Genomic DNA, 72,089 nt, shown 5'->3' with positions numbered 1-72,089 from the left:
TGTGCATTTGGTGAGCCTGTCTGTCGGAATCGGGCTCGACAGCCGCTCCACCGCCGCCTTCAATGGCACTTCCACCATACGGGCTACATCTTCAAAGTTAAAGGAGGGGAAATGTTTCGGAGGTGAGTAGGAGTCGATTGGGACCCTTCCCAGCGTCTGAGAGTGACTGAACGGCGAGATTTCGTCGGGAAATCGAAGGAGAGGGTGCTGTCAAAGGAGACAGTCCTGATTCACGCCAATCGAAGATCGTTCCGCGTGCCTGGAGACTGGCGGAGGGACCAGCGCCTCAAGGAGGGTCGACCGCCACCCTTACTCTAATCGGCGATGGTCAGAAATGCAGTGCACGGGGGAGGGGGGGGTGTCACGCTGGCCTCCAAGAAGAGAACAAGAAGAGAAAAAAAAAAGAAACGGTTCATTTTCTGGGCTATTCCGGTTCGACTCGAACCGGTTTGGCTCAATTCAATGATTCTAGGCTCAATTTGCTCGGTTTTTGGGTTTTTGCCTGGTTTTCGAAAATTTCAAGCGGGTTTACAGAAATTGCTTTCCAAGCCAGTCCATTAAGTAGTACCAATCCAGGTAAGCAAGCAAATTAAAAGTGTGATAAGCTTTGGCTAAGGGAATTGAAAGTATCTAGGTAGCATCGGTATCTTAAAGGAAATGAGCCATTTTTATGGGGCACGAACGGTCTAAGAAGAAGTTACTGACGATCGATGTATCGAATGCCCTGTTGAAAGCGCTTGTGCCAGAAAAGGTTTCAGTATCAGTAGGACTTGAAGTGGTAGTCAACTTTTATGTGCTTAGAGTGGGCATGGAACACAGGATTGGCCACCAAGTGTGTAGCGCTAGCAGCCTATTCACTCAGCTAGGGAATAAGACTAACCTAATTTCCCTATTCACTGAACCTAGCAAAGAGAACTGGGCTAACGTCTTCAATAGCAGTTGATTCAAGGGAAGTTCTTTTTAGAGCATCTAGAGCCTATTCTGTCTTGCTACTCGACTCGAAAGTCGAGTGGAGCAGGTTTGGTTTGACCAAGTCTTTCTCGCAGTCTGTCGGTGGGATCATCTGTTGACTTATCGACTAGAAAGCCTTTGCTCTGCACCTCCTTGGACAAGCACGAGGCATAGTCAAGTAGAACTGGGTTGCGCTGCTTGATGCTTCGATTGAAAACAAATTATTGGGGCCTACTCCTTACTTCTAGGGACATTGATCTGCAGCTCGAGTACGGCATGGAACAAATAGGGTGGGTAGGCCCAACCACCACACTACACGTATAGACGCGAACCCCCCTCGTTACCGTACGTGCGACTCTCACCACATACGGCTCGCACAAAGACTCCTAAATCCATCTCGAGCCTTCCTAAAAAGGGAGTCTCTGATTGAAAGAGTATGTTTTTCCTAAAACTGAAGCCGATTCGATTATGTGAGGTCGGAGAGCCTTGCAATTGTAGTCAAGCTTCTTCTATCACTGTAGTTTACTGCTCCTCAGTGCTATAGAAAGAAGGGGTCAGGTAGCCAGACTTCAAAAGGGGGAAGAGAGAAGGAAGACCGAAGAACAGACATTTCCCATTCCCCGAAGTAGCCTCAGATGTCACCCAAAGCCAAGTCGGCCATAGTGATTAGGGAGTCCTATGTGGAAGGGCTCTTACTCAATGGATCAAAGGTATGCTGGGGATAACAGGCTGATGGCTCCTAAGCGCCGGTCTCTGCTACCAGGACAGAGTCATCCGCTTGTCCCTTCGCACGTGAATATTGATATCCCAGCATCAGAGCTCTGATTTCTTTTGACCTTGGGCCCTCACTTCTTACTAGCTGCTCTTCCTTTACCCTCGATTTGATGCCCTTTCTACGAGTAGAGTCGATTCAGATTATGGTGCAACACCTGAAAGAAGAGGCCCTCGCTTCATGATTTCGAAGACTGGTGGGGCGAATACGGAGTAGAAGGGTGTGATTCCGAAGCATAGCTGATAGGCGGGCTAGCTCCTGATGAGCACCCAACTGCACTTATCAAGGCTACCCCTATGGAAAACTGGACTACTGTTCAAGGTCTGATTGCTGACCTTAGGGCAGGCCTTCGTTTGCTTCGCTTTCTAAGAAGCTACTTTAGCAACAACGGCTTAAGGATTAAGGCTGCACCGTCCACTACTTTTTCAAGACTATCCAAGGCTTTCCATTCTGCAAAGTGTATAGAGCTTGCTTTTCTTCAAAGATGAGCAAGCTTTGGAAGCCTGTTTAACCCTACAGATCCTAAAGCTTAAAAAATAGGTGTGGTAAATCCACAGTTACAGACCAACACATGTGAGAGCCGAAAGCTCAATGAGACCGAGAGGCGTGGTCCAAGAGAAGGAGATGAAAGCAAGAGTGCACTACTTGAGAACGTGGAGGCGGGTCACGATTCGTGGTCAAGACGCCAAGCTGGAGACAAGGTATACCGGTTTCTCCTACAACAAGGCAAGTTACTATCCTCTTCCTCCCCGAACGAGACCACCCCGACCTTTTGCCTAAATTTTTGTTTTCTTTTTTGGGGTAGACTGCAAGATAAGTCTCTTTGGCTTTTCCATAGCTATTAGCAGAACCTTCTTCATACGGCGAGAGTCATTGGTTCAAATCCAATAGTAGGTAAAACCGACCGAAACCCCTGCTTTTGCCAGCATGACAGCAAGCAAGCACGGACTGGCAGCAAGGCTCGGCAGTTCCTACTGAAGCTCTTTCCACTGCTGCTGGGACTCACTCACTCACCTACTCCTTCTAATAGTTTCTTTTATCTACGGAATTCAAAAGGCGGCATCGACCCGCTTTGCGATACGAACAGACACGAAGAAAGAACGCAGGCAGAAGAAACATCCCAACTAGTTTCAATCAAAGCAACGAATGAAACAACATTCAATCACAGGTCTCTTTTTCACTGCGTACAAATAGACAGACCAGGCTCATCCTTTTATGTTGAGGTCAGTGCAAGTCTGTCTATGATTAAGAGTCTAGGTGGTGTTGAAGCTGGCTCATTCATGCGACAATACCTATACGGTAAAAAAAGAGCTTATTCAAATGTTTAACGGACTGGCAGGAGTCAAGACCAGGCTCCCTAATGGAATGTTTAACCAATCCATTCCGGATTGACCGAATTGGTACGGAAGTTGTAACATGGGAAAACCACGGAAAACACAACTTATTTGAATAACCCGGTGACCTACCAATTGTAGAAGTAGGATCTTTGGCAAGCAGGCATGCCTCAAAGGTAAGCTCTATCTCAATGGATGAGAGCAGAGTAAGTCCAGTTAGCCTAGTTCTCTTTGCCTGAGCTGCTAGGAAACTTGCATTAACTCGCATCATCCTACTTCTCTTCTAGCTAAGAGGCTGTTGGGTAGACTCTCTTCTTCCCTAGGTAGTGCCCCTGGGAAGACCTGTTCTTCGTTAGTGGCACCACAGAGTGGCCTAAGTCATCACTATCATCACCACTCTGACCATTTGTTTGGGAAGTGACACCACCTTCGAGCCTGAGCTCTGCTCGAGTGGCAGCTATTACTGGTGGCGAAACTGTGTCTAAGGTTACGCCTGGGCCCTCCCTACTTTTAAGGGTGACATATAGAAGAATGCCAAGGGAATGAATAGATAGAGATATATCTCGCGGTCAACCATTGAGTAAGTCAGCCGTGAAAAAGGCTAATAGAAGAGTAATGACTCGAGCCACACTCTCACCTCCTAGAAAGACTCCCACATGAAGGTCCAACCAATGAATGTTCTTCTTTCTTCCATAGGGGAATCGATGAGAGATGGATGCGAGGAGCCTACGAAAAGTCCTTACGAGGAGCCACAACCTACTACCAGTACTAAGAGTAAGAAAGGAAAGAAACATAAGAAGAAGGCAAATGACAGACGCAAATAAGAGACAGAGATGCGTTACACGAAACAGTTGGGCATGGACTTCCTCTCTTTCATTCAGTAGAACCAAAAGTGATTTAAGTGAAACAGAATGCAGGAAAAGGGGCAGACAGGGAAAAGAGTGCGAGATTAGGTACTTTAGCTCTCTTCGATTGTTCTTGCATTTCCTTTCATCAGTCAATTCCCAGATACAGATATAGGATTTGATTTAATTCTCAGGCCCGCTACAAAGAAAAGAAAAGTCTTATGTGAGTGATACCAATCGGACACACTTGGAAAAAAGGAATCATCAGTTAATAATACAATACTGCTCCTCTCAGTTCAGTAAAGAGAGTTGTAGGTTCGTAGAAAAGGAAAAGAGCCTAGGTGGACCATTGTTCCTGGTTGGACTTGCACTATTAGTATCTCCTTGTTCGTGCTCCCCTACTAGGGAACACACTAGACCCAATGCCCCCAAGCGAAAGCGCTGTGCTGCATGGAAGCCGTCATTACTCCGGGAAACAAGAGGAAAGGAAAGGGGGACATTGAATATCTTCGCAAATACCTTTATGAGCAGCTGTCACGCTCATAGCAATGATTGAATGTGGTAGATGATAGGGCAGTAGCACCGAGATCTCATAGGTAAGATATATGAGTTTAGAAAAATAGTTAAAAACATATGAGAAGGTATTTATCAATGCTTATGCGAATAAGAGTTTAGAAAGGATTGAAGACATCGATAAAAAATCAATAAGGAAAAACCATCGATAAAGGACTACAATGTACTTTGTATCATCTAAGGCAGTAAAGCAAGCTTATTTACGGGCGATATGCTTCTCCCTCTTTTCCAAAGTAAGTCTTCATGTAACAGATTGATTTTCTTTTAGTGTAGGTAATAGCGATTTACCGGTCTGTGAATAGTACCATTGGTCCGGGACTTTATATTATTTTAGTCCGGAAAAATTACTATGCATATTTAATATTTTATTTACTATTTTTGGAGCATGTTTGCATGATTTAGGTGGGTAGAAAATATTTAATTAATATTATTGGAGAGTTGATGTATTAAATGCATAATATTTCTAGTTTGGTATATTAAGAAATAAATGAGGAATTATTTTAGTGGAGTTAATTTAATTAATTGGTGGAGTTAAATAAGAAGTAGAAGAGAATTATTTGAGGAATATTTAGAGCCATTAAATGAGATTACTTAGGACTTGATCTTAGCCACACATTTGGCATGAATTTTGGACATTTGGCATGAATTTTGGAAGTCAAATTTGACTTTGGCACCTTAAAGTAACACCACAACACTTATTTCTTTCTTCTCTTCTCCTTCTCCACGCCATCTCCATCTTCTTCCTCTTTCTTTCATTTCTTCATTTTTCTTACCTCCAAATTTACCACCAAACTACCTAATTAAACCATAGAATAGGACTTAATTTTTAAGAATTAAGTAGTAGAAGTTGAGATTGGTGATTAAAAGTAAAGAGAAGTGAAGTTACCATTGAAGCAAGTAAGTTGTGGTTTTTGAGTTTTGTGAATTGTTAAGTAGAATTTATGGTTTAGACATGTTATTGATGCATTAAATCATGCTCCAACTATTTCTTTTGTCAAGTTTTGCTTTTAATGTTGATTTCTCATACTTTGAAGAGGTTGGAGAACCATCCTCAAAGGGTAAAGAGAAAGCCAAGGAGTAAGGCTTTCCAATCTTATTCAAGCTTGTTAATAAGGTTAGTGCAATAATACTTTCACTTGTTTAAGTTGTTTTTACATGGTTAGGGTTTTGAATATATTTTGGGAACTTTGTATGTTTTGGTTAAATTGCTGAATTTTAATGTGAGATATGTTCTGCCGTGGGATTGGAACTCATTTTTGACCCCTTTATACTTCCCATTTGTTTCTGACTTCTTCATGAAAGTTGTAGCTCTATTTCTCAGCTTTCCAAAACATATCTTATGTCTAATTCCAATACTTGTAGCTCAACTTATGATTGAAATACCAAAACTGGTTCTGTTATGGTGTCTTACCTGTATATCCGAAATGATTGTCCATTTTGACCACTCAAATGGCAAAATAACGTCTTATGTTCTGCATAAAAGTTGTATCTTTACTTCTTATCTTTCCAAATCACCCTCTTGTTTCCAAATTGGAGATACATAGCTCAACTTATGGCTGAAACACCCAAACTGACTCTGTTGTGTCGGGCCACATGCATTACTAAATTGAGTGCCCATTTTGACCACTATAATGACAAGATTAGGTTCTGAGTTCTTCATAAAAGTTGTTTCCCTGTGTCTTGAGACTTCTCTCATTCTGGATTGGTTTCATTTGAGTGTTTGGTGAAGTAGGAATTCAAGAAACATTGGACTTGGTTCTGCTGAATCAGGTCTGATCTATTGGTCTGTGTTCCTAGCTTTTGTTTGCTATTTTACCATTTTATCTGGGCTGTGGTCCCTTCTGAACATTTGTAGAATTTTGTCTTATCTTTCTAATGAATCTAATTTCATTCATTTTGGAGACCCATAACTCAAATTATGTGTTAAAAACCCAGCAGAGGTCAAGTTTATGAAAATGCTGAAAGTTCTTGATTTATGTACTTTATACTATATTAAGTATATATATATCTATAGTGTTTTGAGTAAAAATTTTGAACTGATGAGTACTAAGAAATGAAGAGGTTTTGATTAAGAATTATTTCTTTTGTGGAAGAATGATTTTGATTTGGGCTCGACTATGCATGATTGAAACGTGGTATGATGAGATTGATTTTGTTATTGTGAAGCTATGATCATATGCTAGGGTTATCAGCCCTTATAAATAGGCGGACGCGCTTATTTGTGTGATGGGGGTGGTGCTTTCATAGGCCACGGTGGTACTTTCACAGGCCACGAATATGTGATGGGGGTGGCGCTAACATAGGCCACGATCAAATCTGCTTATATTCATTCTGCATGAGTACGAGCCTTAACGAAAAATGAAATTTTATTGTTGCTATAAAAGAATGAAGACATATTTGTATTTATACTCTTCGCATTGCTTTCAAAGTATTTCTATTCTTGTTAATTTAATTGTTGGTTATTTAGCACCACTGAGTCTTCCACTCAGCGCGTTGATTTTATCACACGTAGGTTAGGAGCGGAGGGTGTTCTTCAAGACCAGAGGAGTAGCATCAGAGTAGAGATCACATTTTGGGTAGGAGATTTTGTAAATGGTGATTTTTGGCATGTATATAAATATTGTATTGTGGAGGTTGTATATAATAAGTTTATAATGTATTAAGAGTTATGATTATTTAAGGAAATAACATCTTATTATATTTTTGGTGTATGATGATTATATATTCCTTGAAAAGAATGTGTTTAGATTATGATGCGTATGTTGATGGATATTTAGAAGTGCTTGTGGTATGTTGTGTTGAATTGAAGTTTTGGGGGTTTGGAGAAAATTGGAAGTGTTTATCTTTTCTTTGTGTGGCAAGTTAATTTTTAGGGGAAACTCTTGCGAAATTTTCGTAGGAATTTCCTTAAAAATTATTTTGGAAAAAAAAAATAAATAAAAGAAAATGTGAATTACTTGCCTCCTTATGAAAATTTAACCACTTCTAATTTGTGATCTAGCTTTAATAAGTGACATAAGACGGTGCTCCGGCACCGATTGTGGCATCCACCATCTGGTTCTCCGGGATTGGTCGGTGGGTGTTACACTTCTGTTTTCGCCGAAATCCCAAAAACCCCGGAAGGATTCCGAAAAACATCTTTTTATTATTCATTTATTATTGTTTTGGAAAAAGGTGATAAAAAATCTTTTTGGATCGTGGTGCCGATAAATCGGTCTTATAAAATATTTGAGTCGCCACCCATTATTTCGGCAATGGGGCCGTTTCCAATTTTATTTTCTAAAAGTGACTTCATTTAACCCAATTTTATTCAAGCCGAATTATTTAAGAAAAACTGGTCAGGCGAACCAATGAGGTTCTAGGTAAGGGAATTGGGTACGTCGGCCCATTGGAAGCCGACGCCTGGAAAATCGGCCTCTTTTAACCTACAATTTCTAATTGATTTTATTTTAGAAAAGCCAATTTATTTAATTAAACCCCAACCCGATTAAATCGAACCGAGTTCCTATGTGGAAAATTAATTAATCGTCCCAATCAAATCTAATTATCACATAGCAATTATTCAAATTAAAGCAATTAAATCAAAGAGATCAAATCAAATAAATAAAAAGACCCGCTCTTGCCTTATGGTTCAACGCGGGCAACAAACCGAACCGAAAATATTAAATCAAATAAATAAATGACCCGCTCTTGCCTTATGGTTCAAGGCGGGCAACAAACCGAACCTAAAATACATTCTACCCGATTTAAATCCAACCCATAAACCCAAAATCATGCATATTTATTATTTAACACTAGAAATGCAAATTGTTAATAAACATGCAAATTAATCTTAAATATAAATAAATCAACAAACTTAATTTTATTTTTCATTTAAACATAAATTGCAAAATTCATATAAATAAACACATAAAATTACATTTTAGTGTTCTAAGTTTATTTAAACTGTGATCTGTTCATAATTGGGCATTTTCAAATTTATTGAAGAAATTAGATTTTACTTTCGTATAAAATTTATTATTATTTTTTTTTATTTTTCTGGAAAAATCGATGAACAGTCGCGTGACGCAACTGTTCTTGGATGAACAGTCGTGTGACACGACTGTTCTTCATGAGCCATGAATAGTGAACAGTGAATAGTGCACAGTCGCGTGACGCAACTGCACAGTCGCGTGACGCAACTGTTCTCGGATGAACAGTTGCGTGACACAACTGTTCTTCCAGGAACAGTTGCGTGATGCACTGTCCTAGCCCAGAATTCATTTTTAAATCTTTTATTTACATTATTTCTTACTTAAATACGATTTAAAGACATATAAAATGGCCAAATATGAACAGAACATAATTTAAAGAAACTTAGATTACTAAAACCACAAAAATATATAAAAAAAATACAAAGAATGTTAAGGAAATTACCTAATCCTCAGATTGATGCTTGCAAATGGATCAAATCTCTTAACAAATGATAGTTAAGATTTCCAGAAGCCTTTTTTTTTCAAGGATTTAATTGTGGTTTCTTTATAGTGTGTTTTTTAGGGTTTCAAAATCGTGTTTTTCCTCTTTTTTTTGTTTTGTTCTGTGTTTTTTTTTTGTTCTCTTTTTCTGTTCTCTCTCAAAATTGTGAGAAAGAGATGTATTTATATGGTAGGTCAGGACACAGCTGCGTCACGCAGCTCATTTTCACAGTCGCGTGACGCGACTGGCAGTGGGGTGACGCGACTGGCAGTGGGGTGACGCGACTGATAGTGGGGTGACACGACTGGCAGTGGGGTGACACGACTGACGCGACTGGCAGTGGGGTGACGCGACTGGCAGTGGGGTGACACGACTGGCAGTTGGGTGACACGACTAACAGTTGGGTGACACGACTAGCAGTGGGGTGACACGACTGACAGTTGGGTGACACGACTGGCAGTGGGGTGACACGACTGACAGTTGGGTGACACGACTGACAGTTGGGTGACACGACTGACCCAACCAGAAACTTAAAATTGGTTTGATTTATCCTTGGATTAAAAGACTTCTAGATGGCATTACCCATTCATTTTGTATCCTCGTATCATCATTGGATCAGGCGGGGCATAAAAAACACGCGTCAATAGTTTGCCCCCCCCCACTTTATCATTAATTGTATAAACGATTAATGTTAAAGTGGTCCATTGACGCGCCTTCAATCTGGTAATCATCCTCGAAGCTCGGTTTGGTCGGTTCGAAAGATGTTGGATTGATTTGATCATCTGGCCACCTATTCAGCTCAGTTTGATCGGCTTTCATCGGCTCCAGTCGGATCTGTGAATAACTCCAAAGCTCGGTTTGATTGGCTTTGAAAACACCTCCGAGGCTCAGTTTGATCGGCCTGAAGGATTTGAATGCCATGGCCAACTTCGCAATACACCATCATTGACCGGGAAGAGAACCCAAACAGCTTCGTAATACACCATCACTGTTCGGTCACTGAAATTGTCCTGATCAGCTTCGCAATACACCATCACTAATCAGGATTTGAGTCAACTTCGAAATACACCATCATTGACTCGATTAAGGATTCCAAAGCTCAGTTTGATCGGCTTTGTTGTCCACCTCCTCAGCTCAGTTTGATCGGCTTTAGAGGATTTGAATAGAGATTGTCTTGATCAGCTTCGCAACACACCATCACTAATCAAGAAAAGGTCCAAGCAGCTTCGCAATACACCATCATGGCTTGGTGGGATTTGAGATTGTCCTGATCAGCTTCGCAATACATCATCACTAATCAGGAAAAGGATTGACTCGATCAGTTTCGCAATACATCATCACTAATCGAGAAAAGAACCCAAACAGCTTCGTAATACACCATCATTGCTTGGTGGGATTTGAGATTGTCCTGATCAGCTTCGCAATACATCATCACTAATCAGGAAAGGGATTGACTCGATCAGCTTCGCAATACACCATCACTAATCGAGAAAAGAACCCAAACAGCTTCGCAATACATCATCACTGCTTGGTGGGATTTGAGATTGTCCTGATCAGCTTCGCAATACATCATCACTGCTTGGTGGGGCCTAACGGCTTCAAAAAAAACCATCACCGGTTGACCTAAAAAATTGTTCAACAGAAAAAGAGCAATATCTGTGTACAAACAGACCTTGCCTTTTTGTTAGAACAATGTTGGGACATCATATGCCCCCATGCATTAATTATAAATTTCAAAAGTTTGCATCAGGGCAAAAGATTATACTTTTGCCCCCAGTCTGGAATTCCGACTTAGGACCAAAAGTATCATCTTCTTAGGCAGACCTTCAATGTTTATTGCCAAAATTTGGTTTGAAAGAATTTTAAGCCTGAATTTTCAAGTATACCCTTCCTGATGCAGTGTTTGAGAGAAAACTTACCTGAGGGTGATTTGGGCAATTTGATGCTACTCCCCCCTGTGCAGTGAGTAGACAAAATCGCTGAAGTGTACGAACTGCATATCGACGTCAAATTGCTTGAACGGGTCACTATGGGCTTTAAACGGACCATTGGGCCTTGTGGACTTAACGAGTGTGATGGGCCCTTCCTTTGGGCTTGAGGGTTGTTGATGGGCCCCTCCTTCTTTTGGACTTAGAGAGGTGGGCTTGGGCCCAGCGCTTACTTATAAGTAAGTTTCTTCTAACCATTTCATTTAGCAATTGCACCAAATGTTCTTTTCTGTGCTTGTAGGTGCCTGCTCAGAGGTATCAGGAGGTGTGCCAGCGGTTCGGCTTCACCCGGTCTTACATCGCTCGACTCTACGCTGACCGCGACGAGAGGGTATGTATCTCATATGCGTTACTTTCTTCTTCTTTTGTCTGCATACCCTTCTTACATATTTCTGCTCTTACAGGATTTGGAGATTGGGAAGTTGCGGAGGCACCAGTCTCGCCAATCCAGCGCCGTTACCCGATTCCAGCTGGAGGTGGATCGACTTCGGACAAGGTTAAAGGTGGAGGGGATTCCGCTAGACTTCTCCGGAGAGGATGATGATGGTTCCTCATCCGATGACGCACCGCCATCTCCACCCCCTCAGGCAGCTGCTGGTCCAAGCCGGAGGCGTCGCTAGCCAGACTCCTTTTTTTTGACCATTTTTGAAACATTTTTGTAGTTTGTAGGATTATATGTACAGTTTTATTAATTTTATGACATTATTTTACATTTTTACAGTATATTTGCTTTTATTACAGTATCGTTTATATGTGTATGTCTTACAACTTGTGAGATTTTATTCCTGCAAAAACAAAATATAAACACAAAAACATAAAATAGCAGGGTCCCACTTATTCACAAGAGTGGTCCACCTTGTTAGTGATCAATGACCCAATTTATTGTAAATGAATAAATGGAATGAAATGAAATAAAAGAGTAAATGAGGAACTTGAAGTGAAGCACGACAAAAATCAATTAGAAACCGAAGTGGATCGTAGTACTTACCTGACAGGGCGGTCCACTCGGTAAATGCGGTTGTAATGGCTCAACCATCCTTATTGTACAAACCGTCCTTCTTATTGTTCAATGCGGGTTTAAGTGCTCACCAACCCAAGCAGTCCATACATGAATACCTTTCCAACTACCCTTGACAGCGGACATCAAGTCGAATAATGACAATGCTTCGCTCATTGGTCCCTTTACCCTTCTATAAATGAAGGCTTCCTTTTACGGCCTCTTCACACCCAGCATTCAAAACAAATCCATTCCTTAGATAATCCTTTTCCATGGCTTTCAGGAACCAAGTTTCATCCTTCGTCCAATCCATCCCTGACGACTTATGGCAGATTCCCCCTATGGACCAACTCGCCTGGTTGAAATATTTCAAAGACCTAAAACCCAACCCTGGCTTCTTGTCTTGGCTCGTTACGCACTTCAATCCTAACACCATGGTTTTCCTGTTTGAAGACGCTGAAATAACTCCGACCTATGAGGAAATGTGCGCCGTGATGGACCATCATCTTGCACAAAATGAAACTCCGGCCCTGCCCCCAGGACCCAGATATGATCTAGCCGAAATTGCGGCCCTGTGCCCGGTTTACCTTCCTGACGGCATAAACACGGATCAAGGTCTTCCTTTAGAGCCTTTTCTGAGTAAGGTTCTGGCCATGGATCTAGATCCCTCTTGGATTCAAGCTTGTTGCTTCTTGCTGTTAAATGTGTATGCCATGAAGAACCGTCAACCCGGAGTTGGAGACTTCCGTCTTCTAACAGTTGTCCTTGACATGCAACTGTATCATCGTACCGTCTTCATGATGATCATGGGAGAAATGATGTGCTGGGTCAGGGATATTGCCCTTCACATCACCAACTTCAATGTTCATCATCGTGGTTGTCCAATGTTTCTGCAAGCCTGGGCTCTAGACAAGTTAAGCCTACTTCTTCCGGTCCCAGCTCGTTTAATTCCAACCTACGGTCCTGCCAACTTTCGGTCTCGGACTCGAGGACATTTCGACTTTGGGGATAACCCGACAATTCGGTGGACTTGTCCTTGGTGGAGGATCAGGCTGGTCACTATTGGAAGCATGAATCTCAATTATGTGCTATACGCTAGTCTAGACTGTTCCATGGCCTACTTTCCCGACAGGATCAGCCGTTAATATGGAACAATTCAGCGTGTTCCCAGGAACCATAACTTTGAGAGCGGTCTCATTACATTGCATCTGCTGATCAATTTGGCTAACCGTTGGTGAAGCCGAAACACCAGGTACTTAGGTGAAGGAGTGATGCAGGACACTGTGACACCCGAGTATGTGAACTGGTTTTTTACCCCATGATGATGTTAAGTTCTGCAAGGATCGGTGTCTGATGGTAGCCCTTACTGAAATAAATGTTATTATTACTTTCTCTGTCTTCTTTTGAGCTCAAGCTTTGAACTCCTATTTAATGTATCTGCGTTCTTTGAATCAATGAATTTGCTGATTCTGCCTTTATTAATTCCTGTACACATGGATAACACCAGACAACAAAACTTTTCTTTCGAAATTATTTGTCGTGTTAGTTATTCGGGCCTCCTGCCCTTGGGTTAATAAAGAAATGCTCATAAAAATGAATTATTTGATATAAATACAGAAGCTTACGCTTGGGGAGAACAAGAATGGTATGACTATTTATTACCTGCACAGATCAAACAAAAACAACATATGCAACTTCTTTATGTATGCATGAACCTACATGAGTACTAAGGTTTTATCCATGGTTTTATTGATCTTTCCAAGGAAATCGCCGAGAAAATGGCACTTGACCTTCTGATCGCTGTCTAAGAGAATCCAATACCCGGGCAGGACCAACAGCTAAACATTTCAAAGCAAATGAGCAAATGCTGACCACATAGGCAGAGAGGAATGTCTTGTAATCGACGATCATGCCCCAGAAACAAAAGGGAAGAAGAATTTGAGAATCAAGCTCTTTATTGCTCTTACTTCTTTCAACATTATACAGAAGTGAAGAGAAATTATTTCAATACAATGGTTATTCATTCTAACTACTCATTCGCCTATTCTCCTTCTAGTCAAGTCGATGGCATTGAGCAACTAATTGCAAGCATGTCACAAATGCATGGCATAGATTTCACATTTAAACTAAGCACCATGCGTTAATCTCAAAACTCTTTATTTTTATTATTATCATTTTTTTTATTATTTTTATTATGCTCTAACTTTTGCCTAGGCCACCCTTTCGGGTTTTCAACCTAGCGAGCTCATTTCTCGCCTAAGCCGCCCTTTCGGGTTTTCAACTTAGCCCTCTTTTTTTTTTTTTTTAATCGAAATCATCATTTCAGACATTGAATCTCTTCATTTGATCCTGACTGACAATCCGATTGACAGGCTTCCCTTCCAAAGTGACCAATTCAGCGGCACCCTTATCCGACAGCTTCTAGATTTTGGATGGTCCATGCCAATTGGGTCTGAATTTCCCTCTAGGGTGACTCTGGGATTCGTGGTCTAACAGTATGATCAGCACTGAATCTCCACTTTTCAAAGTCCTTGGATGTACCCGCTTACTGTAGAAACAAGCAATCATTCTCTTTTTTTTTTCATTTTTCATTCATTTCATTACTATTATTATTATTTTTTTTTTTTGATAACATGCCATTCCTACAGCGCTGTTACTCAGGACATCCATATGTGGAAGAAGGAAGTCATCTTTGGGCGAGGCTGTAGTCGACACAGGTTGTTAGTCTCCCCCTTTCTTGAGCATAGGGACTATGTTCGCCGACCACTCAGGGTAATGCATTACCTTCCCAAAAACTTGCATCTAGCTCTTTCTGAACCACAGCCTTCATCTTGTTTTGCCACTTCTAGTTTGACCCGTCTCCTTTTCCGCTTTACTGGCTTGATATTTGAATCGGTAGGGATGACATGTTCTGTAATCGGCTTATTGATCCCCCGGTATATCAGCATACTGTAGACGTTCTTGGAAATCATTTTTGATCTCAAGCTTAAAGTCTGATCCGATTTCGATTATTTTTTTGAGATTTTGGACGGTGCTTAGGTTAAATGCAAAATGATACAATGCATTTATGCCAAATATGCGTGTGGTATAATCAATGCCATGAACATAACAATCAGGAGAAGTAAGAAAACAAGTAATCAAAATTCATTCCCATTGATTGAAATAGTAAATGAAGTTCATTCAAATTGTTCTTAAAGCAATATTCAGAAAACAAACAGAAAGATTAAAGAGCTTGTTCAATTCGCCCATCAGCTAACTTTAACGGTTTCCGGGCGCCGGCTCATTATGCTCAGGAGGCTTGGTGATCTTCCCGCTATCTATCAAATCTTGGATATCATGTCGAAGCTTGAGACAATTATCAGTAGAATGACCTTTACACTGATGATATTCACAATCTTGATCAGCGAACCTACCCTGAATAGGCTTAAATGGATTAATTGGCAACTTTGACAATACGCCATTCTCAATGCAGGATCTCATGACTGCGCTTAAAGGCATGCCCAAATCAGTGAATTCCCTTTTCTTTTTCTCCTTAACAGCTCTAACTATATTGCTACTCCCTAATTGGTTTGTAGCTGCATGACCAACATTTTTGTTATGATTATTGCTGGAAGACCGGTAGTTACCAAACCCTTGGCTCTTCTTTTTCTTTTTATTGTACAGTTCTTCAAAATTCAATTCAGCCCTCCGTATCCCTAGATCCAGGCCGTCATATCTTTTCCTATAGTTCTTGTATGATGTCTGAGGAAATCCTCGTAACACATCCTCTTCGCCGTATTGGTTCATCTGAGCAACACGGATGGACTCCGACAAATGGGACCTCGGGTCATCATTCTCCGCGAACAGGGTATGCTTTGAAGAAGTAGAATTTGTGGGCTTCAAGACATACTCTGTCACATGAAAATTGATGACTTGATCTTTTTCTTTCGAAACAGATATCCTCTCCACCTTGTCCTTTAGTTCTGCTATTTGCTTAATCAGCTCATTCTCAGTCAGACTAGCATTATCAGCTAATGCTTGACTACCCAAGGTGTGTTCTGGAGCCTCTCTTCCCTCCACTATAGGCTGATTACTTGAAGTAGGCGGCACTTGGTTCTGGGCTCTATCTTGAGCAAGAGCAGCAGCTATTATTTCAGAAATGGTCCTTATCTGGGCTGGAGAGAAACCCGTCTCATTCACAGTGTTATCAGCCATTCCAACCAAATATGAATCAGAAATTGAATCCAAAGAACTTGAATGAATCACAGGACTAAACGGAGCAGGCTCGGGGATTGGCATACTCTGACCAAACGTTGACCAGGGCGCCGGTGCCAAGCTCTCGAGGTGATTTCCCGGGAAGGATCAATTATGACTGATAGATATAAACACCTGAGTTAAAGTAGGTCCTGCATGTATGCATGAGAAATAGCAGCACATAGAATGAGAAATGCAGTTCTAATGTGCTAATGACCGGTATGGAAATAAGATCTCGATTTCAACGACTGGACCCAAAATTTGGTGTGAATAACATGGCAATGACTTATTTTGTATTCAAACATTTTCAGCATTATCTGTCGTCGACCGTCCCTTTTTGGAATTTACAGTCGACTATTTTCTCTCAAGTCCCTAACTTTTGCCTTGGAATGAAAGAATTTCCGAGCGGGATTTTATTATTTTGTGTCCTTAATTTTTGCCTTGGAATGGAAGAATCTCCAAGCGGGATTTTTCTTATTTTTACTTTTTTACTTCTTTTTTTTCTTTTTTTTTTGTTTTTGTATCCTTACTTTTTGCCTTGGAACATATGGTCCCAAGCAGGATCTCGTTTTGTTTTGTTACAAATTTTGTAATCTCTTGCTCACTTATTTTCAGATAATGCGAGAAATGTGACAATACAAAGGAATCGCAACCCCCTTATAACTCCCTTTTCTTTTGGGTATTGATTCACTATAAGTGATTGCATTATATTATTCAAAACAAATTTGAGGTCCAGTCTCAAAATCAAGGTCAAACGTCCATACCGAAAATTAGCTCTTATTAATGCATGGCTGAAAAGAAAAATGTTACATGGTGCATGAATGTCACAACATATGCACAGTTTATATCAAACAGGGGAACGGGAGTTGGGAAATGCATGCCTTCCAACCTTATTTCTCCCACACACGGATTCCATTGGTATAAATTCCGACATCTGTTTCCTAGGAATTGGTCTAATCTCAACAACCAACAGGGGGTTTTGAGATTGACGATATCAACTCTCGGAAATGAATGCGGCATAACAACAGCAAATAGAACCGGGTATACCTTAGGGAAAGTAACTACGGTTTTTAACTACATGCATTGGCTTTAGTCTTATTGGGCTTAACAAAGTCTGGGTTCCGCAAACAGGATTCGGGCTTTGTTGGGCCTACTCCTTTTGACGCACCTTTGAGGTACTAGGCTTGCGGTTGGTAGTAATGTTAATTCTCGGATGGATGCACCTAAATCGCATGGTCTAGGCTAGATCCACCGTCAAACTTAACACCAGTACCGAAGGGTAATATGGGTAGAATGAGGTGAGAAGTGAGAAATGCGAATGAATGCAAAAATCCTAGAAAGAAAAAGGAAAGCATTTAAACATATACAAACGATTAGAAATTTTCCATCGGCTTTTCTAATCAATTTTATTTAAAAAGTAGGCTTTTTTTAGAGTCAATTCCTAATTGCAACCACTAAATTATTTATTAAAAACAACCGGGGATTAGTGGGTGCAAAATCCCCAGTGAAGTCGCCAAACTGTTTTCGCCGAAATCCCAAAAACCCCGGAAGGATTCCGAAAAACATCTTTTTATTATTCATTTATTATTGTTTTGGAAAAAGGTGATAAAAAATCTTTTTGGATCGTGGTGCCGATAAATCGGTCTTATAAAATATTTGAGCCGCCACCCATTATTTCGGCAATGGGGCCGTTTCCAATTTTATTTTATAAAAGTAATTTCATTTAACCCAATTTTATTCAAGGCCGAATTATTTAAGAAAAACTGGTCAGGCGAACCAATGAGGTTCTAGGTAAGGGAATTGGGTACGTCGGCCCATTGGAAGCCGACGCCGGGAAAACCAGCCTCTTTTAACCTACGATTTCTAATTGATTTTATTTTACAAAAGCCAATTTATTTAATTAAACCCCAACCCGATTAAATCGAACCGAGTTCCTATGTGGAAAATTAATTAATCGTCCCAATCAAATCTAATTATCACATAGCAATTATTCAAATTAAAGCAATTAAATCAAAGCGATCAAACCAAATAAATAAAAAGACCCGCTCTTGCCTTATGGTTCAAGGCGAGCAACAAACCGAACCGAAAATATTAAATCAAATAAATAAATGACCCGCTCTTGCCTTATGGTTCAAGGCGGGCAACAAACCGAACCTAAAATACATTCTACCCGATTTAAATCCAACCCATAAACCCAAAATCATGCATATTTATTATTTAACACTAGAAATGCAAATTAATCTTAAATATAAATAAATCAACAAACTTAATTTTATTTTTCATTTAAACATAAATTGCAAAATTCATATAAATAAACACATAAAATTACATTTTAGTGTTCTAAGTTTATTTAAACTGTGATCTGTTCATAATTGGGCATTTTCAAATTTATTGAAGAAATTAGATTTTACTTTCGTATAAAATTTATTATTATTTTTTTTTATTTTTCTGGAAAAATCGATGAACAGTCGCGTGACGCAACTGTTCTTGGATGAACAGTCGTGTGACACGACTGTTCTTCATGAGCCATGAATAGTGAACAGTGAATAGTGCACAGTCGCGTGACGCAACTGCACAGTCGCGTGACGCAACTGTTCTCGGATGAACAGTTGCGTGACACAACTGTTCTTCCAGGAACAGTTGCGTGACGCAACTGTTCTTGGATGAACAGTTGCGTGATGCACTGTCCTAGCCCAGAATTCATTTTTAAATGTTTTATTTACATTATTTCTTACTTAAATACGATTTAAAGACATATAAAATGGCCAAATATGAACAGAACATAATTTAAAGAAACTTAGATTACTAAAACCACAAAAATATTACTAAAATCACAAAAATATATAAAAAAATACAAAGAATGTTAAGGAAATTACCTAATCCTCAGATTGATGCTTGCAAATGGATCAAATCTCTTAACAAATGATAGTTAAGATTTCCAGAAGCCTTTTTTTTCAAGGATTTAATTGTGGTTTCTTTATAGTGTGTTTTTTAGGGTTTCAAAATCGTGTTTTTCCTCTTTTTTTTGTTCTGTTCTGTGTTATTTTTTGTTCTCTTTTTCTGTTCTCTCTCAAAATTGTGAGAAAGAGATGTATTTATATGGTAGGTCAGGACACAGCTGCGTCACGCTACTGTAGCTGCGTCACGCAGCTCATTTTCACAGTCACGTGATGCGACTGGCAGTGGGGTGACACGACTGGCAGTCGCGTGACGCGACTGGCAGTGGGGTGACGCGACTGGTAGTCACGTGACGCGACCGACAGTGGGGTGACGCGACTGGCAGTTGGGTGACACGACTGACAGTTGGGTGACACGACTGGCAGTTGGGTGACACGACTGGCAGTGGGGTGACACGACTGACAGTTGGGTGACACGACTGACAGTGGGGTGACACGACTGACAGTTGGGTGACACGACTGACAGTTGTGTGACACGACTGACCCAACCAGAAACTTAAAATTGGTTTGATTTATCCTTAGATTAAAAGACTTCTAGATGGCACTAACCCATTCATTTTGCATCCTCGTATCATCATTGGATCAGGCGGGGCATAAAAAACACGCGTCAACAACTTCAAGTCTTTCAATTGTAGTACCAGTTTCTAGCGATCTCCTTCGGACCCCCCTACTCCTAGTCCTATTGAAATTTTGCAAGGCACCCATAGGTATAAGGTAGAGGACTATGTCCAAGGGACCGCCCCCTCCCCCCCCCCCCCCGCCACAAGGTCATCTAGCCATTTTGATCCTTTGGCACAACTCGATTCATTTAGTAGATCCTTTTATTTTATTAGGAGGCCCCCTATTAGTAAGTTTAGATCGAACCAATTATTACAGTGCGATGGTTGGCTGTTCACGGACTAGCTGTACCCACCCTTCCTTGGGAATCACTTCTGCACTATGTGTGCACGATGTCGTCAAGTATTATCGAGTTGTTGTTGTTGGAGAACTTCCTTGCCATGACCTTACTCAAGTACCAAGAGCAGCTAGAGTAAAGGCCTTATTTTCACCTCCAAGAGACTTTACTTTAACTTTACAAAGGTGGATTTCTCTTTTTTTATTATCCTAATAAAGGAGAGAAGAGTAATTTATAAATTAAAGGCTCTGAATCATGTCCTTATTAGTTCAACAAGTAAGAGAAGAAAGAAAAGATATCAGATTCATTCCAAGCTTCATTCTTTGAACAAAAATCTCGTTTAATAGACTGAACTTGTCAAGTGGAACCTTTCCAAGGTTCTGTAGGATTCTTCTCTTATGAATCAATCAGGGGTCAATACTCTCACTCAGGTCTACATATGACTCCTCTCACGATGCCGTCACGCTCATTCCCCTATAGAAGAAAGAAGAACATTCATTGGTTGGACCTTTATGCTACCAGCCTCTGCTATTGAAACTCTTTCTATACTATACGAGCTGTAGGATCATTAGTCTCACCCACAAAGGCATACATAGAAGGCAGTATCTCACCCGGTGCTTGCTCGCTATAGCTCTATCATGCCTTTCGGCTATATGGCAGGCTGGAAAAACTATTCAATTCATCCAACATTCCATCTAGCATTTAAGCTCATATGTCATAGCCCTCCCCTTGGTAAGTATTGTCCGCTTTGGGGCGTTACGTATCGCCGTCCCCCTCACGGTTTTGTCCCTTTAGGCAGGCTTTACAACCCACCCAAAAGGCGCCTACCAAGTTGAGAGACCACCCCTCTTATGTATAGGACCGCCCCCTCGTACTTAACCGATGTGGGATTTGCCTAAGGTGTGCTGGCCTTGCCACATACACCCCCCTTTGGGGACTCAGCGTCCTCGCTGAGGTTTGCCCCACCACCGGCCAGAGGAACGAGGGTCGGCTCTGATACCAATTGTCATAGCCCTCCCCTTGGTAAGTATTGTCCGCTTTGGGGCGTTACGTATCGCCCCAAAGCGGACAATACTTACCAAGGGGAGGGCTACCAAGTTGAGAGACCACCCCTCTTATGTCTAGGACCGCCCCCTCGTACTTAACCGATGTGGGATTTGCCTAAGGTGTGCTGGCCTTGCCACATACACCCCCCCTTGGGGACTCAGCGTCCTCGCTGAGGTTTGCCCCACCACCGGCCAGAGGAACGAGGGTCGGCTCTGATACCAATTGTCATAGCCCTCCCCTTGGTAAGTATTGTCCGCTTTGGGGCGTTACGTATCGTCGTCCCCCTCACGGTTTTGTCCCTTTAGGCAGGCTTTACAACCCACCCAAAAGCGCGCTAACCAAGTTAGAAGCTACCCCTCTTATGTATAGATCGTTTACCCCGTCCTTAACCGATGTGGGATTTGCCTAAGGTGTGCTGGCCTTGCCACATATTGTCATAGCCCTCCCCTTGGTAAGTATTGTCCGCTTTGGGGCGTTACGTATCGCCCCAAAGCGGACAATACTTACTAAGGGGAGGGCTATGACAATTGGTATCAGAGCCGACCCTCGTTCCTCTGGCCGGTGGTGGGGCAAACCTCAGCGAGGACGCTGAGTCCCCAAGGGGGGGTGTATGTGGCAAGGCCAGCACACCTTAGGCAAATCCCACATCGGTTAAGTACGAGGGGGCGGTCCTATACATAAGAGGGGTGGTCTCTCAACTTGGTAGGCGCCTTTTGGGTGGGTTGTAAAGCCTGCCTAAAGGGACAAAACCGTGAGGGGGACGGCGATACGTAACGCCCCAAAGCGGACAATACTTACCAAGGGGAGGGCTATGACAATTGGTATCAGAGCCGACCCTCGTTCCTCTGGCCGGTGGTGGGGCAAACCTCAGCGAGGACGCTGAGTCCCCAAGGGGGGGTGTATGTGGCAAGGCTAGTACACCTTAGGCAAATCCCACATCGGTTAAGTACGAGGGGGCGGTCCTATACATAAGAGGGGTGGTCTCTCAACTTGGTAGGCGCCTTTTGGGTGGGTTGTAAAGCCTGCCTAAAGGGACAAAACCGTGAGGGGGACGACGATACGTAACGCCCCAAAGCGGACAATACTTACCAAGGGGAGGGCTATGACAATTGGTATCAGAGCCGGCCCTGTGCCCTCTGGCCGGTGGTGGGGCAAACCTCAGCGAGGACGCTGAGTCCCCAAGGGGGGTGTATGTGGCAAGGCCAGCACACCTTAGGCAAATCCCACATCGGTTAAGGACGGGGTAAACGATCTATACATAAGAGGGGTAGCTTCTAACTTGGTTAGGCGCCTTTTGGGTGGGTTGTAAAGCCTGCCTAAAGGGACAAAACCGTGAGGGGGACGGCGATACGTAACGCCCCAAAGCGGACAATACTTACCAAGGGGAGGGCTATGACACATAGCTGTTGTTTTTATTCCTGTCCTCGACTTGCCCTGAGCTAGCCACCATGCTCTCCTTTCTTTCCTCCCAAGTCTGATCGAAATCGAAGCCCGAGGTAACCGAAGTACGTGAGCTGCGACTTAACCTCTTTTCTTTGGCACCTAGAATCTTTGCTCACACGCTAAGAGCAAGAGCTTACCTGTGAATGCAATGGAACTACTAGCCATGATGTTCCCTAAAATGTTGTCCCATGTGCAAGCTTAAGGGAAGAAGTCTACCATACCCTGTCTTTTTTCAAACATTCTTTCTTGAGGTCCGTCTTTTCAACTAAATTGATTGACTATGAAGGATAGTCACAGGAGCGGAGCAGCTTCACCGTCTAGGGGATGGAGCAAAACGCCACTATCTAGACTATTTCTTTAGTAGCCAGACTAGTAGAGACTAGATTAGCGATCAAAGGGACCACTTTCTAGGCTGGCCAGGAGCGAAATTCAATTCCACAGGGTGCACGGAGAACTACCTTCAGTCCCCCAAACTGACTTGCTCGTGGCAACCTTCCGGCCACCAATGACCTATAACGTTACTCCTTACAGAATTTTTCATCTTTGATTTGATTGATGTCGAGATCAAATGTCTCATCCCCTACTATTGTATGCATGGGCGTGTGGAGAGCACTGGTATGGTCTTAGCGGCTCTAGCTTACTTGCCTTCTCTTCTCGCCAAAAAGATATGATCGCGCAAGCTCTTAATGGCTTACCCCTTCTAGAAGCTTCACCAAAAGTGACTAGTCGCTTCCTGAATGCCTCTTTACTTTAGTATGGTCTGTCTAGTCTTTCTAATGCCCCCTTCTTGTCTTTCGCAGTTGTTTTATCCGGTCTTCCTTCTTTGCTTGCTTCCACCGGGCCTTCTCTTCTACCTTCACCACTGGACCACTTTCTAGGCTAGCCGAGGCCGGAATTCAATTCCACTACGAGAGGGGCTGAAGAAAGAGTTTGACTTTTTCCTTTTCCTATGAGGATTGAGCTAGGCAGTACAAAGAAATTCAGAATTAGCACACCGATAATGCCTAACGCCGGACCATGAAATCGTGAGGCAAAAACTAGACTCATAACAGGGCTCCTCCCTAAAAAAAAAGGTGCTCGCATGGCAGAAATAAGGTTTGAAGGAAGAAAAGGAGCTAGTGGGAATAGCTAAGAGGTGCGTAGCGTTTTATTAAACCATTTCTTTCTGGCTGCTTTTCATAGCTATGAGTTCAATCATTCACTTCCTGGGATAACTTGAATTGCTTCCTTCCCGAGCCAGGCCGAGTCAGAAAGGCTTTGATGACTCAAGGTTCATATTAGGGAAAGGAGAGTGAGGGGAAGAGGGGGCAGTCCTCGGCCCGATCATCCAATTCGCTCCAACAGACAGGCATGGTTCTGTAGTCAAAGCAACTTCGTCACTTTCGTGTACCCATCGGACGGCAGCCCTTTCGGGGGTTCCTTAGGGACCGATTCACTCTGCGTAGATTGACTGAACGCAGAAAGCCTTCCACTGGCAGGCGATCGTGTTTTTAAACTCTGCCAATAAACTCTTATGCAACAAACTGGTACAACACTTGCGTTAGGGCGCAGCGAGAGACATATGAGGAGGCACAGGCATTGCCAAGTTGTGTTCTTTATAAAAAAAAAAGTACTAGTGTGGATAGTTACTCTAGTGCCTGTACTGCCCCGTTCTGTAATTCTTTCCCTTCTTAGCTAGAAAGGAATAGTTTACCTCCACTGCCCGGTTTTCAACAAACTTCTTGGGCACTTTCCCCTTGGGAGGACTGGTAACAAATAGTCCTTGGTGTCTATGTTAAACTGTCCCTGGGCTTACTCCAAGAAAGAAGGGCAAGCGCAAGAATCAAAGCAGGGCAGGATTGAAGAGCTTAGACAGCAAGCAAGCGAGAGCACTGAGGCAAGGTCTTTCACGCATGTCGCTTCGATGCGCGCTAAGACACACGCGGTGGAGCGAACTCTTCTATCGTCTTGCATTTCCTCTGGCAGCTACGCTGCACTCCCTCGATCCATCGTACTGGAGCGATCCGAGAAGAACGATTAGGATCATATTCTATCCTTTCTACAATGCCCATAGACGAAGTGCTTCGTTTCAAATCAATTAACCATGTAGACAGAAGTAGTGTAGGCAAGGGTTCGGGCATAAGGAGTCGGAGCTTCGTCGGTCGTAGGTTCAAAGGAGGTAGCCGAATCTGTTTACTGAGTAGGCTTAGCACGCTAGGAGTGGGATCCAACAGGCACATCCTTAGTGGAGACCGAAGGAAAGAGGATTGGGATGGATTGTTTAATGCCTCGACGAGAGCCTCCCCCTCCTCGTCCTTACTCGTCTTTTTCAAGCCGTCATCTTGGCCTCAAGTTGGATTCCCGGGTCGACAAAAACTACTTTTTTATCCGCTATCCGATAAAATTTATTCATTCTTGTATGGTGATAAGATAAACTACCCTCACATGCCCCAGGTAGTATCTTATTTGTATTGGATAGTTTATGGCATCGAGAAAGAGAAAATAAACCTTCTAAATACGGTCACTTACGCAAAACTCCACGATAGAGACATCATAAATTGGTCCACGGGCATCGCGATAAGTCCTCTATCCTACTACAAAGATCGTAAAGGTGGGAATCAGACTCGATGATAGGAGTTTCCAAACCTCAATAGAAGAAAGAGAAGGAGCACAAACCGCTGATGTTTTGGTAAAAGATTCTCTTGATTCGGGAGCCTGGTCTCGATTTTTTTGTGCAATAAACCGTTCCGGCTGAAGATTAGTGGTAGGTGGTCCCGTCCTTTTTTGAGTCTCAATCAGGAAAAGCCACCAGTAGGGATGATTTGAGGGCAAAGGCTAATAGAATAGATCGTGGGAGGACCCTCTCACTCGAAGAGAGATCGTTTTCTCTGATTTTTTTTTAGCTAAAAAAGAAAATCGGCTGAACCCATTGTAGGAAGTTTACTTCTCTTCAGTGCAAGTCCCATCAAGTTGCCTTATAAAAAGAGGGTAGGTTGAAACCAGCAATAAAACGGCAAATTATCTAGATTGGCTTGCTCGAAGAAGGATTTTTCTGCAACTGGCGAGAAGGCAAAAGCGCTTAGGACTTGCTTTCTTTCAGAACTAAATTACCATCCCTTTCAAACTAGGGATTTAAGCACGGAGGAGGACAAATGGACAGATGTTCGCAAGAAATTGGGTTGTGACAGTATTCTTCCTTTTCCCTCCTCTGACCTACGATCAGAATCGACTTCACCTGATGGAAGAGGGGCAGTCCTCGGCCCGATCATCCAATTTGCTCCAACAGAAAGGCATGGTTCTATAGTCAAAGCGGATCAATTCCAACAAGCCTTTCAAACTAGTACTTTTTGTAATTGACTCTATAGCTTCTTCAATAAACACTAGTTCTTCGATCAACGGCTCTCCGACCTCACATAATCGAACCGAATTTAGTTTCAGGAAAAACCTACTCTTTCAGGCTTTCGCTTACCTTGGAAGGAAATCACCCCCCTCAACTTACGACTTAAGGTGCTCTGCGATAGGCTTTCAATGATTCGTTATTAAGAAAGTATAAGAAGGGGCTTAATTCACTTTATAAGGTGTCTTAGAAAGAGCTTTACCGTATCTATGCTACGGTCAACATAAATCTAAGTGATGCTGGGGTTGGTCAGGGAACCGGATCGATAGGCAGATTCCTTAGTGATCTAGAGCCATACAAGCATCCTTTCGCCCAACTCTATACGTAGATTCATTCCTCAGATAGGGACCGGCCGGAAGGAAGGAGAGAGACCGAATCAAGGCTGCTTCAGCCGAACCATTTAAAAACTAGGAAAAGAGGGCTAAGCTCACAGCTTGCATACTTCAGTTACCTCGGGCAAGGTCTGGTCAAGGGGATCGCGCTAGCCAGCTTGCATGAGTCAGGATGGCTCCTTACCAGCATAAAACCGGGAGACCTAGTCCTAAATAAAGCACAGATAGCTACCCCAGGTAAGGTTGTAAAGCTGGCCTGGCATGGTACTGGCATTTTGTAGACGTGGTTCGGTTTTTGGCCACTGCTTCCACAGCAAGACAGGAGTAGAAGTGAGTGCTTCAGGCTCCCTGAGTTTTAAGTAAGAAAAGAACCTTCCGTTGGTCGCTGGTCTTCTAGTAATGGTGACTGTCTGCTTCGTTTCCAATGCATATTAGTCATCCATGAGCTATTTAGGATCCGATCTATAGCGCGCCCAGATCAGCGGATCTGGTGGTCAACAATCGTTTGGACTTGGTAAAGGTTGTCGCGGCACCTAGTTCACTCTAAGAAATATAGCCCCCCTACCCCCTCGGGAGTACGAATGGTAGTGGGTTTAACAACTGGGCTAAAGGTTTCATGAAAATCCACACCAGCCTGTTGTTTAAAACCTTGAGCAACCAGGCGAGCGCTCTAAGCAGTTACATTTTTTTTTAGTACTTTCTTTCTAGCCCTTACTCTAGGAAAGAAACTAGGTTAAGAAAAGAATCATAAGCCCCTAACTGCTATGGAATGAGATCATTTTTTAACACCACCTAGACTCGATTTGATCTCTTGGTCTTGTCTAATAGAAGTCACTATCTTGCCCAGCATATCTGCCGGGAGCAAGAGCATATCCAAGTCCCATATTCAGTTAAATCAGATCTAGTAACGCTCACTACTGAGGCGAAAGAAAGAAGCAAGATACGGCCGGAGATTCTCGCACAGGAACAAGCGTAGACCCGCCATTGAAAGGTGACTAAAACACCAGAAACGGGGACTACCCGAGCTAGTGATAGAGGCACCGAACCGCCGACAAATAATAGGTACAGCTGCTAAAGGATATTTATCTCTAATCCAATGGATGCTTGAAAGTGAGGTAAGCCGATCCGCGGCCAATTAGCCCTTGTTTCCACGGGGTGCATTCGCTTGTGTTGCTAGGAAATGGCTAAGCCTTTTTTTTTTATCGAGACTTTCACCTGCGCAGTCGATAAAGTCAAAAGAGAGACCAACGGATCGATTCAGTTGATCAGAGCAGCTTTGGAGATGATGGGCAATAGATGGAATTATACCAGAAGTCTAGGACCCTTTTTCATAGTTAATCTGGTACCATATCTGAAGCAGTGTGCGTCTTGGCTAATGACGGCCTATGGAGGCGATAAGAAAGCTCCAGACTTCTTGCCTGGACCGGTCCCCGTCTCCCTCACTAGGTCCGGCTATCCTCGGATCTTCTTTCCATAGAATAATGATTTAGACCCCGAGTACACAATAAAGACATCATGCCCTAGACGCGAAGGTGAGTAAGAGATCCAGGTGAATTCTGCAAAGATAGAAGAGCGAACTTCTGAGAAGACTGGAAGCCTCAAAGCCGAGAAGGGTGTAATCAAGGTGTGAGTTTAACGAGCGGAGGGATTGCTTAAGTCCTAAAGTCAAGGGACGTGGTAAGGCCCATAGATCTCGGTGCGAAGTAAGCTGTGGCTTATAAATAGAAAGATGAGGAGATAACGGGAGAAGGATATTCATGATATTAGGTTGGATTTATGTTCATTCGCTCTACTCGCGGAGGCCGCCGGTTGGGGACCCCAACTCCAAGACACTTGGCCACTTTTTCCTTCGGAGTTGACAGCCTTCATTCTTTTCTATCTTTCTTCTCGCCGACCAACGCAAGGAACACATAAGAACCTGCCCTTGGGAGGGAAACAATAGCTGGAAATGGCTGCTAATACCCCGTGGGCTGAGGAGCAAAATGAGGAATCCACCCGAGGAGGGGCTCATAATGGGCTAAAGGGCAGACTCTCAGTAGTAAGACTCACTCTAATGTGGTGGATAAGTCACTAACAATCTCTAGTTCTTATCAGTGCTTCGATGGCGATCCAGATGAGCTAACCGATCAAAACGAGTAAGAGGCAACTCCCTTTAAGCTTTAAGCTACCTTTAAGCCACTCTAGTTTCAGTTTTAACTTTAACAGTTTCTAGTTAACATTTTCTAGGACGCCTTCACTTCAAAGTCAAAGAATAAGATGCTTACTCATCAAATCTATAACCCATTCGCCACCCCGCCGGAAAGTCCCATGCGTCCGGGCACGAGTACGTTCGATCTTTTCTTGCCATGATACACGAACAACTGCTTGCCACCATGGCCCAAACGAAAGTAAAAAGACCTCTAGCTCATAGTTCAATTGGACATGTAGGTTATATTCGTACTGGGTTCTCATGTGGAACCATAGAAGGAATTCAATCACTACTAATTGGTATCTTTATTTATGCATTAGACCAGGAAAACCGAGTATTTCAATTAGACCACCCTACTAATTGGTATCTTTGATATTCCTGATAATTGAGCCATTCCTAATGATCTCATTCCACCTAGACTTCAATCCAAGAAAATCGAGATCTCATAAGTCAGTCCGGGAATATCAAAGAGCTTCGCTCCTGTCTCGTGATTCACTGTGCATTTGTTCTGAAAACAGCGCACTCCGCTCATCATGCCCGGCATTCGTAGATCATTCCTCCTTTGCTTTTGCTTTTGCTAAAGATGAGTCAGTTCAGAGCTTATTCGAAACAGTAACAAGGCATTCGATAGCACTTGCCCAAGAGACCTGCTATGCGAAAAGACCTGGACTTGTACTGCTTACTTGCTTGCTCTTATCTTGCGAAGAATGCTTTCAGTCCAAATCCCTGTGTACTGAAAATGGCTTATTCTTGCAAAACCTATTCCGTCCATTTCGGGAAAAAAAAGTTAGCAAGTAATCCCTCTCACTAGTTCTCTTTCTTGCTTGAAACTAAGGGTCTGGAGACTGACAAACTCGCCTTTGACTCCTCTCCTACTGGTTTGGAACTCGTTCAAGCCTTACTTCGATCTCTATGTATACCTATATAGATATATTCATTCCCTGACCAGCTCAAGATCACGAATTGGATTCGAACCAATTTCTTTCCCTATCGGGCGACTTCCCTTTTAGTAGATCGTGAGTGGGTCTGTCGTCCTCCTCATTATAGTCCTCCTAAAATCAATAGCATTTCGTCGAAATATATCCTGTCTTTTCACCTTAGTAGTCCTATGCATAGTCAGTACTATAGCCCCAATCATGGCTACTAATAAAATAAGACTAGGAACCAAAAACCAGACGAAATAGTAGGTATAAAGTAAATTGCCCAATGTTTCCAAATTAGTCCAACTTCGTACCTTTCCGGCATAAACTGTATATCTCAGAGAGGTCGTATTTCTTTGGGTTGGTAGTAATGGAATGGTTTCATTATCTAAAATGAAGAACATTTCCCACCAAAGGATCAGTCCAATAATACCACTCACTGGTAAATAGCGCAAGACTTCTTCGTGAATCTCCGCTATTTGAATATGGAACATCATAACAACGAATAGGAATAAAACGGCTATAGCTCCTATATAAACTACTGGGAAGATCATAGCGGAGAAGTCGAGACCTAACAAAAGAAGTAAACCTGAAGTATCGCGAAAGACTAGGATGGGAAACAAAACGGAATGTACCGGATTTTTAGCACGTGCAACCATCAAACCAGAGACCAAAGCAGGGCTCGACAAAACAGAAAGTATCATGGTACGTCGTCCTTCCCTGAAATGGAACTTTCATACTGGAGCAAGAACTAGCATGAAAGTCGATCTATTACGACCAGCGCGGTTGTTCGTATTTCATTTTCTTTTTCCCTTCTTAGAAAGCACTCACTGAGTTACTTACGGAATCTCAAATCTCTCTCGACGCCGAGAATTTTTTATGTGTCCAGGTCGATTAGAGGTTCGGTTTGCTTCTCCCCTTTAGCGTTCTGGGCCCATGAAAAAATAAAGAAACCCGAAATCAAAAAGAAAGAAGATAAATTTTGCCATGTTTCCCGAGAGAGGCCGCTTTCTCTCAGGCCATCAGTCTTCTACTTCTAGTCGACTGCTCTATGACGGGCTCCCTGTTTCCTGGGCTCTGCTCGCTCGTCTACGCTCCGACCCAGCAAGTAATAATTGAAATTTATTTCACCTTGCCTGCTGCATTAAGATTTAAAACTTGTCGTCAAAAAACAGGCAATCAATCAGAATTAAGAAAAAAAAATTGAAATAGTGACTAGATGGATCCCTATCTTTATCTCTATCCACGGAGATACCTATCTATATGGATAGAAATCTATCTATGAATCGATCTAGACTATCCTCTATCCGGATGGATATGTCCCTATGAGCGACTACGCCGATCTTTATATGTTTTGGCCACGTCCGTTTCCGCTCCGAAGAGGAAGGTTTAAATCTTTCAATCTTATGTCGTGAGGGATATGACCTATGTTAGGTCCATAAGATACCACAGCTTTTAGTGTTCTATGATTCACCTCCGAATAATGAGTAGGTAGTTCGATCCTTTTGATTCTTCTCTTCATAGTAAACTGATGGGGGGATGCGGAGCAATAGATCGAATTACTATATAAAGAAGAGTTGTAAACTATAGGACTTCTTATTTCGAGTAGGAAGATTTCGGTTTTTCTCGTTCCTTTTATTCGATAAGAATAGGGATTTGAAATGATACAAATTTCTCTTCATTCTGTTGTGCTCAGCGAAGGAACTGCCTAAGCATACTTTTTCGGATCCAAACTTCTTTGTTCTTTCTAAGTCTTCTTCTTGCATAGAAGAACGCAACTGTTGCAAAAACCGGGATTTTAGTAGTAGGCGGCATCCCCTCTTAGTTTTGAGTAGGTGGAACCATTCTGTTTTGGTTCTTCTCCACATTCTTACCGGGTGATCCAGGAATTTGCCTATTATTTTTTCAACTGATATTTCGATATAGAAAGATCATGGCAAGAAAAGATCAATTTTATATCAAGATAGTGACTTCTACTAATTGGTATCTTTGATATTCCCAGACTGACTTATGAGAAGTACCTATTAGAGTACTTCTCCTCGCTCTGTGTAGAGCAATTTTATCTTTCCTTCGTGGGTAGCCGCGCCGCCGCCGTAAACCTGGTGAGTAAGCGGAGTCCTTCTCGCTTTCAAGGAAAGGCCTTCTACCCTGAAAAATCTTACTTGTTCCCAACGACACGGGGAGGGGCATTTTCGGAGACTAGCCCGCTTTCTATCTTACTGTAAGAAATTCCTCGTTTACTTGCCAAACCTTGTTATGTTAATCCTTTAAAATGCTAATAACACACTTATGCTATTCTCGCATAATCAGCCTATATTGATTGTCGCATAATTGGCCGCTGGAACTCCTAACTCAAAGAGGATTTGTTGTTAGCTTGTGCAGAAAGTCCAAAGTCCTCTGAATGTCAAAGTGCTGTGAGAGAGCATATCGAGAAAGACCCAACCCAAGGGTCATTCCTTCTTTGATCGATTGTTGGGGGGCAGGAGTGGAAACGTCTGAGAGAGTGCTTCGTGAAAGAATCGTGTGGCGTGGTGAAAGGTTTCCCGTTGGTCTTCGAACCTTGGTCTTCATCTAATTTGCTACTTCATAGGGAGGGTTCTATTCGATTGATTGAATGATTTGAAAAATGAAAAGTAGTTGTACTTCATCTAGTGAAAGAAAGCCAGGGTCAGCTATTCCCTCAACTGGCACAACAGCAAAGATATGGCCCACAGCTCGCGTGGAACTAAAAATAACTGGGCAAATCCCAACCCCTTCGTTAGCTAGCTTAGCTTTCCCTCTTTTCTTAACTACGTCAAACCTCCATTACTTCTTCGCCAATACCTTTTAGCTTTCCTTTAGCTGCTACTTTTTCCCAGTCCACGCCCATCTGAAGCAGAGCCGGGGAACGAGACGGGTTGAGGTTGAACCAGGAAAACAAGCCACAAAGATAGTGTTTGACCCCGTTGCCCCTTTCTATTAAAATATCTTTCCTCCTTTCTGATCTAAGACCACACAGCAATCACCTATATTATACGTTATTCTTTTGATGTGATATTCAATAAGAGCGAGTGACTTCGCTTATATCCCATGGTATCTTTTAAGATGAAGGGTGATAGGTGTTAATTTTATAGTGTTTTTAATGTAGTTTTTATTAGAATTTTAGTAAGTTTTTATTACTTTAATTTGATTTTAATTCAATTCTAGTATAATTGTGTTCAAAGCTTCCTTGATTCTTAATCTGCTTAATCTAAGAGAAAATTGCAGGAATTTGGCACAGAAAAGAACTTTACAAGGCAAGACACTTAGCCTCTAGCACGCCCAGGCCGTGCTAGAAGGCACAACCGTGCTAGAAGCTAAGGAAATCAAAGGAGAGACAGAAGAGAGCACGGCCAGGGTGGTGTCAAAAGGCACGGCCGTGCCAAAGTGGGATCAGGGCGTGTCAAGCCTAGCACGCCCATGACAATTCTAGGCGGGAGTGACAGAAGCAAGCACGCCCTGCCTGTGCTTGGTAGCACGCCCGTGCCTCAGGGATTCATTAGCCCGTGTTTACCTAGCACGCCCCGTGCTTCACTAGCCAGACTTCCAGACTAAAGCACACCCAGCTCGTGCCATAAAGCACGCCCGTGCTGCGCAGACGGAACTAGCGTGAACCAGATACGCAAATCAAGCTTTTTCTCACATGGGCCGACCTCGAGGAGTTTCCTAAACACACTAAACAAGACCTAGACCTATTTTGGGAGAAAAAGGAGTCCTAATCAAGAGGAAATCAAAAGCCTAAACAGTCATGATCTCCTACAAAGGATTTTGCACTAAATAAGGATTCTATTTCCTAAAAGGAATCAGACTCACCTCCAGGAGCTCTATATAAAGAGGAGAACTTCTCATTGCTAGGGATCTCATTTTTTGTGCTATTCTATACATAATTTACTCTCTCTCAAGACTTCAAGCCTTTAAGAATTGTGCCAAGAATCAAGGAAGCCATCCATATAGTTGTGATACAGTTTTTATTCTAAACTCTTCATCTTGTTTCTTTCTTTTATTATTGTCTTTAAATATGATGAATGATTCAAGTATGACTGAGTTTAATTTAATTACTATGTCCAGCTAAACTCTTGTACTAGGGATTTGATGTAACTTAATTCGATTCCAGTTTATAATATTAGATTTGTTTTTCTTTGTTCTCGCTATAAATTATTATTGTGCTTAAAGCTTCCAGGCAGAAAATTTCCCCTGGATTGAGTTATTTCAATAATCGCTATCGGGAGAAGGGTTGTTGATATGAAAAAGATAATAATTTACTTGAGAATAATAACTTGATGTGGAAGCTATATGGTTTGACTCAAGGGGGGTTTTCATAAGTTAATGAATTATTAAGTTGTGAACTCACAAAACAACCATAAAATCTAATGATCTGATTTATGTTTGATTTCACTATTAAGAGATAGGTAATTAAATTGGATTAGAATAGCTAATAATAAATCGGGAGAGCTTATTAGTAACTTTAGGGTTGTTTCTCCTACTTGAACAATTAAAGTTGATTAATGAACTAATAGGATAAGCTGGATAGAATTAAGTGAAATCACATTCCCTAGTAGTTTAATTCTCTGATTTCTTTTCACTTGAAATTTGTGCTTGATCTCTTCTATTTTTAATTTAAGTTTTATTTTCCTTATAGCAATTCTCTCTTATCATCGTCTAAATAATAATAGGTTAACATAATTTTGGTAATTGATAAACAATCCCTGTGGATACGATACTCTCTTACTCTATATTACTTGTTGCGATTTCGTACACTTGTCAAGTTTTTGTGTTTAAATAGGGGCGCCAATTTGTTTTTTTTTTTTTAAATTAAACTCAGTCATACTTGAATCATTCATCATATTTAAAGACAATAATAAAAGAAAGAAACAAGATGAAGAGTTTAGAATAAAAACTGTATCACAACTATATGGATGGCTTCCTTGATTCTTGGCACAATTCTTAGATGCTTGAAGTCTTGAGAGAGAGTAAATTATGTATAGAATAGCACAAAAAACGAGATCCCTAGCAATGAGAAGTTCTCCTCTTTATATAGAGCTCCTGGAGGTGAGTCTGATTCCTTTTAGGAAATAGAATCCTTATTTAGTGCAAAATCCTTTGTAGGAGATCATGACTGTTTAGGCTTTTGATTTCCTCTTGATTAGGACTCCTTTTTCTCCCAAAATAGGTCTAGGTCTTGTTTAGTGTGTTTAGGAAACTCCCCGAGGTCGGCCCATGTGAGAAAAAGCTTGATTTGCATATCTGGTTCACCCTAGTTCCGTCTGCGCAGCTGTTTTCGCCGAAATCCCGAACCCCGGAAGGATTCTGAAAAACATCAATATTATTTGTTTGTTTTTATTGGAAAAAAAAAGGTGATAAAAAATCTTTTTGGATATGCGAAGCCGATAAATCGGTCTTATAAAATATTTTGAGTCGCCACCCATTATTTCGGCAATGGGACCGTTTCCAATTTTATTTTATAAAAGTGACTCCATTTTAACCCATATTATTTAAGGCCTTTTACTTGAGATAAAACTGGTCAGGAGTACCAAGTACGATTCTAGGTAAGGAAATTGGGTACGTCGACCCGTTGGAAGCCGACGCCGAAAAAAAACCGGCCTCTTTTAACCTACGATTTCTAATTTGATTTTATTTTAGAAAAAGCCAATTATTTGAACCCAACTCGAATAAATCGAACCGAGTTCCTATGTGGAAAATTAATTAACCGTCCCAATTAGATCCATCCATTGCATTCATCACAAATAAAGTATATTATCCACCATCCATCCATAATACATATCAAATAAAATAAAAGACCCGCTCTTGCCTTATGGTTAAAGGCGGGCCACAAACTGAGTCTAAAAATATAATTAATAGTAAATAACAAAAAAAAATAAATCCCTCAAAAACTCATAATCATCAATAATTGATTGACTTTGTTTGATTAAAACTTAGTTTGCCCATAATTGATTACCTCCTAGATTAGGGTTAAAACCTACTTAATTGACATGGAATTTAAATAAAATACCAAAAGTAAATTGAAGCTGGGAAACAATCGCGTCACGCAGTTGTCCTACAAAGAACAGTCGCGTGACGCAACTCTTGTCTCTTATTCTGGAGCTTGTAACAGTTGCGCCACGCAGCTGTTCTACGAAGAACAGTAGCGTGACGGAACTCTAATTACAGCCTTGTAGATTAGAACAGTCGCGTCACGCAGCTGTTCTATGAAGAACAGTTGCGTGACGGAACTTCTAGCCGCGTGACGGAACTCCTCATAGTTTATTCAAAACACGCAGACACTTCGATTATTTATTTACAGTGAAACGCTAAGCAAAGCATAAAAAGAAATAATAAATAAAAAAAACTGTGTACTTGAATAGCTGCGTCACGTAGGTAGTCTAATCCAAGATAAGGGACTTTAGGACACGAAAAGTCGCGTCACGTAGGTGATAGCTGCATGACGCGGCTGCTCTGGTCCACAACCACCTTTCAAACCTACCCTTTTTTATGTATTCTCTTATTTTAAGCGTTTAGAACTAACCCAGAAGGGTTCAACAATAGGCAAACTTGTGTTTTATCAATAACAGTCCAGTCAAATAATGTGAAAATGGGATTTTAAGAGGTAAAATGCTAGAAATGAAAGAGAAAGGTTAAGATTGTTACCTAACCCTCAGATTTGAGGATTGCATACGTTGGTATTGATCTGGAAGTAGTGTTTCACAGTCACAAGAATGTAATCACCAGGTTCTTCTACGAAAACAAAACGATTTTTCCTCTCTTTTCCTCTTTCTTTATCTTCTCTTTTTTTTCGTTATTTTTCTTTGATTTTAAATCTAGATATCTATGACTTGATCTATCCCAAATGTACTCTGACGAGTTCTTGAGAAAGAGCTTTAGTCGTTTTTTTGATACCTAAACTCAGAAAATTATGTCTTAGAGAAAAATGAGAGCAAAAATCTTAAAGAACGTCTAAAAGTCCCGTTTTTGCTGTGTAATGCAGTATTTATATGGTTAGGGCGACAAAGAAGTCGCGTCACACAGGTATGAGCTGCGTGACGCACCCGTAAGCCCGCGTGACGCGACTTACTTTTCGTACTGTTGCCGCGTATCCATACAAATAGTGCAGGCCGTTGCACGGGCGCGCGCCAGGGGTGTCAGACCCGTTAGAGCTGCGTGGCGCAGCTAACAGTGGCGTCACGAGGGTTGTAGCTGCGTGACGCAGCCCTAACGTGGGTCAGGCTCCTTTAGACAGTTTGATTCAGATTTTCTGGTTCAAACATTCCTGGTTAACCGTGAAACTTTATCCCTTGTCCTCATATCATCACCGGGTTAGGCGTGGCATAAAATTAAGCGTCAACAGCAGCACGGGTGTGCTTTATGGCATGGGCTGGGTGTGCTTTAGTCTGGAAGTCTGGCTAGTGAAGCACGGGGCGTGCTAGGTAAACACGGGCTAATGAATCCCTGAGGCACGGGCGTGCTACCAAGCACAGGCAGGGCGTGCTTGCTTCTGTCACTCCCGCCTAGAATTGTCATGGGCGTGCTAGGCTTGACACGCCCTGATCCCACTTTGGCACGGCCGTGCCTTTTGACACCACCCTGGCCGTGCTCTCTTCTGTCTCTCCTTTGATTTCCTTAGCTTCTAGCACGGTTGTGCTAGCACGGCCTGGGCGTGCTAGAGGCTAAGTGTCTTGCCTTGTAAAGTTCTTTTCTGCGCCAAATTCCTACATTTTTCTCTTAGATCAAGCCGATTAAGAATCAAGGAAGCTTTGAACACAATTATACTAGAATTGAATTAAAATCAAATTAAAGTAATAAAAACTTACTAAAATTCTAATAAAAACTACATTAAAAACACTATAAAATTAACACCTATCAAAATTCCCCAAACTTAAACCATTGCTTGTCCTCAAGCAACAAAACTAAATTTTAAGATAGAAAAATAATTTGACGACACTAGCTTACCATGGTTGGAGATGATCTCAATAAACTTTCAAGATATCATGACTAATAAACAGTGAATAAACTCAATTGTTCTCTATGCTACTCACACTTAAGCTTGACTTTGATTTTTGAATAAAGCACTTTCATTGAATAAAATATAAGTTTTAAGAGATTGTCAACACTAATACTTTATTCAATTTATGAATAATAGGACATGAATCATCTAAAGAATTTTCAACCTTTTAAAAATAAGACAATTGATAGTGCAAAAGTGGCATTCCCATATGCAGAATTAGTCATCCTTTCTCCACGATTTAAATGCATACGATTAAAAGATCAAAAGGTCTTTATTTTGGGTTGTAATGGGGCTTTCTTGGTGTAAATTTTTGCTTAATCAAAGAAAGGGGTAGAAGGTGGACAAAGAGTACAAAAGAGTGTATGATATTCAGGATTCTATTTTAATTTAGAAAAATATTTTACTGGTTCTAGGGAGTATCTGCTTTGAGTCTTTCTTACTAGCTAGAGGCATCTTGGGCAAGGTCTTTCCATAATATTTTGGTACTTTTCTTCCTTGCTTTTTCCATTCTACTTGAATTCTTTTGATTGTGCCTCTTTCTTGATTCTTTCTTCTTTTCTTTATTTGGTAAACTTGCTAGCATTAATTGATAAATTCTCCCTCTTTGTTGTTATATTCTAATTAAAAGTCGAATCTTTCAATCATATAATCCTTTGTACTTAGGGTAGGACATTTGAATTTGGCTTTAAGGGCTCGGTTTATTGAGGGTGAAGAAGAAAATTTTACGTTTTATGGCTTCAAAGTTGGTTTCAAGGGTCATATTTTTAACTTAGGTGGTCTAGGCTAAATATAGGTTTCAACAAAAATTGCCTAAATCATCTCTTTCAAAATGTAAACATTTAAATTTTTCGCCTCGAAGGGAGTTCTAATTTTTGTTCTAGGAATGCCAAGGTTTAAATAGCTTTAGAGTAAAACAAACCTATACATCATAACTTTCGTAAAAATCAGTGTTTAAAAATCTAGAAACAAATAGTTTAGATCAATGAACATGTTTAAGTCAAAATTTCAAATTCAGAGCTTAAATATACTAGAATTGAGAATCAACTATATTTAACACTTATTACTAGACATAAGAACCTTCAAGCTTGCTTGTAATCATTCCAACCATATTAAGCAAAAACAAAAAATTTTTAGCTAAAATTCCCTTCCCCCAATTCAATCAGTCACATTGTCCCCAATGTGTATAAATTCCCCAACTTATTGCATTACTTAGAAGGAAAGCAGTAAGAGAGTGGAAGAGACCTTACCAACATTGTATTGAACAATACAATAGAATGGGTGTGGAATGTGTCTTAGCTAAAAGGGCAACTAAACATTAAGAACATGAACTACTAAAAAGTTATAAAAATTCAAATAACAAACAAACTAAAAAGACAAATGAAAGCAACCAAGACAATGTATTAGAACAAAAATAAACATAAACAAAACAAAAGATAAGTGAGAAATCCGTCAATTCTCCGGTGGTGGGGGTGGCTGCAGAAGCTGGAGAATGGTCTGGAGCTGGCCTTGTATGCTATCCATCCTAGAATCAAGACTGCCGTTCATAATTTCAATGGACTGGAAACGGTCTGCGATCATTGTTTCCATCCCGTTAAGGTGCGTGTCAAAAAGGTCCATTCGAGACATCATCCTCGCAAGGACTTCATCATTTGACATGTTGGATGTGCCTTGGAACGATGGACCAGCGTCGGATGTACCTGCACCAAAAGAAGAGGTAAAAGGGGGAGGGTTATCCTCCTCCATGTTAGCATCACCTGCGGCCTCGGCTCCTGCATCAGCAGAATCGACCTCTGGAGCACCCACTATTTGATACGCATCCCCGACCTTTTTGATCAATTTCATGTGGATCATAACATCTAAATCCAGTCGGGTACCATGTCCCCCTCCTATACTATCATAGATTGGCCTAGCCGGGTTCCAAACCTGTAAGTATCTAGCAATTCGAGTCACAAAACACCCCATCATTATAGCCCCTTTGTCGGCTCTAGTCACTCTTGCAAATCTTTGGCACAACCAATACCCAACATTGAGTAGAATTCCTCTTTCAATGGCCCACAAGAAGTATAACTCATTTAAACTCAGAACCCCATCACTTTCGCTCCTTCCAAAGATAGTATTAGATAAGAATTTATGCACGTATCTAAGGCCAGGATTTTTCAATTTAGAGGCTTTTGAATACCTAGGATTATAATTTACTTCCTCAGTAAAATGGTTCCAAGCATTACGTGCATTAAAATCACTAGGTACTTGTATCTGACTATTCTCTGTGGGAAATTCGAAAATTTGGCTAATCTCATTCACAGACAGTTCAAAATCTTGGCTAAGAAGCCTAAATCGAATCTTGCTTGGGGGAGATGTAGGCAAAAGCGGGATAAAAGAGGAATAAGAACTTAGAAATTCTAGAGTTAATGGTGCATATACTAAGTCCTTCATGTCAAGAAATTGCCCCCACCCTATTCGTCTAAGAGGTTCTAACACAATGTCTCTAAGACCCACTTGTGCTAAAGCAGCCTCATCAATGAATCGATTTGGTAAAATAGGCCGAAGAGTTAGTTTTGTGTACCTTTCTTGTTGCTCGGATGAGGCAAACTCGAATGGAAGTGCAGGAGGTGAAGGAGGTTGAGGAGCCATGGAGGATCGCGTAGTTGAACGCTTTCGAGCAGCAACGGAGGATGCGTGTCTGCTGCGTTTGTATCTAGGAGGCATTGTTGGAGTTGATTATATGAAAATTTTGGGTGGATAGTGTTTGATTTGAGAGAAAAGGGAGAAGAAATGAGAAAATTTGAGAGAGAAGAGGTGACGGCTAGGGCGTGCGAGATGGAAAAGAGAGGGTTTGAAGGCGTGCTCTTTAAATAGGGGCGCCAATTAATGCGTGGGTCTGATCGTGGCACGGCCGTGCTGCTAAGCACGGCCTGGGCGTGCTTTCCTCTGACATGCAAAACAAAAGAAGAAGCATACCTTGCACGGGCGTGCTTCTCTCTGACTTTTGGGCTGAGAATTGTCGCGCAGGTAGCACGGGCGTGCTACTGAGCACGACTTGGGCGTGCTCTTCTCTGCCTCTTAAGTGGAAAAGTGCCTGTGGGCAGCACGGGCGTGCTATCTGGCGTGCTCTTCTCTGACTCTCAAGTGTGCTTTTCCCTTGAAAAACGCACGGGCGTGCTGCGAGGCACGCCTGGGCGTGCTGGAGCCTCACCCCATGGCACGGGCGTGCTAAAAGGCACGGCCAGGGCGTGCTCGCTTCTGGATTTTCACTTTTTCCTACAAAAACTCTAACTAAAAGAAAAGAACAATTATGGAGAAAATTTGGGAATTTTTGCAAATAATAAAACAAAAATAAAAGAGTTAAATGGAATGAAAATGTAACAAGAACATTATATGGGTTGTCTCCCACAAGCACTTTTGTTTAACGTCGTTAAGTTCGACGCACTTAACCTAATTTAGGCTAAATGAGACCAATTGTACTCTTGATAGGTTCAAAGTTGTCATTGTGATAGCTTCTCAAACGTTGAGCATTTACCTTGAAACTTCGATTTGACTTACCATCCACTATTTCAATTGCTCCATGAGGAAAGATTTCCTTGATTGTGAATGGTCCAGACCATCTAGAGCGCAACTTACCAGGGAATAACCGGAGCCTAGAGTTATAGAGCAACACCTGCTGGCCTACCTTTAGATCCCTCATGATAATGCGCTTATCGTGCCATTGTTTAGTGCGATCTTTGTATATTTTAGCACTTTCATAAGCATGGAGGCGCATTTCATCCATCATGTTTAGCTGTAGCAAGCGCTTTTGTCCCACTTCTTTGGCATTAAAGTTAAGAAATTGAATGGCCCAAAACGCCTTATGTTCTAACTCTACAAGAAGATGACAAGCCTTACCATAGACCATGCGATATGGAGACATACCTATGGGCGTCTTGAACGCCATTTTGTAGGCCCATAGAGCATTGTCTAGCTTTTTGGACCAATCCTTCCTTGATTGTCCAGCAGTGGTTTCGAGGATCTTTTTGATTTCTTTGTTAGTGACCTCTACTTGTCCACTTGTTTGAGGATGATATGGAGTACCTACACGATGAGTGACACCATATTTTGCCAGAAGGGAATCTAAATATCTATTGCAAAAATGCTTACCTCCGTCCGTGATTATCGCTCTAGGAGTGCCATGCCTTGTAAAAATATTTTTCTTGATGAAGTTCATCACATTTTTGGCATCGTTATTTGGAAGAGCAACAGCTTCTGCCCACTTTGACACATAATCCACCGCCACTAGAATTTATTGATTAGAGTATGATGGTGGAAAAGGTCCCATGAAGTCCAGACCCCATACATCGAAGATTTCGACTTCAAGGATGCTGTTTAAGGGCATTTCATGTCTCTTCGAAATGTTACCTAACCTTTGACAACGATCACAAAGACGAACATAGTTATAAGCATCTTTAAAAAGATTAAGCCAATACAAACCACTTTCTAATATACGCGCAGCTGTCTTGTTTGCTCCAAAGTGACCTCCACATTCCATTGAATGACAGAATTTAAGGATACTTTCCATTTCAGTTTCCGGTATACATCTCCTGAATAGCTGATCACTGCAATATTTGAACAAAAAGGGCTCCTCCCAATAGTAGAATTTGATATCATGAAAAATTTTTTTCTTTTGTTGATAAGAAAAATTGGGAGGAGGAATTTTGCAAACAAGATAATTAACTATGTCAGCATACCAGGGGGCTTGAGCATTTGCCACTAGAAGAAGTTGCTCATGGGGAAAGCTTTCATTGATTTGTAGCTCGCTCGTATTTTCTTCCCCCAATTCAAGCCTGGAAAGATGGTCAGCGACAAGGTTCTCGGTCCCCTTTTTGTCGCGAACTTCTAGGTCAAATTCTTGCAATAGAAGTACCCAACGAATGAGTCTCGATTTTGCATCTTTCTTTTCCAGCAAGTTTCGATTTAGGCTTCTTAGCCAAGATTTTGAACTGTCTATGAATGAGATTAGCCAAATTTTCGGATTTCCCACAGAGAATAGTCAGATATAAGTACCTAGTGATTTTAATGCACGTAATGCTTGGAACCATTTTACTGAGGAAGTAAATTATAATCCTAGGTATTCAAAAGCCTCTAAATTGAAAAATCCTGGCCTTAGATACGTGCATAAATTCTTATCTAATACTATCTTTGGAAGGAGCGAAAGTGATCGGGTTCTGAGTTTAAATGAGTTATACTTCTTGTGGGCCATTGAAAGAGGAATTCTACTCAATGTTGGGTATTGGTTGTGCCAAAGATTTGCAAGAGTGGCTAGAGCCGACAAAGGGGCTATAATGATGGGGTGTTTTGTGACCCGAATTGCTAGATACTGTGAATACTCAAATTTTGAGGCTCAAAAAGCCAGTTTTCCCGGACTGCAAACAGTTCGGCCGGACCAGAGGCCATTTTGGAAATTTACCGGAGGTATGCCAATGTGGTACTTAAAACGTCCGGGACGTCGCGAGGATCGCGGAACTGGTCCCGGAATATTTTTTGGAGGTCCGGAACTCCCGAAAAAGCCTCCGGAACGTTAAATTAGAAAGTGCGTCGGCCGCTGCGGCGGCGGCGGCCGCCGGACCCGGCGGCTCGGGCCGCCTGCCCTGGCAGCTCGGGCCGCCGAAATAGTCCGTTTTGCCTATAAATAGTGGCCCCGGCACTCATTTCAAGGCGCTCAGTCTGTGTTGACGGACGCTCCCTCTCCCCTACGCTCCTTGCGATTCTTTACTGCTTTTCTGCATTTTAGTTTAGCTTTAATTGCTTTCTTGCTTTGTTAAGTGGTCATTAAAATCAAATTAATTAATATTCCCTTAACGAGGAGCTTAACCTGGAGTTAAGAAGTGGCCGTCGATTAAATCAGGTACATGAACTAAACTCTGCCTATTTAATTTTAACACTTCATGCATGCTTCTCTTCTACTCCTGATAACTCTACAACTGCATAAAAGCATTCACGTCAATCATTAGGCAAATAAATTGCCTCAAGTAATTAAATTTAGGCTAAACGCCCGGTTAACCAATAATCGTGGTGTTAAGCCTAAACCCGACAATATTGGCTAAAAAAAAAGCCTAGTTAATCAATAACTATGGTGAAATTGCCTTTATTTCGAACAAATTCGGCTTAAGTCCAATTAATCAATAATTGTGACTAAAAGGCCTTAATTCAAACACATTTTTTTCTTGGCAATAAAATTGCCTACATTACAATTCGGTTAATCAATTTTTGGCAAACACATTGCCTATAAATTAGATTAACTATTTTCAGCGACAAATCGCTTAAATCAATCTTTTGGCAAAATGCCTTAAATTAATCAACTTATTTTGGCTAAAAGCTTTAAATCAATCATTTTGGCGACAATCGCCTAAATAATCATCTTTTGGCAAGCAGATTGCCTAAATCAACCTTCTTTGGCTAAAGCCTTTAAATTAATCAATCTTTTGGCTAAAAGCCTTAAAATCAAGCATTTTGGCGACAATCGCCTAAATCACATCAATTTTTGGCAACAATTGCCTAAATTAATCTTTTTGGCTAAAAGCCATTAAAATCAACATTTTTGGCATCAAATGCTTAAAAATCAATCAATTCTTTGGCAAAATGCCTAAACAAAATGCACAAAGCATACACACACTCATGCATAGAGCATCCTCATTCAAAGCACTCTAAAAGAGGCCTATCGAACTACGTTGACTTTGATCTTCCATTCAAACGGAAGTACGTAGGCACGTTTGGGATTTAACCCCGGGCGGCAAGTCGAAATCACATAAACTTTTTTTTTGGTCCAATTATTTCATTTTACCCTGCAAAGAATTCATCCATAGATTAGTTCATCAGCATGACATAGTCTCGGGATCCACCTCGGGTTCGTAGACCATGCCTTAACATTGTTAATTAATCTAGCAATTAGGTTGATTAAAATCGGAGTCACTTAGGGTTTTTTCCTAGTTTACCCTAAAATAATTAAACAAGGTGGCGACTCATACACTCACGTGCATTTCTGCCCTTAGTCACATGCATTCATATGCATATGATATTTTGGGGTAGGGGTTCACAGATACTTACAGGTTTGGAACCCGGCTAGGCCAATCTATGATAGTATAGGAGGGGGACGTGGTACCCGACTGGATTTAGATGTTATGATCCACATGAAATTGATTGAAAAGGTCGGGGATGCGTATCGAATTGTGGGTGCTCCAGAGGTCGATTCTGCTGATGCAGGAGCCGAGGCCGCAGGTGATGCTAACATGGAGGAGGATAACCCTCCCCCTTTTACCTCTTCTTTTGGTGCAGGTACATCCGATGCTGGTCCATCGTTCCAAGGCACATCCAACATGTCAAATGATGAAGTCCTTGCGAGGATGATGTCTCGAATGGACCTTTTTGACACGCGCCTTAACGGGATGGAAACGATGATCGCAGACCGTTTCCAGTCCATTGAAATTATGAACGGCAGTCTTGATTCTAGGATGGATACCATGCAAGGCCAGCTCCAGACCATTCTCCAGCTTCTGCAGCCACCCCCACCACCGGAGAATTGACGGATTTCTCACTTATCTTTTGTTTTGTTTATGTTTATTTTTGTTCTAATACATTGTCTTGGTTGCTTTCATTTGTCTTTTTAGTTTGTTTGTTATTTGAATTTTTATAACTTTTTAGTAGTTCATGTTCTTAATGTTTAGTTGCCCTTTTAGCTAAGACACGTTCCACACCCATTCTATTGTATTGTTCAATACAATGTTGGTAAGGTCTCTTCCACTCTCTTACTGCTTTCCTTCTAAGTAATGCAATAAGTTGGGGAATTTATACACATTGGGGACAATGTGACTGATTGAATTGGGGGAAGGGAATTTTAGCTAAAAATTTTTTGTTTTTGCTTAATATGGTTGGAATGATTACAAGCAAGCTTGAAGGTTCTTATGTCTAGTAATAAGTGTTAAATATAGTTGATTCTCAATTCTAGTATATTTAAGCTCTGAATTTGAAATTTTGACTTAAACATGTTCATTGATCTAAACTATTTGTTTCTAGATTTTTAAACACTGATTTTTACGAAAGTTATGATGTATAGGTTTGTTTTACTCTAAAGCTATTTAAACCTTGGCATTCCTAGAACAAAAATTAGAACTCCCTTCGAGGCGAAAAATTTAAATGTTTACATTTTGAAAGAGATGATTTAGGCAATTTTTGTTGAAACCTATATTTAGCCTAGACCACCTAAGTTAAAAATATGACCCTTGAAACCAACTTTGAAGCCATAAAACGTAAAATTTTCTTCTTCACCCTCAATAAACCGAGCCCTTAAAGCCAAATTCAAATGTCCTACCCTAAGTACAAAGGATTATATGATTGAAAGATTCGACTTTTAATTAGAATATAACAACAAAGAGGGAGAATTTATCAATTAATGCTAGCAAGTTTACCAAATAAAGAAAAGAAGAAAGAATCAAGAAAGAGGCACAATCAAAAGAATTCAAGTAGAATGGAAAAAGCAAGGAAGAAAAGTACCAAAATATTATGGAAAGACCTTGCCCAAGATGCCTCTAGCTAGTAAGAAAGACTCAAAGCAGATACTCCCTAGAACCAGTAAAATATTTTTCTAAATTAAAATAGAATCCTGAATATCATACACTCTTTTGTACTCTTTGTCCACCTTCTACCCCTTTCTTTGATTAAGCAAAAATTTACACCAAGAAAGCCCCATTACAACCCAAAATAAAGACCTTTTGATCTTTTAATCGTATGCATTTAAATCGTGGAGAAAGGATGACTAATTCTGCATATGGGAATGCCACTTTTGCACTATCAATTGTCTTATTTTTAAAAGGTTGAAAATTCTTTAGATGATTCATGTCCTATTATTCATAAATTGAATAAAGTATTAGTGTTGACAATCTCTTAAAACTTATATTTTATTCAATGAAAGTGCTTTATTCAAAAATCAAAGTCAAGCTTAAGTGTGAGTAGCATAGAGAACAATTGAGTTTATTCACTGTTTATTAGTCATGATATCTTGAAAGTTTATTGAGATCATCTCCAACCATGGTAAGCTAGTGTCGTCAAATTATTTTTCTATCTTAAAATTTAGTTTTGTTGCTTGAGGACAAGCAATGGTTTAAGTTTGGGGAATTTTGATAGGTGTTAATTTTATAGTGTTTTTAATGTAGTTTTTATTAGAATTTTAGTAAGTTTTTATTACTTTAATTTGATTTTAATTCAATTCTAGTATAATTGTGTTCAAAGCTTCCTTGATTCTTAATCGGCTTGATCTAAGAGAAAATTGTAGGAATTTGGCGCAGAAAAGAACTTTACAAGGCAAGACACTTAGCCTCTAGCACGCCCAGGCCGTGCTAGCACAACCGTGCTAGAAGCTAAGGAAATCAAAGGAGAGACAGAAGAGAGCACGGCCAGGGTGGTGTCAAAAGGCACGGCCGTGCCAAAGTGGGATCAGGGCGTGTCAAGCCTAGCACGCCCATGACAATTCTAGGCGGGAGTGACAGAAGCAAGCACGCCCTGCCTGTGCTTGGTAGCACGCCCGTGCCTCAGGGATTCATTAGCCCGTGTTTACCTAGCACGCCCCGTGCTTCACTAGCCAGACTTCCAGACTAAAGCACACCCAGCTCGTGCCATAAAGCACGCCCGTGCTGCGCAGACGGAACTAGCGTGAACCAGATATGCAAATCAAGCTTTTTCTCACATGGGCCGACCTCGGGGAGTTTCCTAAACACACTAAACAAGACCTAGACCTATTTTGGGAGAAAAAGGAGTCCTAATCAAGAGGAAATCAAAAGCCTAAACAGTCATGATCTCCTACAAAGGATTTTGCACTAAATAAGGATTCTATTTCCTAAAAGGAATCAGACTCACCTCCAGGAGCTCTATATAAAGAGGAGAACTTCTCATTGCTAGGGATCTCATTTTTTGTGCTATTCTATACATAATTTACTCTCTCTCAAGACTTCAAGCATCTAAGAATTGTGCCAAGAATCAAGGAAGCCATCTATATAGTTGTGATACAGTTTTTATTCTAAACTCTTCATCTTGTTTCTTTCTTTTATTATTGTCTTTAAATATGATGAATGATTCAAGTATGACTGAGTTTAATTTAATTACTATGTCCAGCTAAACTCTTATACTAGGGATTTGATGTAACTTAATTCGATTCCAGTTTATAATATTAGATTTGTTTCTCTTTGCTCTCGCTATAAATTATTATTGTGCTTAAAGCTTCCAGGCAGAAAATTTCCCCTGGATTGAGTTATTTCAATAATCGCTATCGGGAGAAGGGTTGTTGATATGAAAAAGATAATAATTTACTTGAGAATAATAACTTGATGCGGAAGCTATATGGTTTGACTCAAGGGGGGTTTTCATAAGTTAATGAATTATTAAGTTGTGAACTCACAAAACAACCATAAAACCTAATGATCTGATTTATGTTTGATTTCACTATTAAGAGATAGGTAATTAAACTGGATTAGAATAGCTAATAATAAATCGGGAGAGCTTGTTAGTAACTTTAGGGTTGTTTCTCCTACTTGAACAATTAAAGTTGATTAATGAACTAATAGGATAAGCTGGATAGAATTAAGTGAAATCACATTCCCTAGTAGTTTAATTCTCTGATTTCTTTTCACCTGAAATTTGTGCTTGATCTCTTCTATTTTTAATTTAAGTTTTATTTTCCTTATAGCAATTCTCTCTTATCATCGTCTAAATAATAATAGGTTAACATAATTTTGATAATTGATAAACAATCCATGTGGATACGATACTCTCTTACTCTATATTACTTGTTGCGATTTCGTACACTTGCGAAAAATAGCTGTCAAAGGGCGCCCATCCCACGAGACGGAGGATTTAGGAGACCTCTTCCCATGCTACTGCTTTGACAAAATCTGACCCAAGGGAAACAGAAAAAAAGTAACTAGTCTTTTCCTCTTAGAGGCCAAGGCCACTCGCTAAAACTCTTGTTTTAATGCCCACAGATCTGCCGAGCCAAACTTTTTAGGTTCTTTTGTGGGATAACTGTTCTTAGGGTAAGAAAACCTGTCGACTTAAAGAAGAGGTGGCCCAAGTCCGGGCAAGATTGAATCAAATTTCTCAAGTAGAGAAGGTAGGTCCCCACTAGACCGAAGGTCCCACGGGTTAGCTGAAGGTGGAAGAGAGAACATCCTCTTATCGTGATTGATTGGTCACTTGAAATCAAATCTGACTGAAGACGTCTCTCTGTCAATTCGCACGGGCACAGAAAGCAATCTCGTACAGGTTCTATTAGCTTTTAGCTTTTGAACCTGGATTCAGTAATTCTCACAGTTTTCCCCACCAAGTCTTCTTTTTTGTAGCACCATACCGCTATGTTCGACATGGGATCCTCGGCGCATATCCCTCTACTTATGAGCAGTCCAAATAGGCCGTTAAGGGTTGGCTTACTAGGGAATCCTTTACCTTTTTTTTTACCATAACGAAAGGCTGACACCCCTCTTTGCAGGAGAAAATCCAGGAATGTTTAACACCACCTAGACTCGGGTACAGATATTAGGAAAACCGAGATCTCATAAGTCAGTCTGGGAATATCAAAGAGCTTCCCTCCTGTCTCAGATATGCGCGTGAATGAAAGGGGAAGGAATGCCTTAGGAAGTGAAGGAGAAGACATAAGGACAGGGACGAAATGACCTTATATTATAAGGGAGTGGACACTAGACAGGGGCTTCTATTGCTTATCCATAGTCAACTATTTCTGGGGCTACATATTAAGCGGAGACTGAAGAGGTCTATGCCCTGAACCACTGCGTGTTCACTGACACACTATCTTTGAAGGTTAAGTTAAGGTAGGTGCTCCTTTCTTTAGAATAGAATCTCTATTAGCTCTGAAGTGGGAAAGATTCCGCTACGCCCCTTAGGCTATTAGTGAAAGCGTCGGCTGTTAACTGACTGGTCGTAGGTTCAAATCTTACTTGGGGAGAATTTATAGTTATCGCTTTTCTAACCTAGTGACTCCTGTTTTTCTCTTTAGGGCTGGGTCACTTCTCTTGTTTTAGAGAAAAAGACGATTAGGGGATATTCTAGTACTTCTTCCTCTTACTAATGAGCGAGCTAACAACAAATCCTCACGAGTCACTTCATACCTCGTAACGAGCATGAGCTACTTGACTTCCCTTCCCTCAGGCACAGGAATACTTCTACCGGCAGACTGCGAGAAAGACTTGCTCAAACCAAACCTGCTCCAGCTCGACTTTCGAGTCGAGCCCAAAGCAAAGAATTCCTTTAGCGGACCAGCCAGTGCTTTTCCTAGTGTAAGGGTCAATGCCTTTAATCCGAAATCCATAATCCGTAAGCATTGGGTAAGCAGCGGAGGTTGCAGGTCTATCATCATATCCATCTTGCTTATTCGGAGAAGCCATTGCCTTTGCCTTGGGTCGTCTATTACGTATGCCCTGAAAATAGTCATATTAGTCGGAGTTTTGGTTACATTAACATTCACCCAAGCGAGCAAAGAGAGTGGAAATGGGCATTTGGCCTTCCACGGCCGACAAGATGGGAAGGAAAGTATCGTGTCGCCCGAGCCATAGGCTCCCTCTTTCTAAAAAAGGTTGCGGGATGGGCTTTTTTTTTCTTCTTGATTTTTTTCCAGTATGGCGCTCCGCGAGCAAGGAGTGAGAGAACCAAGTGGACTGTGGTGATGTTAGAATTTGCACCCCTTCTGAGCCATGATCAAACACTTCTTTCTAACATGATTGAGCCCTACAGTGGTAGAACCTAGTGAACCAGACATACGATTGGAAACCTGAATAGCCGTCTTCTCTTATGATATTTCGAGGCGATTCCGCTAGTGGAACACTTTTCATATTTCTCTTTTAACCATGGAAAAAGCAAGGAAAAAGCGAAAGCTGGTCTGAAGTCAATGTAAGGACCTGAATTTAATGATATGATAGGATCGCTCGGGGCCCCCTAAACACAGCTGCACTAAGGAATCAATCTTTCTTTAGTCCAGGTCGAGCTAGAAGGTAGGGTCGTCCTACCTATAATACCCCCCAAAGCTTCGCAAGTGATGCTCAAATGCGCTCTAGTGACCAGAAAAAGGAACATTTTGAAGCATTTGGTGAGACCACATCTGTAATGGTTGTTCTTAGGATTCTATTCTTACTTCATTCCTGAGAAGGATTTGCTGTTTCCTCCTTTACCATTGCTGCTTGATTATAATTATAAACCTGCTCCCCCCTTCTTCACCTAAGGCAGTGAATTCAGACTTCCTTGAAGAAAGGGAAAGGGGGCTAACCCTATTCCCAAGCTAAAAGGCTAAGCCCGGAGATGCCGTATGCTAATCTGCTTTGCCACAGCCAAGTCGGTTAAGAACCGGTGTTCGTGAAGAGCTCAAGTATTAGAGCCAAGTCGGTCAGGGACCAGTGTTTGTGATCAAGGGTTTAGAGTACAAGCGATCAGGGATCGCAGTCAGTGCGCCAGTAGGAATTCAGGCACTGCAGCACGTTACTGTACTGGACTGAGAGCTAAAATTCTTTCTTCCGAAAAAGCACTACTTATCGGTAAGCATTCCCCCGCCGGGCTCCGTTTGGGCTTTCCAGTCTCGTTCCCTTAAATTGCACGAGATAAGGAAAACGGGATATCCAGCGGGAAGGCTGTGAGGGTTCTAGGCAAGGATCAAAGCTCTTCCTTGAGGCAGGCTCAGCTAACCGATATGATGCCGAATTCCCTGGGGTCAGCGGTTTAGACTCAGTCTTCTAGTAAAGGAAAAAGCATGAACTCGCTACAAACGAATTGAGAACGAAAACAAAATAAGAGAGAGAGAGAGGATGAAAGCAAGGAAGCAGAGAAATTCCCCCCAGCAAGGTTCAATCTTTTGAAACCGTAGCGTAGGCGAAACCTGGCAGCCCGCCCAGAGTTTGATCAGGTTACATGATTGGTCTGTGAAGGAAGATCAAGAAAGAGGATCAGACTTGAGCAGTTCAGGCTATGGAAGTTTCTATCTTCCCATAAATATCTTCCCATAAATAGATCGTCTAATGGTGTCGATAGCGTGTCACGTCATGGAACTGATCATCAACTGCTTTCGATCTTGAATGCTCTTTGATCACTTTCTGGGATGACAGTAAGTCTTCTCACCAATGGGGATCCGGATGAGTGAGATGGGTCTCGTTCCTTTGTCCAGCAACTCGGTCAATGAAGACAAAAGAAGGGCTATCAATTGAAAGTGAAAGTGGTACTTTTGATTGGAATCAGGTCTATCAATTTCCTAAGAGAAGTGCGAAAGGATTGTAGGCTAGATTCGACGGTATGCCTAAAGGATAGCTAAGGGCGAGATTCAAATCGCCCTACTGAAGTACCAAAGGTGCGCGGAGCGAACTCGGACCACTTTCTATGTGTTGCTTTCATTTCCGGAATGAGTAGGTCACTTCTCTTCGTTCGTTTCTTTCCCTGTTTCTGGATCTCAAATGCCTTCACTCCTCTCATTGTCACTCGAGCCCAGAAGTGCTAGTTTGGAGTGGAGGAGTAGAGGAAAGGAGGTCGGCTAGCCCTTCCTTTCATAGGCTAATTCCTATCTGTTTTGGTAAGCATTTCTCAAAATCAGGTGTTGGTGTGCCTTCGGAGCAAGCTCCTGCGGTCTCGCCTTAATTTAATAACTTTCGTTACTCGTTCGCCTGCGAGCTACCATCTCTGGTCAGTCTATGAGATTTCTTTGGTTAAACATCTCGGATGAATCCCCTGCCAATATCTTGGTCTTTTGGAGAGAAGATATCCTTGACCTGTCTATGATTGAAGCCAATGCCCAATTCAATTCATTTCTACCAATGCTAAGATCAAATCTTAAAATACTCAAGATCTTGATCGAGGTGAACGCCTGACACCCGAAAGATCACTGCCCGGGTAGCAGAAAGGTACTGGAAGCACAGATCAGCAACCAAAGCTGAGTGATACCAATACGATCGTGCCCGCTGAAGCCACGGCATTGATCAAAAAACTCTTGAGGAAAAAAAATAGAAAACGAACTAAGCGTGGGATTATATATAAGCCCCATTCCTCACGAGTTCAAAGTGAAAGGGTCCCCGGCAGAAAAGGTAAAGCTATAATCCTCAATTCGAACTTCTGGAAAGGAGTTGCTTGCTTTTCTTAAGCCAATTGCATTCCGGTCTCATTCCTGTCTTTGGCTTGAAAGCAATCAAGCTGGGTTGAGAAGGAAGTGATGTTTAGGCCAGAAATTCTAAGTTGGCAATCAGCAAGATGGGTTGTTGGAAGCTGGGGTTGAACCATATAATGGCTTCAGCTTTGATCATTTGCTGGGTAAAAAGATGTGCCATTTCTCTTCGATATTAACCATCGTAACTTGAATGCCACTCGATGAAATCTCCAAATTAACCATCGTAACAGCTATATAGCAGCTAGTTTTAAAAATATTTGTGGAAAGTTGATTTTTTGAATTTACTATAAATACCCATTATTTTCATTTATCCTTATACAAAATTATTTCTCCCTACTACTCTTTACTCTCTAATCTCTCTAAGCTCTCCCATTTATAATTATCCAAATTATTGTCTAATAATTTCTCCAAAGTACAATATTTAATTATTGTCCAAGCCTTTTTTTTCAAAAGAAAAAAGTTCAAGCCTTTTTTAAATTTTTTTTCTTAAAGTTTTTTTAAAAAATCATTTCATAAATATTTTTATTTTATATTTTAAACAAAAAATGTTCCCTAATTTTTTATTTTATGATTATGCGATTCGCTGAAAAATCGATACGAGAACCGGACAGAATCGTCAGTTTTGAAACCATTAAGAAACCGTAACCATTCGGTTCTAAATCGTAACCGAAACCATCAGTTTTAGATTCCGTATGGTTCCACATTTTTTGGAACCAAAACTGTCGATTTTGGAACCAGAACCAGCGATTCCGGAACCGTGGTCACCCCTATCTTGAGCACTATGGGAACAATCCAAAGGACGGATCAATCCAAAAAGGCTCATTGGTCGATTTTTCACAGACCAAAAGAACTCTTATGGTTCATTTATTTGGCTCTTAGAGCACTTCTGGTGTTTTAGAGTCACCACCTTACTTTGTTTTTGTTTTAAGGGAAAATATTACGTAAAAACCCCATGAATAACTCTAATTAATTTGCCACAATGGATAAAATGCACTATCCTCCAATCATTAAGTTCGAGAACTAGATTTTCAGCACTTTTCGTTGAATCAGTGGTTTGGAATTAATCAAAATACTTGTGTTGCATGAATATCAGATTATTGTTGCATGAACATACTTAAAATGCATGGCAATATGAATGATATGGACAAAGCATTGAAAGCATAAAATAAAAGGTGTAATTTGGAGGGGAGTCCGACTCTAGCTTTATTGGTTGATGATTCTAAGCCGTGTAACACATTCTCCTAGATCCAGATCGGTTCAATTGATAGTATCTTCAATTCATACATCAAAAATAGCAAAAAATCTATACATTAATCCTATCCAAGCCAATATTGAATAGTAATAAAATAAAAATAAATGAAAGAAACGAAATTATTTTTGACCATTTATTGGAAAAAAAAAAGATAAAAAGGGATAATAATTGGATTAGTGTACTGGTAGTCTCATATATCAAGAGTAGGGGATAAGAATTTCTTGCACCTGGAGTATTAACCATCCACATAGCAAGCCAATCAAAAAATGGTTCTTTTAAAAAATTGTTACTATTTTATCCATATTTTTCTCAGTAAATAGTCAAAAATACTCCCCTTTAAATAAAAAATTATTTTTTATTTGATTTGATGTATGGATATGAAACTCATACACCTATTATAAGCAAATCCTTCCCGAGAGTAGGTAAGTAATTTGTGTGAAAATGATACTTTCTCTTTATACAACAAAGATACAAACTGTATTTTCCATTAATTATGTCCTTCAGAAAATAAAAAAAATCAAAAACTTGCTTCAAATGTAAGCATTACACATTAGATTGAATCATCGATGCCAAAATAAATTTAAAATCTAATCCAAAAGCAAAATCATATTCATTAACCAAACAAAATAATGCATAAAATCAAATTTAAAATTAGAAACAAAAGAAAAGTTTTACACGAGTTGTAAAGCTCAAGACAGAACAATAATGTAATAGCTCTAGTTTGAGAAAACAAACAGTTAGTCACCAAAAAAAAAGACACGCAATTTGAGAAGAGAGATTCTAAATTCTGAAGAAGAGTATTTTTGGGTTGGCAATTTTAGCAATAAGGCGGCTAAATCTGGTGGTGCATATATAGAAAGAAAAAAAAATAATAAATTGCAAACCAACATTTCTGCAAGCCATACGTGCCAAAAACAAGCGCACACAGACATTTAATTGATAAAATTATCGCAGGTCAGACATCAAATCCATTCAAATAACAGAATAGAATTTTTTTTAAAAAAACATTAGGCATTAAATTTAGGAAAAATAATAATTGCGCCCTTAAATTTTAACCTAATTAACATATGAGGACTTCTATTTCTAAAAAGTAATTATAAAGTTCCTAAATTTTAATTCCAACCACAGTTTCGTCCTTCCATCCAAAACACCAACTTTTTAAAATAACATCATCAAGCCAATAGATACCCCGGTATTCTTCAAGTTAAAGAAAATATATTTATCATCAAAATATTTAAGATTAAACACTTAATTCGTACTTGTTCTCCAAACTATGAAACTCATCCATTGCCTTTGAAACGCAATCATTCTTACATAGCCCATTATTTCATATAACAGTACATAAAGGGGTTAGCAAACTTTGAAAAAAACCAAAAACTGAACCAAACTAAATTATTTTCTGGTTTTTGGTTCGGTTATTCAGTTTTTGATTTTGGTTTCAGTTAGAAATTTTCCATAATTTCGATTTCAGTTGGAAATCTTCCATAATTTCGATTTTCGGGTCTTTCGATATGTTTTTCAAAATATTTATTTTTTAAGTAAAACCGAATTGTTAGACCAAACCAATGTCTATCGAACCAAACCAACCAGTTTGGTTTGATTTATAAATTTATTTCGATTTGGTTTGATTTCAAAGAAAATCCATTTTTGGTTTGGTTCGATTCGAAACCAAACCACCCTTTTGCGCACCCCTTTATATAAACAGTAACAGTACAAAAATGCTACTGAATTAAGCCATTATTCTGTACAAAGGACAATAACAGTACAAAAATGCTACTGAATTAAGCCATTATTCTATACAAAGGTGGAACTAGGAAATCATTTTGGGAGAGCCAAATGAAATTTTTTTTAAACTTTTAGGGAGGCCAAAATATAACTTTTGTTATATTTTGAAGAATTAAATTGTCATTTTCATAAGAAAATTTTTTTAGGAGGGGTGGGCCACGGCCTCCTTAGGCTCCAAAGGAGCTCCGCCCCTGATTCCATATATCCAATTCACTAAAAATGAAAAAAAAAAAAAAAAACAAAAAAAAGAAAAAAACAAGAAAATCTTAAATTGAAGTCACAATGCCTCATTGAATTCACGGGTGCTAGTTCCACATGACACCTTAGATAAATAGAGAAAGAGGAAATAGGAAGGATTTGTGTTACCAGTAATGACAACTCTACCGGAATGATTAGAGTATGTATGAGAAGAAGAAGAGGAAGATAAGTAACAAGTGAATTGAGAGCGAGACGATGATACAGAGTGGAGACACTTCACACCTTGTCTTGAATTAATTTTTCCTTCCGAAGAGGAGGCTCTAGAAAGCGCTACAATTCGTTTTCGGCCGATCTACCAACAGACAACTCTTACTCGGCAATAGAAGAAATCAATTCCCAACCAGCGGCTGAACCGGAGAGTAGGGTGGAGTCGGAGTGGCAACGAGAATTGGCTAAAATTTTGTGATATTTAAGACTGAAGCTACCAGCAAAATACCCAAATTGGCATAAATAAAGAACCAAAACTCTGGAAATAAAAAAGCAAATAGAAAACTAAACGTCCAGAGATTAAGAAGATAAGGAGAAGAAGATGGCGAAAGAGAGAGGCAAAGAGACTGTTGTGAGAAGCTTAATTAGCAGCTAGGGTAATGAGATTGTTTATTGGGATTTAAATCTCTCTCATTGGACTCACTTAAACTGCTAAGAGTAAGGAGAAAATGGTGTAAATTTGAACAGAATGACGAAATTATAAACAGAATCAAAACTTGGAGACCTTATAATTACTCTTTAGAAATAAAAGCCTTCACGTGTTAATTAGACTAAAATTTAAGGATGCGATTATTATTTTTCCCTAAATTTATAATTATCCCTTATTTCAAATACACTAATCAGAACTATAATGCATTTGAGTACTTAATCTTTCTATTAAATTCACCATTAGAAAAATGAATTAATATAACAGAATAAAATCAAGAAATTTTATATAATTAAACTCTAAAAATAAGCAGTCCCGACTAATATAACAGATATAAAACCGAAAGAACGTATAATTAAATTCTGAAAATAAGCCCCAAGACTAATACGGTTGAATATGACTAAATGACTAAATAGTAATTCACTCTATCCGTAATTTTGCTAAAAAGGAAAAAAAGTAAGAAATACGCTTACTAATTAATTTTACCCAGCGAATAGACATCGCATAATGGGAATATATGAACATGGGAAAGTTTCTATAACAAGAAATTTCCGCTACCAGCCTAGTAGTAATGTCATTCATTTACAAACAGTTTGAATCTGGGGAAATTTGTTCTTCTATCATATGATCAAAAATATATTCCACCAAATGATAATATGCTCTGGCTCTGGATTTTGGAAATTTCCCATTTAAGCCAAAATACTACCAGAAACAGTAGATGATCTATTAATTACGTGAAGCATAAGTATATTGACTAGCGGTGCAGTTCCTTGCCCAGTGCCCAGGCTTACCACATTTGTAACAAGAACCGGCAGCTGCAGTGCCCCTTCCAATCTCAGCAGGAGGATGAGAATTAGGCGATGGATTGGGGCAATCTTTTGCCCAATGTCCTTCATTGCCACATTTGAAACAGGAAGATCCAGTTCTTCCATTGCTTTTGTTGTTTGTGTCATTCATTTTGTTGAAGCCTTTTGATGCACTTGCTGGAAGACCAGCTGTTACAACGTTATCGTTGCACCACTTAAAAAAGCCACATGAACTTCCCTATCCAGCAAAGAAAGCAAAATTACTATCAGACAAAATTGTCTCCACTCCACATGCTCCATCAGGATAGGTAACAAATGTACAAATTACGGCAAAGAGAATTAAACAAACAAACAAACAAAGAGAGAAAATCTCTCGAGCATCCTCCAATTTCGTTCTAATTGTTTGCCATAGCAAAAGGCATTATATACACAATCTTGTGTAGCTCTTTTTCTTGAAAACAAACACAAAATCATAAGGCCAATTCTACTTCTTTAGTCTTAAACTCCTAAGGGGCAAAAATATCATTTCAAGGTTAATTCACAAATGGCCAAGAGCCCATTTTCCTACCTTCCATATCACGGTAAGATTATTATTTGCCAATCCATTTGATTACTATACTATCTTAATTCTCAAGAACAAATTACTCCTACATAATGACATCCAATGTGATGCCAGTACCATAATTGGCTATTGCATACAAACACGTTGTAATTGTAATTTCAACCTATAAATGAGATGGGTCTGCATAAACTTCACTCTTTTATCTTGTGATACACACAGGGATTCTAGAGTCACCTCATCAGTAACTTTCTGAAAGCACCAACAACATTTTGTGAAACCTGTAACAGATATAATATCTAAAGCACAAGTGCAGCAAACTTTTGACCTAGTTAGCTTCACCAACATGCGAGAGAAAATTTTTAGTTTCATTAGCTTGATTACCATAACTTGGATTAGATTATCTTTCACTTTCATAGATCTCGCAGCAGATTCTAAGATCTCAGGTTCAAAAAGATGGATATATAGAGAGAGCTGAAGCATTGTTGTTTGCCAATCATAGAGACAATGATGATTAGCTCATAGTCCAATTAAATGCCACAAAACAATCCTTCTTCAGCTAAAATCATCTCTTAAACATAATCAGCCTCAAAACTGGAGAAATAAATAGGAAAAGCTTATTCTGCTTTTCTAATCTAACGCTAAATAAACAAGAAATAGATCAGTAAGTTTCAACAAACAAAATTGATTGCAAAAGTTTTTGAAAAATAAGATTGCAGGTACAGAAATCCACTTTTTTCCTTCTATTATTTATGAGCAATTCCTAATTAGAAGTCAAAATAAACATATTAAAAGATGAGAGGACCTGATTTGCAGGGCAACGATAGAATTGTTGGCCAATGTTGTTCCCAGTTTTGGCAGTCAAAATCAAGCAAGATCCGGCTCCACATGGACAAGGAAGGTCTGAAAACCCAAAATTAGATGCAATATTTCGATGCCCAACAAAAATGTTATGGTTATTCATTCCAGAAGCATTATCGCACCACTCGAAGAAGCCACAGCCACCATTTTCCTGTACGAAAAGGGGAAAATAAATTTTTCGCCATTACAACACAAATTCGGACTGAACACATATTTCGATATTTACGAACCTGTCTAACAGGACATTTGTAGAACTTACGGCCATGATTCCTCTCAGTATTAGCAGTGAAAATAACACAAGCACCCAAACCGCAAGGGCAGCTCTTCTGAGGAACTAACGGCTCGGATGCGTCGGTAGAATCGACAATAGAACCACCAACAGCGTTTGATTGGTTAGAATAATCAGGAGAAAGAGGCTTGACTCTAGATCTGGTTGAGCTAGTGTTTTGTTGTTGCCAGAAAGGACTCTTGGTTCCTCTAAGAGCAGTAATGTAAGCCCCTTCTTCAACTGCAACAACAACCCCCTCCTGCTTCTTCTTCTTCTTCTCAATAGCGTCGTCAAGAGGATTGGTTACGCGACACCGTTTGTTGGAAAGGGCGCGGGCTTCCGCTTCAGCCACTCTTGAGATAAAGTCATCGTCGTCCTCTTCAATTTCTATCATTGATTCAATTTTCATCCCTCGCTCGCTCTCATCAGCTTTCCCTCTTTTATTTGTTGCTTTTATCCCGCCCAATTTCTATTGTAATTCTTTTTAATTATTGCTTTTCTTTTTTTTTTTTTTTTTTGGTTGGAAATGCATGTAAATGGATGGTTCTATTCCTGTGGTTGGTTTTGGGATTTTTGAGTTTCAAATTTGCATTAAGAAATGTAATTTGTTATTTTCTATTCTAAATAATAGAAGCTTATTATTATGTATAAAGATTTGCTATATATTACGTTTTTTAAATAACATAAGAAATATATACTATAATAATAAATATAAAATATAATTTATCTATAATCTATATGAAATAACCAGAATTTTTATTTTCAAAGATTTTTCGTTTAAATTTAATAAACTGACAGCGTGGAAAATGTATTTAAATATTTAAACGTGAATTAATAATTTGTACAGTGATAAACCGAATCGAAAACCAATTGAAAATTGAAAAATCAAACAAAACCAAGATTTGGGCCGAATCGAATCGAAATCAAATCGAATCAGCCCAAACCACTTCTAGAAGCCTCTCCCCTCTATATCCAGCGCAAACTTCACCCTCCCCTCACCATTTCTGCAACACCTCCAGCAGCGCCACCACTGCCACCTCCTCTTCTTCTCTTCCTCCTTTCTCTTCTTTTCTTTCTTTCCTTCTCCTTTCTCTTCACCTGCGTTGCGTTTCTGGCGAGAAACAGAGCAGCAGCAGCGGCACCAGGTCGATCGCGCCACCTCGCTGCCGCTCGCCGTCGCAGTAGCTCCGCCAGCACCGTTCCTCAGTTCCCGTTCAGGCGAGCACAGTTGACAGGAGCAGCACCACAGTCGATCTATCGCGCCACTGCCCTGCCGTCGCTCCAGCGCGCCTCCGACCACCAGGAACGGGTCTGTCAAGCTTCATCGCGCCGCCTCATTCTCTCTCTGCCACTGCCAGTCAGATCCGGCCATTTGCTTGCAGTTCCAGCGCGCGTAGCTCCGATCCTCGATCTAGCAAAATTCGACAAAAATTATATTTTGGGGTAAAAATCAATTTTAATAATTTTAGTTACTTGAATTAATTTTATTATTGTAGTTAATTAAATTTTATGTAGTGAAATTAATTTAAGTAGTATTAATTTGTTGATTAATAAAAATATTTAGTTAGTAATTTTAGTTATTTAGTTAGTTAAAATTAATTCAAAATAGTTATTGATTAATTAATGTGAAGTAACTATTGATTAATAAAAACAATAGTTAGTTAAACTTAGATTCAGTATTAAATAATTTATTGAGGAATTTTGATAATAATATTATGAGTGGAATGAAATGAGAAATTAAGAGTTGAAAGTAATGTTGATATTGTTATTCGGATGGAGGATGGGAAAAATTGAATTGATTGATTGCCCGATGGATGGGCTGTGTGGTTTGGAATTATTGGTATATTGTTGATATTTTAACAGGTAGATAGTCCAATTTTTAGGGGAGATGCTGCCGAAATTTCGGCAGAAAATAAAATAAATTTCGGTAGAAAACAAAATAACTTTCGATAGAAAAATAAAATAAATTTCGGTAGAAATTAAAATAGATTTTAGTAGGAAATAAAATAGAATTCAGAAGAAAATAAATGAAATAAAGTTAGAGAAATAAAAAAATTTATTACAGAAAAGAAATTAAATATCGAGATTAAATTACGTAGAAAAATTTAGAATATAAAATAAAAATATTAGAAGGGTAAAGAAATATTTTGTCTGATAGAGTTATTTCTTTTTGTGTCATTCTTACTTTGCTTAGATCGCCCGGGTCCATCTAGTGCTCCTCCAGGACAACATCAAAGCTAGAATTTCGCTCTCCATCACTGTGAGTAATAATAAATAATGCATATCAACACTGCATTTGCATAACATTTATTCATAAACATTATATTTTTATTTACATATTTACAATATATTACAAGTATTTTATCATATATATTATGTTACGATCATTATAATTATACTTATATATAATTGTGCATTTGGATGAAATTGGTGTAATACGTTGAAAGAATTGTTTGATTACTTGTGCTGTGCATATACTGTGCCTTGTTTGTGTGGAATTGGGATGAAGTGGGTCACCATGGGTTTGTGAGACTGTTTCTGTTATACGGATCCTGATTCTGATTTCTGTTATATTCTGATTCTGTTATATGGATCCTGATTCTGTTTCTGTTAGCCGGGTAAATGGGAGATCGGCGCCCCCGTGTGCACCTACCGTTACCGTTACTGTTAACCACAGGTTGGCTTCTTTATTGGGCGCACCGGATAATCTAGATTTGATCGCAGCCCGCAGGGTGGCCTCCTGTTGTGAGCGCCTGATGATCTAGATTTGATGGAGACGACCGGGTTGCCTCCTGTTGGTATGGAAAAGAAAAGAGAGAATGGAAAAACAATGAGAGGGCTGGTCAAGTGAGGATTAGACCGGTCGGCCAGTATGGGGGATCGGCTCCCTGGTGCACACGTGAGAGGATGAGCCATGTGGGAGGACGGCTCATCGGGGGTTCGGTGACTCCACTGACTAATTTCCACGTGATGTGACTATTTGAAGGTGATATTGTTTGTGGGTGCTGATGTAATGTCATATGATTGACTGTTGTGTGTTCATTCAGTATACTAGGGTGCATTTTGCTTGACTGCATGTGGTGTGTATTATTTATTATTATTCACTGAGTTGCAAAACTCACCCCCCCCTCTTTTTCACCAAACCTCTCAGGTACTAGGAAGCAGCGGATTCAACTGAAGCTCTGCAATCTTCTCCGCAGAGTTATAAATGTAAACTTTATATTTCTGTCATTTAATTTTGGATGTATAAATTATTCTATTATCAGAATATTATTGAACTCCGCAGTTATAGGGTCGTGTATTTCCAATTGGGCCTTGCCGTATGCGTTGTTTTATAAACGGTTGGTTGTATTATTAGACACAGGAGAATCAGTATGCCCATATTATGAACGTGATTGATAATGACTAGGCCCAAACTAAATTTTATTGGAGATAATTAAAATTGGGCCGGGTTGTATAATATTTATTTACATTTATATCTTAACTTGTATGGGCTTACTGTTTCTATTAAATGGTATGGAATGTATAGTTGAGTAATTAGGCTAACTACGGGCCTCGGGGGCCTTATGCTTACCTGGGCCCTAGTGCCGGTCCGGCCCACGGAAACGGGTCGTGACAAAGGTGGTATCAGAGCAAAAGTTCATAAGTCTAGATGTAACTACGGAGTAATTCCTGTCATGTCTTGACATAGTCTTCCTTGCTTTCGTCTTCAGCGTCGTTCGCAATCAGGTTAGAGTCAAGTTGTTTAATGAGTAAAATTGTATCCTTGTTCTTAGAGATGTGATTTAGTTACTGATGCTAACGGGATGGTTTAAACAAAAATCCTTATATGGAATAAATAATATTCATATGTAATTTAAGTATGTAAGAAGATAAGTTATATAGGATTAATAAGTTGAAGTTAGATGATGAAAGTGTGCTATTTTTATTTAATACGTGTTGAATGTGGAATACATCTATAAGAATGCATGAGTGTATGTATATGTGTGCCTATAGAAGGGGTATGTTGAGAATGAATTGATAGTGTGAATTGATAAGAAAACTAGATGGTTCTAATTCAAGGACATTAGGATTTATTTAATTAGAATATTGATTTTAGCATATCTGTTTGATGAAGTTTACGTGATGTTGGTTGGTGGAATTTATTATAACTATGGAGATAAGCACTTTTCTGCATGAGATATATATTATCTTGAGTAGTACATTTACATAAATGATACATACAAGGTTTCATAAATAAATGATTTGGTGTGACTTGGAATATTAATTGACGATGAGTATTTTCCATAAGTAATACTGTTGGTAGAATTATTTTATGAAGTGAGTTTTATTTATGAGTAATCACTTCTTAGTAGAGTAAAGTGTATTGTAGTATTCATCAACTATTTCTTTTCAAGTGTATGAATATAGGGTATAATAATAATTTACGAGTTACATTGACCGAATTTATATATGAAGCTTATAGATATACTATGTGTAAGTGCCAAGTGTTATGGATAAAAGTAACTGAGAATAAGAGTTGATAAAGAATCATGGGATTTAGCTCGAAATGACGATAAATGTGAATAAATGTAATTTCTTGATGCAAAGTAGTTAGAATAAGAAATTCCTATTAATTAGTGCAACTTTTGCAAGTTACTTGTTTTATTGGTAAAGAAGAAAAGTTATATTTATGTCCTTAGTAGAACATGAAGGTAATTAGAGTATTTTCATTCATTAGTGAGTTGGCTAGGTTTTAATTTACTATTTATTTAGGATATTGAAAATTTGTGCAAGAATAAACAAGTGAACTTGAGATAGTTTTAACAATTTTGGTGAGGAGAATACATGCTAGTATTTGATGGTGAATTTAAATTCTCCTTATAGTTGATGTGCTACTTGTTTTTATGGGATTCTCATTAGTAGGATATGAAAGGAGATAGTATATCTATCTTTCGTTGGAAAATGGTTAAATTGATAAATAGGTGATGAACTTGGGATAGAGGTCAGGATCTCCTATCAGTTGATAGCATTTAGCTAGAGAATTGTCATGATTTTGTTTGAAATAAGCTTGTAGTAGTGGTTTGATAATAATCTAAAACCTCCTTGAATTGGTAGCAACTATCTTATCTAATTATAAACTTCTTCCATGATTATAGGAGCAATGATATTAATATTTGGAATTGATGGAAAATGGATGAGTCAGCATGTAGGTTTTGAATTTTGAAATAAGGAGTCCAAATTGGGATAGTAGTAAATTTGATTGCATATGTGGATTCTTATATCAGTAAGATTAAATACTTGGTTTGTGTATGAGTTTCTTATGGAGTGATGATCTTTGCCTGTGATAGCTGGTGAGTGAATAAATGACGATACATCAATGTAAGGACACATGATATAGAGCTAATGAGATTAATAACTCTTACTTGAGCAGAGGTTATAAGTGATTAAAATTCTTACGTGTAAAGGTGAATATTAGTGTTGAATCTGTGCTTTAGGTTATGAATATTTGACGACTTGTAGATATAATACAACTCAAGTTTAAATTAACTATGGTAATAAAGTAGGTAACTTTGGGGCTAGATTCATCTCATAATCATCCTACCCTCCCTATAAATTAGATTTGCTTCCCATTGGTTTGTCTTCGTAAATTTAATAAAAATTAGTTCCTCTGGTCTGACTAACGAACTCAAAAATATTTATCTCATCTTCTTGATTCATCCTTCTAGCTGCTCAGAAGAACAAGTATTCTACTAAATGTGAATGTAATAACTTTTATCAGTTGCAGCATTATGTGAGAAGCACAACCACCATTGTTTCCTAGTTACTTGTTACTTTTAAAATTCGAGGACGAATTTTTATAAGGGGGGAAGACTGAAATAACCAGAATTTTTATTTTCAAAGATTTTTCGTTTAAATTTAATAAACTGACAGCGTGGAAAATGTATTTAAATATTTAAACGTGAATTAATAATTTGTACAGTGATAAACCGAATCGAAAACCAATTGAAAATTGAAAAATCAAACAAAACCAAGATTTGGGCCGAATCGAATCGAAATCAAATCGAATCAGCCCAAACCACTTCTAGAAGCCTCTCCCCTCTATATCCAGCGCAAACTTCACCCTCCCCTCACCATTTCTGCAACACCTCCAGCAGCGCCACCACTGCCACCTCCTCTTCTTCTCTTCCTCCTTTCTCTTCTTTTCTTTCTTTCCTTCTCCTTTCTCTTCACCTGCGTTGCGTTTCTGGCGAGAAACAGAGCAGCAGCAGCGGCACCAGGTCGATCGCGCCACCTCGCTGCCGCTCGCCGTCGCAGTAGCTCCGCCAGCACCGTTCCTCAGTTCCCGTTCAGGCGAGCACAGTTGACAGGAGCAGCACCACAGTCGATCTATCGCGCCACTGCCCTGCCGTCGCTCCAGCGCGCCTCCGACCACCAGGAACGGGTCTGTCAAGCTTCATCGCGCCGCCTCATTCTCTCTCTGCCACTGCCAGTCAGATCCGGCCATTTGCTTGCAGTTCCAGCGCGCGTAGCTCCGATCCTCGATCTAGCAAAATTCGACAAAAATTATATTTTGGGGTAAAAATCAATTTTAATAATTTTAGTTACTTGAATTAATTTTATTATTGTAGTTAATTAAATTTTATGTAGTGAAATTAATTTAAGTAGTATTAATTTGTTGATTAATAAAAATATTTAGTTAGTAATTTTAGTTATTTAGTTAGTTAAAATTAATTCAAAATAGTTATTGATTAATTAATGTGAAGTAACTATTGATTAATAAAAACAATAGTTAGTTAAACTTAGATTCAGTATTAAATAATTTATTGAGGAATTTTGATAATAATATTATGAGTGGAATGAAATGAGAAATTAAGAGTTGAAAGTAATGTTGATATTGTTATTCGGATGGAGGATGGGAAAAATTGAATTGATTGATTGCCCGATGGATGGGCTGTGTGGTTTGGAATTATTGGTATATTGTTGATATTTTAACAGGTAGATAGTCCAATTTTTAGGGGAGATGCTGCCGAAATTTCGGCAGAAAATAAAATAAATTTCGGTAGAAAACAAAATAACTTTCGATAGAAAAATAAAATAAATTTCGGTAGAAATTAAAATAGATTTTAGTAGGAAATAAAATAGAATTCAGAAGAAAATAAATGAAATAAAGTTAGAGAAATAAAAAAATTTATTACAGAAAAGAAATTAAATATCGAGATTAAATTACGTAGAAAAATTTAGAATATAAAATAAAAATATTAGAAGGGTAAAGAAATATTTTGTCTGATAGAGTTATTTCTTTTTGTGTCATTCTTACTTTGCTTAGATCGCCCGGGTCCATCTAGTGCTCCTCCAGGACAACATCAAAGCTAGAATTTCGCTCTCCATCACTGTGAGTAATAATAAATAATGCATATCAACACTGCATTTGCATAACATTTATTCATAAACATTATATTTTTATTTACATATTTACAATATATTACAAGTATTTTATCATATATATTATGTTACGATCATTATAATTATACTTATATATAATTGTGCATTTGGATGAAATTGGTGTAATACGTTGAAAGAATTGTTTGATTACTTGTGCTGTGCATATACTGTGCCTTGTTTGTGTGGAATTGGGATGAAGTGGGTCACCATGGGTTTGTGAGACTGTTTCTGTTATACGGATCCTGATTCTGATTTCTGTTATATTCTGATTCTGTTATATGGATCCTGATTCTGTTTCTGTTAGCCGGGTAAATGGGAGATCGGCGCCCCCGTGTGCACCTACCGTTACCGTTACTGTTAACCACAGGTTGGCTTCTTTATTGGGCGCACCGGATAATCTAGATTTGATCGCAGCCCGCAGGGTGGCCTCCTGTTGTGAGCGCCTGATGATCTAGATTTGATGGAGACGACCGGGTTGCCTCCTGTTGGTATGGAAAAGAAAAGAGAGAATGGAAAAACAATGAGAGGGCTGGTCAAGTGAGGATTAGACCGGTCGGCCAGTATGGGGGATCGGCTCCCTGGTGCACACGTGAGAGGATGAGCCATGTGGGAGGACGGCTCATCGGGGGTTCGGTGACTCCACTGACTAATTTCCACGTGATGTGACTATTTGAAGGTGATATTGTTTGTGGGTGCTGATGTAATGTCATATGATTGACTGTTGTGTGTTCATTCAGTATACTAGGGTGCATTTTGCTTGACTGCATGTGGTGTGTATTATTTATTATTATTCACTGAGTTGCAAAACTCACCCCCCCCTCTTTTTCACCAAACCTCTCAGGTACTAGGAAGCAGCGGATTCAACTGAAGCTCTGCAATCTTCTCCGCAGAGTTATAAATGTAAACTTTATATTTCTGTCATTTAATTTTGGATGTATAAATTATTCTATTATCAGAATATTATTGAACTCCGCAGTTATAGGGTCGTGTATTTCCAATTGGGCCTTGCCGTATGCGTTGTTTTATAAACGGTTGGTTGTATTATTAGACACAGGAGAATCAGTATGCCCATATTATGAACGTGATTGATAATGACTAGGCCCAAACTAAATTTTATTGGAGATAATTAAAATTGGGCCGGGTTGTATAATATTTATTTACATTTATATCTTAACTTGTATGGGCTTACTGTTTCTATTAAATGGTATGGAATGTATAGTTGAGTAATTAGGCTAACTACGGGCCTCGGGGGCCTTATGCTTACCTGGGCCCTAGTGCCGGTCCGGCCCACGGAAACGGGTCGTGACACTATACTATATATTAAAGTAAGAATAAGGGGGAATAATGAGATTACTTATAATTCTTTTTTTGAAAAAAATCAAACTAAAAATTTCATTAATTGGAATCTGTATACAGATATGGGATATAGATCAATATATTTCTATATCTTTGTATAGAAAATCTAATAATAAACCACTTATAGAAAAAAATAAAAAAAATACAATCTTAATTTATAAATAATGGAATTCCTTATGGTAACTTTAATGAAACTTTACAAATCCTAGAATATCATTTTAGATAATTGATAATAATTTGAGTTTATTAAATAACTGGAATTTTTAATATTTGAAAATTATGATATTAAATTATTAATCAATTGAATTTTTTAATAATTTTTTATTAATTAATTTAAAAAGTTTACCTTCGATTAAACTTTTTCACAATAAATTAATTACTAAATCAATCAACAATCATATTTATTTTTAATGGTATCTATGAGTATTTGATTAAACTTTAATTTCTATAATACATGTAATTATTTATTTCATTCTCAAAAAATGTAATTATTTATTTTATTGCAATATCGGAGTATATTCCTAACTTTTTCTCTTAATATTTGTGTAAACTAAATAATTATATAAAATAATGTAAAAATTTCAAATACATAAGGAAAAAAATAATTTAAGAATTTTTAATATGAAAATCAATTTATTTTCTGAAAGATGTAATGCGGTTGGATATTTAATATAATACATGATATTTTCTTTTAAAAGAAAAGAAGGGTGGACATATTATTTTGTAATAAATATATATGATAATGAGATATTAGAAATTTTTTATATTTTATTTTATAAATTTATTTTTTAAAATATTTGATTCTATTTTTATTATAATTTAAAATATTTTATGCAGGAGAGAGATAAAAAAAAAGTAGATTTTTATAATAAATTTTCAAATAGAATATACATAATTAAGCTTTTCAAAATTTTTTAAATTTTTACTTTTAAATTTTATTTTTAAATAAAATGAACACATGTATGTGTAGGATGACGAGAAAATTTTAATTTTAAAATTATATATAATATTTTATTATCATATCTATGTATCTATATATATTGAGACATACTTGTTAGGTCATATTGTAGTTATAATGAATCTTAGATAAATGACAATATAAATTAATCTGAAATATGTGTATATACAATGCTGTTTTATTAATTAATCATTATATTCACATTAATCTTATATGAATTTTATTTTAACATTATAAAAATCTAAATAATAAATAATATAAGACAATTATTTTTAATATTTAATATTTAAAAATAAAAATGAGTATAAATAATTAGTAAAAAATGACATTAAAAAATTAAATGGGTACAAATAACGAGTATAGTCAACGTGCAATACCCGTCATAAAAAGACTAGTATATATAAAAGTACGAATGGAGGTATTGAGTTTCTAAAACGCCCCTATAGACTTTCAATTTTATTGATTAATTAAAAATATAATCAAGGATAATTTAGTCATACTCTAATTATGAAACTTTAATTTTATTGGTTGAAAAATAAAGGTAGTTTAATTTTAATTGGTTACGTTAATTTCCTATTTGAATCTAAAATCTATTAGAAAGTTTAATTTAATTATAAATAGGAAATTATCCAATTTAAGACTTTAATTTTATTGGTAGATTAGGAATTTAATTTCATTAATATTAAATTATGCAATTTAATATTATAAATTTAATTCATTCTAATTAAGAATTTATATTTTAATATCATTCTAATTACAATTTAGCATATCATAACACTATATATATATGCTTAGCTTTAATTGCTGTTGGCTATCAAAAATTTGTTATTTTTGGCTATGCTTTTGACTATCAAGAATTATTACATCAAATTAATTTGGAATTATTGAGTTCGCAATCATGTCTTCTTCTTGCGGTAAGTGCCCTTACAAATTTTTAATTTTAATGATTAATTAAAAATATTATTAAGGATAATTTAGTCCTATTCTAATTAGAAAATTGTTAATTTTATTGATATTTTATTGATTGATTAAAAATATCATTAAAGATAATTTAATCCTATTCTAATTAGGAAATTTTAATTAATTTTTTTGATTGATTAAAATTATATGATAATTTTTAATTAAATTATTTATATTAGTTTCCTTACTTAGATTATTTTAATTAATTAACAAATCTTGTTTCATTCTTTTTCCATTACTAAGAGTTGATAAAGGGTTACAAACAGGTTAGCAACGAAATATTTTTCCATTTCTAAAATTATAACCTAAATTGATTTTTATTAATTAACAAATCTTGTTTCATTCTTCTTCTTAAGGGTCGCGAAAGGGTTCACAAACGGTTGAGCAATGAAATTTTTATCCGTTGCTAAAGTTATAACCAAAAATTGATAACTTGTTTTGCATGCTTTTTTCTTTTCTTCCTTCCTTCTATTTTATATTTCTATATTATATATAAATGTGGGAATAGAGGGGAATAATGAAATTTTCGATAACGTCCTTGGTGAAGTTAAGGATATCATAAAATAACCTTAGTTATAGCCAATAGAAAATTACATTTCATTAGTTGATTGAGTATATTTATAAAAATTATTTTTTAAGCTAATTATGTGTGGTCTGATTGTTTTCTCACTTATATGAGGAGTAAGAGGTATCGAGTTCGATTTCTTTTGACCATAAGTAGTTTCACCAATTTGGTGAGTTTAGAAAAGGGTAATTCTTTGTTGTGTAGCTCACAGTGTTATTTCGGCCAATTAGGTCTCCTAATGAATAAAAAAATTTATTTTTTAAATAAATACTATAGATAATTAAGTATTTCAAAATTTTAAGTTTTATCTTTACTAAATTTATTTTGTAATAAATATATATCATAATGACAACATTTGTTTTTATATTTGATTTATTAAATATTTAATTATATTTTGATTACAATTTAAAATATTTTATTTAGGAGATAGCTAAAAAAAAGAAAATATATTCCTTTTATTAATATTTTATTCCTTTATGTTCGTATGATTTGATTGAATATATCTTTTTAAAAATAAAATTTTAAATATAATATTGAAACACCCCGTAATTTTATTTTCAAAACTTTTGAATTTTTGTTAAATCAAAAATCTGAGTTTGTGACGGTATGGGCTGTAAGTACCGAGCAATTTCCAATCTGGGCCTAAATGATGAGTTGGGCTCAAGCCCAAAACACATTATTGAAATTACTGGGTTGAGAACCTTTAGAAATTTTGTTTAACTAGATATGGAGCCCTAACTGTTAATGTATTTTAAATATGTAAATGTGAGTGTAGTTACTACATGAATTAATTATCTTAAAAATCTAATATTATGATTATTAATATTAATATTAAGTAAATTGAAGAAATGTTATAGAACCTAATTAAAATAATAAAAATAAATATAAGTAAAAAATAAATCAAACTGATTCTGTAAACTAGGTGAGAACCCCGTAAACCAAGCAAGGTCGGGCCAAACTGTTGATTTGGACCAAACCGATTCGAATCGAACCGGAATGGCCCAGAGTTCTCTAGAACCATCTTTTCTTTCTTTTTCTTTCTTCTCCTTCTTCTTCTTCTTCCTCCAACGCGCGACAGCCTCATCTTTCCCCCTGGCACCGCGTTTCCGGCCACCGCAAGATGAGCATGAGGTGGCGGACGACGCACCGTGTGCCGCTGACTGCGTTTCCAGCCTCCTCTCACGCGAACAGAGCTCCAGTGGCGCGATCGGACTACTTCTGCAAACCGCACCTTGCTCGTCCATTCTCAGGCGAAATCTCGCCGTTCAGTCGATCTCAGGCGATGGGAAGGGTGCCAATCGACTCCTAATCACCTCTAGAGCATTTTCCTTCCATAAATTTGCGAGTTTACTAAAGATTTGAGGGGCAATCGTGCGCGGAGGAGGTGCAGCGGCTGTCGGGCCCGATCCGGCCAATTAGAGGATCGATCTCACTAAACTAACACTAGAAATGGAATCCTTGGTGAATTTTGAGACGAATGGTATGATCATTGCAAATTTCTGGGCAGTTTTGCTTTTCCGGCCACCGTGTACGGCGGCGATAGCGGCGGTCCGGTGACACTCCGGCGAGGCATCAAGAAACAGAATCTTCCTCTCCTCGCGTGGACCCTGGAATCGTCACTCGAATTTCGATCGGTACGCCCTAAGTTCTATTTCCCGATTTGTGTTATAAATTTTAAATTTAAATTTATGAGTTAATTTAGTTAACTTCGAATAGATATTTAATCAAAGGACTTTGAAATATTAGGTTGGAAGCTTGTGAATTTAATGGGGGGATTTTTAGGAGAATTCGAACTTAGGATTCACTTGTTAGAAGTTGTGATTATATTAGGTTGAGTACGTAATTAAAAATCACTATTCAACCTAACCAAATACATTTAATGTTGAAAATCTAGAACATAAGTCATTTTGGAATAA

At 39.0% G+C, this 72,089-nt stretch overlaps 2 protein-coding genes and 1 long non-coding RNA gene across 3 annotated transcripts; 1 reads left to right on the top strand and 2 right to left on the bottom strand.

Moving 5' to 3' along the window:
• Positions 1–28,853: 28,853 nt before the first annotated feature.
• Positions 28,854–30,566, bottom strand: LOC149498347 (Cytochrome b/b6 protein). Its single transcript, XM_089717232.1, has one exon. The coding sequence runs from the start codon at positions 30,008–30,010 to the stop codon at positions 29,393–29,395; it is 618 nt and encodes a 205-aa protein (XP_089573358.1). The 5' UTR covers positions 30,011–30,566; the 3' UTR covers positions 28,854–29,392.
• A 26,306-nt stretch (positions 30,567–56,872) lies between these two features.
• On the bottom strand, positions 56,873–59,351 carry LOC105647066 (uncharacterized). Its single transcript, XM_012233048.4, has 3 exons — positions 58,872–59,351; positions 58,586–58,792; positions 56,873–57,459 (listed from the first exon to the last, which is right to left on the bottom strand). Exons 1-3 carry the CDS (start codon positions 59,316–59,318, stop codon positions 57,142–57,144), a joined length of 972 nt encoding a protein of 323 aa, XP_012088438.1. The 5' UTR covers positions 59,319–59,351; the 3' UTR covers positions 56,873–57,141.
• Positions 59,352–59,934: 583 nt separating this feature from the next.
• LOC149498346 (uncharacterized) lies at positions 59,935–67,332 on the top strand. Its single transcript, XR_016319565.1, has 5 exons — positions 59,935–60,352; positions 61,104–61,169; positions 62,061–62,119; positions 66,219–66,284; positions 67,176–67,332. It is a non-coding gene; the product is annotated as an uncharacterized LOC149498346 (long non-coding RNA).
• The last annotated feature ends 4,757 nt before the right edge of the window (positions 67,333–72,089 follow it).

This window comes from Jatropha curcas, chromosome 2 (assembly GCF_041381405.1).
Source record: "Jatropha curcas cultivar XTBG-Jc1 chromosome 2, XTBG_Jcur_1.0, whole genome shotgun sequence".
In the NCBI taxonomy this organism is placed as follows: domain Eukaryota; kingdom Viridiplantae; phylum Streptophyta; class Magnoliopsida; order Malpighiales; family Euphorbiaceae; genus Jatropha; species Jatropha curcas.
Note: the sequence above shows the minus strand (reverse complement) of the source record. Positions and strands in the feature narration are given on the sequence as shown.

Bases quoted from the DNA above. Each gene is read 5' to 3' on its own strand.
- LOC149498347 (XM_089717232.1), bottom strand. From the start codon at position 30,010: ATGATACTTTCTGTTTTGTCGAGCCCTGCTTTGGTCTCTGGTTTGATG.
- LOC105647066 (XM_012233048.4), bottom strand. From the start codon at position 59,318: ATGAAAATTGAATCAATGATAGAAATTGAAGAGGACGACGATGACTTT. The intron at 58,793-58,871 runs GTTCGTAAATAT...CTTTTCGTACAG, and splicing joins ACAAATGTCCTGTTAGACAG to GAAAATGGTGGCTGTGGCTT. The intron at 57,460-58,585 runs GTCCTCTCATCT...TTTGCTGGATAG, and splicing joins ATCGTTGCCCTGCAAATCAG to GGAAGTTCATGTGGCTTTTT.